This window comes from Durio zibethinus, chromosome 7 (genome assembly GCF_047325235.1).
Source record: "Durio zibethinus cultivar Kanyao isolate XHJ-2024 chromosome 7, ASM4732523v1, whole genome shotgun sequence".
In the NCBI taxonomy this organism is placed as follows: domain Eukaryota; kingdom Viridiplantae; phylum Streptophyta; class Magnoliopsida; order Malvales; family Malvaceae; genus Durio; species Durio zibethinus.
Window position 1 is genome coordinate 26,004,699 of NC_143168.1, and position 72,089 is coordinate 26,076,787.

Consider the following 72,089-nt stretch of genomic DNA (forward strand, 5'->3'; position numbering starts at 1 on the left):
AAAAATCAAATTCCAATAAATGAAAAATCAAGAAAATTATTTTTCAAACACCGAAAATAAAACTGTTTTTATCAAAATCAATGAATAACACGTAATTAATTGGTACCATTTTAAACGGGTGCTGTGGGAGTACTAATCCTTCCTCACGCATAACCGACTCCCAAACTTAGACTGTTTCGTAAATCATAAAATTATCTTTTTAATAAATTTTAATTAATTTTAAAACTTTATTAAGAGAAAAAATTTTAATAAGTGGCCAATCGCACCTAACCAAAAAAAGATTGGTGCCGACTCCATTATTTTTTATTTCATTTTCAAATTCGTCGAGCGGACACAAAACCATTACGACAGCTTAGCAACTCTGATGAGGAGGCCATTCGAGAGTCAGGCCAAAATTAACTATGTGTTATCCTTAAATTTTGATTTAAACAGTCCTACTTGTTTTTTTTTTAATTTTTATTTTTCACTTTCAATAAGAAAAAAGCCAAAAAACAACAAATCGAAAACAAAAAGAAAATTTTCACACATGTTTTTTTACTACGCTTCTTATGCTTTATTTTTTTGTATATATTACTCTTGATCAATTAGGAAACATTTACACACACAATGATATGATGTATCTCATGCATGAGCTCTATACCTAGGCTTCGTCTTTTATAGTAGGAAGTAAAGTACTTATGCACTCATGAGGTGATAACCTCCGCAATGACAAGCGAAATACTTTCACTCAAATTGAACTCTTTTCGTTTGTAGCTTATAATGGGTGAGGATCAAGGTGCTTACTAGTCTAGTCTGATTGATAATAAGAAATAATTTGAGAACCTTTAGATACATGTCAACCCCAAACCAAGCATGTAATAAACCTAGGAAGCTAACCTTAGGTAGAACTTTACCCACCCTATTGTAGAAAATACCTAAATCCAAAACGTATAAGAATAAAAGTTGTGTAATACAAATCAAAACAAATCTCAAAAATCTCAAAACTTAAAAAAAAAAAAAAGTTTTTTCTCTAAACCATATCCTTACACTAACTCAATTTTGTTTTTTTTTTTTTTTTACATTAATCATATCATATAATTCTGCATCAAGGTATTTGCTCTAAGACATCTTTCTCTCGAAATGTCTTCATGGATCCCATAAAACTATAAATTTGTTCATCCTCAGTTAGTGTCCTATGTGAGTCATATAATGAAGTATATGTTTGGTCCAAAGAAACCCAACAAAAGAGTGAAGATAATTTACTTACTAGTTATGTGTTTAAGTTACCCGAGAAGGTGTATTTAGATTTCACATAGAATGATTTAAAAGATTTAGCCATTATCTAGGGTCAGTTAAATGAGGAAAGAAAAGAAAACTTTAGCAAAAAATATGAACAGATTGTATCCCTCATTCCAGTAGTGATTGATGAACAGTTGTCAGGACAGCTATATGATTTTGGGATTTATCCTATAGATGCCTCACTTTTAATCAAAAGGATTTGGTGCCAACTATTGAAAAGTATTCGATTTTACTTGTGATAGAACTACAATGTTTGGATAAAGTGTTTACCTGAAAGTCAAAATCAGGTTATTGTAAAAAGTTGGCCAAGCTTATGGGGGTAAAAGTAAAAACCATAGATTCTGTTGTGAAGCCTAAAGGTGAACACCTCTATATCTGTTGAGATTTTCTCTAAAATTTTATTCAAGGGCATCTTAATAATGATCAAGGCCTAGCTGTGTTTGCTCTAACATTGTATGGCATGGTAATCTTTTCGAAAAGTTTGAGTTACATTGAGATAATTGTGGTAGATTTTTTTGAGCAAATTAAAATTCAAGTAATTAATCTTGAACCAACAGTCCTAGCTGAAATCATCAAGTTATAAAATTTCTATCGACGAAATAGAAAGGGACAATTCATAGGGTGTGCACCTCTATTATATGTATGAGTTAGAAGTCATTTCAAGTGTGAAAAAAGTGTATTTTTAAAATTATACCCTCAAAATAAGGCACCAATCGAAAAGTTATGCAAAAGCCAATGGTCGATGTTGAAGACTAAGGAAGAGTGGGTCTTTTTCTTGCGAAGGCTTACTAGGGATGGAATCGAATGGATAACACCTTGGATTCCCCATGTGCCCTTATTGTACCGAGGAGAAAATGAGCCATGGATGCTGCTATTAGGGCTATAGGGTGTTGTAAGTTATGCTCCATTAATGGTGCTTATACAATTTGGCCAAAGTAATTTATTCATGCTACTTATGACCTGGCCCAAGTAGAATTCATTTACAAGGAATCGAATCCACCAAAAACCTTGGAGCAGTTGATCCAAACATGGAAGAAAATACAAAGAATAAGATTGGAGCCTTTCATTAACAAAGTCACCCCTGATTATCAAATTTGAAAAGTAAAGCGGCTTAGAGATATAATACTCCATCCTGATGATAGCTCACATCAATCAGTTAATCGTTCAGAATAAGTGTAATTATAAAAAAATTGAGCTTGTGAAGAAAGAATTAGAAGCTGAAAAAAAAAGAAATAAGAAGAAAAAATTTGAGACTTCGTGAGAAAATGGGACAATTAAAATATAAAGCAGAGATATAAGAGAGCATATTGAAAAAAGTCATAAAAGAACGAGATGTGACCAATAATGATTTGAAAGATCTGCACTAGAAAAATAAGAGGTTACAAGTCCAATTAAATACTGAAAAGGTCACTAAGTCTTACCTTAGTCGATAACGCAAAGTGGATGAGCTCCAAAAAAAAAATAAACCAATGAAAGGGCAAAGGTCAAGAAAAGCAAGATGAGGCCAGAATTGGAAAATGTTGTATAATATGGCTTCAGCAAGATTGGTGAAATGTCAAAAAGAAAATGAAAGGTTAAAGGTTATAGTCGTAAATGAGAAAAGAAAACACTTAGAAGTACTGAATAAAAAAGAATCATTTCACCAGGTGATCCAAGGGTTAGAGCTACAACTGTAAGACCACGAGAATTATATTTCAACAATAATAGATGAGTGGCAGAGAAGAAAAAAAGATTGGATCTTCACATGTGATTTAGAAAGAGATGCTCGCATGATATGAAAGGTAGAAAGCGTAGAAAGGCAACAGTACATAGAGTATCTGACTAGTCAAGTTTGTAAAATAGTAAAAAAGGCATGAAAGATGGTTGAAAAGGTAGAAGCATTAAGACAAGAAGTCAATTCTGTAAGAGAATATGGACAGCACCTAGTAAACTTTTTAGATGAGGTAAAAGATCATTATAAGCAAGTCAAACGCTTTTATGGATATAATTCTAGGATGATAAATCTCAAGTAATCAAAGTTGTATGGAATCAATAAAAATCTCTAGTGTTGAAATTTATCCAAGAGTAAATATTTTTCACTTGCATTCATGCATTATCTGTACCATTTTTATTTTTTTTCAAAAAAATTTCAAAAAAAATAAATTTTTTTTACACATGGCATTCTAATTTTTAAAAATTTATGGTAATAAAGGTTCAAGAATAGCTCATCCATCAAAAATTTTGACTCAACCCATTCGCCATTCATACAACACTAGAACTCAGACAAGAATTATGGAATAAGAATATGTTAGTCGATTTGAGAGAATCGAGAAAGCTCAAGAAGAACTAAGAGGAGATCTTAGTATAATAATGGAAATGCTAAAAAAACTTGACAAGGGAAAAATAGTGAAAAGAAATCTCAGCTCTCAAGAGCAATCGTCAGACATGGTGGATCCTATTTGCCTTCTAGGGTTCGAGCCACGATTAATCCAACATTCTCAAAGAACCAGAATGCAAATTCTTACTCCCGATGGATATTCTAATTCTTATCCAAGAATGACATTCACACATATCCTAGGATAATTTCAAAATTTTGTTAATCTTGTTATGATGAAAAAACCACCCGAGCCAATCTTGGTTCCTGATTTAGATGTTCTTAAAGAAAAGAAAAAAGCTAGGGATAAAGATACTTGAGAAAGTGAAAGATACTAATGCCCAAGAAAAGATGAAGTTATTGGAAGAAAGGTTTAGGGTAGTAGAAAGAATGAATTTTTATGGCTCCACAGATGCAACCGAGCTTTTTTTAGTCCATAATGTGGTCATTTCACCTAAATTTAAGGTTTTTAAATTTACAAAAATATGATGGCACAAAATGCCCAATGACTTATGTCATCATGTATTACGTAAGATAATGGCACATGCTCGTGATAAGAAGTTGTTAATGCATATATTTCAAGATAACCTTACGGGATCTACAGTCAAATGGTATGTTCAACTAGACATGAGTCATATTCATTCATGATAAGAGCTCACAAGGATATTTCTTACACAATATCAGTATGTCATAGATCTAGCTCCAGATCGTCTATCTTTATAAAATATGAAAAAAAAGCAACTGAAAGTTTCAAGGAGTTACACAAAAATGGAGAGATGTGGCTACATAAGTCTAACTTTCTCTTATTGAGAAAGAGATAACTGTCTTATTTATGAATATTCTAAAAGCACTGTACTACGATAGATTAATAGGCAATGCCACTAAAAACTTTACAGATATGATAATATCTGATAAAATTATTAAAAATGCTATAAAAATGGTAAGCTCGATGCAGGAGAGACAAGTGGAGCAAACAAAGATGGAGTTTCCAAAAAGAAAGAGAATAAAGCTCGAGCGGTAAACTATATGGGGCAACAGTTTAGAGGTTTCATGCCCTACCCTAAACCAGTCTACCAAACCCATTACCCTCTCGTAAACAATGTTGTATCCATCCCCCATCCACATCAACCATACTAGTCACTACAACCACCAGCTTATCCACCTTATTTTCAGTCATCTTTTCAAACACCCACCTATTACGATCCTGCTGTATCCACCATACTAGAATGGAGGCCTAACCCTAATAGTGGTCCGAAAGCCCCAAGAACTACCCAAGAAAAAATTACTTTCGATCCTATACCCATGACATATACGGATTTATACCCTCAATTTGTTGAGAAATATATACTAGCCCTTGTTATTGTTGAGCCTTTGAAACCTCTGTTTCTCAAACAATATGATCCTAATGCACACTATAATTATCATTATGGAAACTCAGGCCATTCTATTAAGAATTATACTATTTTGAAGCACAAAGTGTAAGGATTAATTAATGAAGCGGTATTAAATTTTGAGACTAGCCAATAAAGACTCTAAATGTTAATAAAAACCTTCTATCGAACCATACTAGGCCATCGATAAATGATTTAATTGATGGGCAAGTAAGCTATATGAAGAGAAGAATAGAGGAAGTCAAAACTTCGATGGCTAAAGTGTTTAAAGCCTTAGTCAAAGCAGACATGGTGAAATCAATAGAGCTTCAGAATTACCCCAAACAATTAATTGAATTGAGAAATACAACTACCACAAAGGTACTTTGGGGCACTCTATCGAGAATTATAACCAATTCTGTCAAGAAGTGCAAAAGATGATGGATATAGGTCAAATAGAGTTTTATGAAAAAAAAAAGAAAATCTGGTGAAAGCTGAAGTGTCTACCATTAATTCAAAGAGCAAGTTTGTGCATAGATCAGTAACTATTTACTATGATGAGGAGTTGACCCCGAGTCCAAAAAAGCTCATATCTTGACTAGTAGTGACAATTAAGATTCCTGGCTTTTTTTCATACCAAAATGATAATGCGGTATCATAAAAATATGATTATGATGTCATAGTTAACCCAGATACTACGAACATAACGGGCATAAAAGGTATGACTCGAAGTGAGAGGTGTTATACCTCAGAGGCTCTAAAAAAAGCTAGAAAAGAGAAAGCAAAGGTAGGAGAAAAAAAGAAAAGTCTGAGTAATCTTGTTGCAGCCCTAAAAAGAGAATGTTAGAAGTCGATCTCTGAAAGTAAAGCTTGTGAATTTTTAAAACTGATAAAATATAGCAAGTATAGTATGGTAGAATAGCTGAACAAGATATCCATTAAGATTTTGCTATTGTCATTATTGCTCAGTTTAAAGTCACACCGAAATATTTTGCTGAAAGTGCTAAATCAAGTATATGTATCTCATAATGTTTTTGTTGAATATGAGAAATAGCATGTTGGCAATCTAATAATTTCAAATTATATCTCTTTTAGTGATGAAAAGATTTCTCCTAAAGGTCGTGAAAGTACCAAGGCTTTCCACATTACAATAAAATGTAAAAGTCATATAATGACTAAAGTTTTGATTGATAACGACTCATCCATCAATGTTATGCCTATGACTACTCTGGTGAAACTCTCTGTTGATGGATCTTATATGAAGCCTAGTTATATGATAGTACGAGCCTTTGATGAAACCCAAAAAGAGGTGCTGAGAGGCATAAAGATACCATTATAGATTGGCCCGTACACTTTTAACGTGAAATTTTAAGTTATGGATATTTTCCCTTCATCTAGTTATTTATTGGGTAAGCCATGGATCCATATGGTAGGTGTTGTTCCATCCTCATTACATCATAAGGTTAAATTTATTGTTGAAAGAAAGCTAACATGTGTGATAAGAGAAAAAGATTTGCTAGTAACTCAATCGATAAATACTCTTTATTTGAAATCAATAGATGAAGCATTAGAATACTTTTATAAATTTTTCAAGATTGCTAATGCAACATATGTGGCTAAAGGATCTACATTGTATTTACCACACTTGTCTACGATAACTAAAATGATTGTCAAACAGTTTACCAAGATGGAATGACGACTTAAAGCTAGACTTGTGAAAAATCTGTAATGAATCACGAAGCCATCGACCATGTATGACAAGAAAAATAGATTCGACTTGGGATATAAGCCAACAAGATGGGACAGAATAAAAATGGTGAATGAGAAAAAAGATAAAAGAATAGCTAATCTTGAGAGACATAAGCCAAAGTCAGAGCCTATGGTCATTCCATACCTCTATGATTCTTTTCATTCGAGATGATATATTTACCCAAATTTGCTTAGAGCCTTAAGTGCAGGATTCATGGAAGAATTTTCAGAGCTAACCATTTAAATGGTAGATGATAGAGAAAAGAATAGTCAAAAGGAAGAGTTGTTCGTGTACCCTTGTCCTCTATATTTTGAATTGGATAATTGAAAAGTTATAGAGCTGCATATTGTCTTTAAAACTTTAAAAAAGCAATATATTGTGAAACTTTAAATCCCTAATTACTTTTTATGAGCATTAGGAGATCTATTGTGACTTGTTTATCTTTATCATTTTAATAAAAAGCTTAAAAGATGCATATGCATTTCTTCTATTTGTTTCATTTTCACTCATTCGAATCATTTTTTTTTTTACCTTAATCATTTTCTTGCCATTTCATTTTTATGTGCCAATGTTCTCTTCATTTTACCCTTTGCAGGGTCTCAAATAATGAACATGAGGATAATCATGACAATAATCTCATATTTGATTTTGAAAACTTAATTCATGTTGACAAACTTGATAATGAAAAAGATTCAAATAATTATACACTGCCTCTTAATTTGTTAAAATTAATAGAACATAAAGATAAGCCAATAGAGCCCTACCAAAAAATTATTGAATTAGTGAATTTGGTAGACGATGAAAATAGAAAAGAAGTTAAAGTTGGTACATCTCTTTTACTAACTGAAAGGTAGAAGCTAAAAGAGCTGCTCCGAGAATATGTGGATGTATTCGCATGATCTTACCAGATATGTCAGGACTCAGCACTGATATTGTAGAATACAAGTTACCTTTGAAACTAGAATGTAAGCCAGTACAATAAAAGCTAAGGTGCATAAAGCTAGATATGCTACTGAAAATTAAAGAGAAAGTGAAGAAGCAATTTGATGCAAAAATTTTAGAGGTGGTAAAATATCCTGAATGGGTAATCAATATAGTACCAGTTCTTAAGAAGGATGAGAAGGTGAGAATGTGTGTCGATTATCGAGACCTAAATAGGGCGAGTCCCAAAGATAATTTTTTTCTGCCTTATATCGATACTTTAATGGATAATACTGCTAGGCATTCCATATTTTCCTTTATGGACGGCTTCTCAGGTTATAATTAAATTAAGATGGCTTGAGATGATATGGAGAAAACAACATTCGTGACCATATGGGGAACGTTCTGTTACAAAATCATGCCTTTCGAGTTGAAAAATGCTAGTGCCATTTATCAAAGAGTAATGGCGACTCTTTTTTATGACATGATGCATAAAGAGATAAAAGTATATATGAATGACATTATAGTAGTCAATCTCAAAAAGCTATTTGACAGGTTGAAAAGATTTTAGTTGAAGTTAAATCCTACCAAATGTACATTTGATGGTAAATCAGGAAAACTATTAGGCTTTGTAGTCAGTAAAAGAGGAATTGAAGTTGATCCAAATAAAATACAGGCTATTTAGAATTTATCCCCTAATCGTACCTCGAAAGAGGTACGAGGCTTTATGAGAATATTGAATTATATTACTCACTTTATCTCTCAACTCACATACAAGTGCGATCCCATTTTCAAGCTTTTTAGAAAACATGATCTAGGAGAATGGAATAAAGAATGCTAAGAAGCTTTTGACAAAATCAAATAATACTTATCGAATTCGCCTGTGTTAGTGCCATCAGAGAAACTTTTGATTTTATACTTAATAGTGCACGAAAATTCAATGGGATGTATGTTGAGGCAAAGAGATGAAACCAACAAGAAAGAACGAGCAATCTACTACTTGAGTAAAAAATTCACTGATTATGAGTCCAAGTATTCACCATTAGAGAAGATATATTGTGCATTAGCCTAGATAGCTCGAAGGCTTAGACAATACATGCTTTACTACACTACTTGGCTCATAGCAAAGTTGGATCCTATTAAGTATATCTTCGAGAAGCCCTTATTGACAGGAAGAATAATGCGATGGTAAGTTATGCTTTCAGAATATGATATTATTTATGTAACTCAAAAAGCTATTAAAAAGAGTGCAATAGTCGAATTCCTTACTGATCGTGCAGTCGAAAATTATAAACCAATTAAATTAGATTTTTTTGATGAAGATGTAATGGCCATTGAAGAAAATAAACCTGTTGAAAAGTCTTTGAGGATGTATTTTGACAGAGCTGCTAACACTTTAGGCCATGGTATTAGGGTAATTTTGATATCTCCTAATGGGCACTATTACCCCATCACAACCAAGTTAAATTTCAATTGCACAAATAATGTGATCGAATGTGAGGTCCGTGTTATGAGTCTACAAGCAGTAATTGAAAATAAGATCAAAGTGTTAGATGCGTTTGAAGATTCAGCTCTAATCATTTATCAGTTACGAAGTGAATAGGAGACAAGAGATTTTAAATTGATCCGATACCATAAATACATCTCTGAGTTGGTCAAGTAATTTAAAGAAATTCAGTTTGAGCATTTACCTAGAGAAAAAAACCAAATTACTAATGCACTGGTTACTCTAGCTGTAATGATCAGAATAGATACAAATATTGAGATTCAACCCATTAAGCTGAATGTGAAAGATGTACCAACACATTGCTCAGGTGTCAATAAAGAAGTTGATGTGAGGCCATGGTATCATGATATTATGCAATATATTAAAAGTCAGTAATACCTAGAACATACGACAGAAAATGATAAAAAGATTATCAAAAAGTTGGCTATGAGTTTTTTCTAGATGCATATGTCCTCTATAAAAAAGGTTGAGATCAAGTACTCTTAAGATGTGTGAATGTAGCTGAAACAAAAAAAATTATTGAAGAAGTACATGATGAAATATATGGGGTACATGCAAACAGTCATATGATGGCTAGACAAATTATGAAAGCTGTCTATTATCGGTTGACAATGAAGGGCAACTGTATTGATTATGTTAGGAGATATCATAAGTGTCAGATTTATGCTACATGATTCATGCTCCACCATCAGCATTGCACGTTTTGGCTCCTCTACGACCATTTTTCTATACAGGGCATGGATGTCATCAGTTTCATCACACCAAAAGCTTCGAATGGACATAGATTCATCTTTGTAATGATTGATTACTTCACAAACTGGATAGAAGCTGCATCATATGCTAGTGTAACCCGATCTGTGGTATGCAAATTCATAAAAAAAGAAGATAATATACAGATATGGGCTTTCAAAGATAATTATGTTTGATAATGCTAAAAACTTAAACAGTAAAATGATGAATGAAATGTGCGCTCAGTTTAAGATTCGTCATCGTAATTATGTATCATATCGCCCAAAAATAAATGAGACAGTAGACGCTGCGAATAAGAATATCAAAAGAATCCTGAAGAAAATGACTGATACTTATAAAAATTGGCATGATAAGTTACCTTTTACCTTGCATGCTTGTAGAACATTATTTCGAACATCTACTGGGGCTACCACATTCTCTTTGGTATATGAAATGGAATCTGTGCTACCGATCGAACTAAAAATTCTCTCGTTGAGAGTCTTGATGAAGGTAAAGTTAGAGAAAGCAGAATGGATTCAAAATTGCTACAAGCAATTAAACATCATTGAAGAGAAAAAACTTACAGCACTTTGTCATGGCTAATTATATAAAAAAAGGATAATGAGGGCACATGACAAGAAAATCCATCCTCATCATTTTAGAGAATGAGACTTAATGCTGAAATGATCCTTCCAAATCAACATGACAATCGAAAAAAATGGACACCAAATTTGGAGGGCTTATACGTGGTGAAAAAAACATTTTTCGATGGGACATTGATTTTGACAGAAATGGATGGAGGTGATTTACCTACTCCGATAAATACATATATTGTAAAGAAATATTTCACTTGAAAAAAAAATAAAAAAAGTAAAAAGTAAAAAAAAAAATGACATATTTAAGCCGAAAACCTAAAAATATGGCTTGGATATGAAAGGGAAGCATCATCAAGAGATTTTCTTACAAAACAGGGGCAAATGTAGTCTGACGAACTCAGAAGAATCAAAGAATTCATCTGATTTAGTTTTAGAAAAAAGAATTTAGGAATATTTTGTTTAGGATTTTCTTATGATCATTATTTGGGTACCTTTGTTTCAACTCAAACAATTTTGTTGCTATCAGTTTAATGAAATATGTTTTCTTTCATTCAGAAATAACACTTATCCATTCTTTTATCTCATTCGATATCTTTGTCCATCTTACAAATAAATAAAAAAAATGTGTGATCATATTTTGTTTGTCTTGGACTTAAAATGATGAAAAAAAATGGAAGATCTCAGTATTACTTTTTAAAAGTTGACAAAGGTAGATGAAAAAAATGAGAAAAGCATGACCAGACATTGATGTTGCAGACTTTTGAAGAAAAAAAATATTGTTAGGGAAGAATACAATGGTTAGATGTTGAAAACAGATTGGTCATATGGCAATTGTTGAGAATTTTGATAAAAAAAAAAAGTAAAAAGTGAGAGATTTTGAGAACCTTTTTACTATAATTAATAATTTTGATTGCATTACATGCATTGCATTTAGAGCATTTAGTACATGCATCCATGAACAATTATAATAAGGACAAAGACTTTTCATTCTAATGAAAAATAAGATTTTGCTCTTTGAGTAAAGAGAATAATCAAATAAAAGATTTCAAAAGAGAGAAATTTACTTGTTTAAAGATAAGAACTCGATTTTGAGAATAGATGAATTTTTAAAGTTGTTGAGCCTTTGCTTAGAGGAGCTTTTCCAAGATGATGAATTTTAAAGTTGTTGAACCTCTACTTAGATGAACTTTTTTTAGATGAATTTTAAAGTTGTTAAGCCTCTGCTTAGAGGTATTTTTTCTCAAGATGAATTTTTTTAAAGTTGTTTAACCTCTACTTAGAGCAGTTTTTCCCAAGATATTTTTTTTTTAAGTTGTTTAGCCTCTACTTAAAGAAACTTTTTTCAAGATGATTTTTTTTAAGTTGTTAAGCCTCTAATTAGAGGAACTTTTTTCAAGATGATTTTTTAAAGTTGTTGAGCCTCTACTTAGAAGAGTCATTTTATATTTTCAAAAACTATTTGTTGAGCCTCTACTTTGAAGAGCCTTTTTATATTTTCAAAAGTTGTTTAGCCTTTACTTAGAGGAGCTTTTTCAAAATAAATTTTAAAAATTATTGAGCCTCTACTTAGAAGAGCCTTTTTATATTTTCAAAAGTTGTTAAGCCTCTACTTAGAAAAGCCTTTTTAAAAGTCATTAACCCTTTATTAAGAGAAGCCCTTTTAAATTTTTTTTAAAAAAATCAAATAAAAATTGAGTCTTTGATTAGACTAGCTTTTTTTTTCTTTTCGGATAAAATGGTTATCTGTTTGTCTTTGCCTTATTCTTGATTCTAAAAAATAAGCAAAGAGGGGCAGTTGTGGACACTATTTTATTAATTAATTAATTTTTTTCTTTTTTTTTTTGTTTTTCTTTTTTTGACAGCTTTTCTGTCGACCGTCGACAGTCGTACTGTCAGCAAATCTGATAGTTGCTTGCAACTGCCAATCGCTCTAACAGCCACCGACAGCCATTCTAACAGTCGGTGGCTGCCCTAATCATAGGTGATCAAAATCTCTGAAATCCTAAGATTTTGATATTTCTCTTGCTCTATAAATAGAGCTGTAAAAACACCATCAAAAGAAAAGAAGCCTGAAACTCTATAAAAATAATCTGCTAGATTAAAAAAATTTTTGTCAAACAAAAAAATCCAATGCAAACCAAACACATATAAACATAGAAAACAACAGCCTCTAGAAATGAGGACCACAGTGTTAAACGAAAAATAACACAGATAAAAAATTTTTGGTTGAACCTTCCAGGTCAGATCTACGCCATTTAGAGCTCTTTTTTCATAAAAACAGACCGGATCTGGACTCAAAAGGCTGGAAAAATCCATTTAGTAAATCTTGAGATTTTTTAGTGATCGACAAACGACGGCTGACAACCACCGACAATGATCGACTGGACGAAGTAGTCACTGGATTTTGGGTTGCTAAAGAGAGAATGAGAGAGTCTGAGAAGAAGTAAGAGAAAAAATAAGAAGAAATAAAAAAAAAAAGATGATTTGGCCTTTAAATAGGCCTTCAAAATGACGTCGTTTTAACCCAGAAGATCTGCGCGTCGATCGACAACCCGTCCTGGGATTCGTGCACCCAATTCGATGACTTGTTCTCTCTTTTGCCTCTCAACCGACCTAGACCAGACCAGACCGAAGTCGAACCACTAAACCTGAACTAACCGAATCAAATCGGATCGAACCACTGAACCGGCCCAGACCCCCGTTGATCGAACTGTTGACTAGTCCGGTTCAGGTAAAAAAAAAATTTTTTAAATTTTTTGAATTGTTTTTATATTATTTTAAATTTTATTATTAATATTCATGCATTTTAAAATGTTTATATATGTTAGAATAAATTTTTGTTAAAATAAGTAAAAAATATGTTAAAATATATAATAAAGTTTTTTTTTGATAATTTTGTTAATTTTAGAATAAACCTTATAAATAAATAAAAAAAATGTAAGAAAAAAAAATTTTTATCTGACGATGAGATTCAAAGGTACTTCGAGTAGTGATATCTCTGAAATATCTAGGTAAGAAGATTTTTTTAAAATACTATCAGTGTATTAGAGTATTTATAAAAAAATTTTAATATAATAAAAAAATTTTTCTATTAATAAAAAATAGAATTACCTAATTTATAAAAAAAAAAACTAAAGTAAAGTAATAAAAATGAGACAAAAAATTTTTATCCGATGATGGGATTCTAAAAGCATTTCGAGTAGAGATGCTTTAAGAAATCCCTATGTAAGAAGATTTTTTTTACATATTACCAGTTTATTAGAATATTTATAGAAAAACTTTAATATAATAAAAAAAAATTTTTCTTTAAAAATTTAAATAAAAAAGAAATCAAATAAAATTAATAAAATTTCTAAATAAAAAAATGTGTGCATTAACATATTAGCATTTTTTGCATTACATGCACAACATGATTTTTACAAAAAAATAAATTCGAATCTCCGATGATAAATTCTAAGGTATTCCGAGAAGTGATGCCTAAAAAATTTGTAGGTGAGAAGGAATTCTTCTAATGTTACCAACGTACTAAAATATTTTAATAATTATTTCAATAAAAATGTTCTAATTTATTTTTCTCGAATAAAAATAAAATAATAAATAATAATATATATTAAAAAATTAATTTCCAATAAATGAAAAATTAAGAAAATTATTTTTCAAATATTAAAAATAAGATTATTTTTATCAAAATCAATGAATAACACGTAATTAATTGGTGCCATTTTAAACGGATACTATGGGGATATTAATTTTTCTCCATATATAATCAACTCATATTTAGATTGTTTTGTAGATTATAAAATTATCTTTTTAATTAATTTTAAAATTAAAAAAAAAAACTTTAATAAATGATTAATCGTATCTAATAAAAAAATTAATGATAATTCTATTATTTTTTATTTTATTTTTAAATTCATCGTATGAACACAAAATCATTACAACATCACGTTACATTCGCTTATTTCTCAGGTCCGGTTCAGACTCCAACAAATCCATACAGTTCTTTCAAGTTGGAAACAGAATGAGGTAGAAATTTCCATGGTTTGTGGTGACTTTGATTGATTGCTTAGTTTGGCGACTTTGATTGCCCTACCAATAAGATGCAAAGCATTTTTCCAAGAACGACTTTCAGAATTCTCGAAGCTTTAGAGTTGGGGTTGAGTTGGCATTATTATAAATTATTTTAGAAAAATATTCGAGAAATTGATGTATTGATGTTGGTGTATGGAGAGATGAGAAACGATGAGGGGGGAGAGATGAAAAAAAATAAAAATGATGACATGATAAAGAATATCTCATTTATATTGTACTAGTATCATAAAGGTTTGGTTCTCTTTTATTTGGAAATATCACATCCCCAAAAGTAGTTTTACATGGCTTGCAATCCTGAATAATATTCCATCAAAATGCATTATTAGAACCAGAAGTCTTTAATGATAATCAATGCTTGTGTCAGTTTACGATTCAACAAAATTTTTATTATTATATGCACATTATTTTCGACATTTCAATTCATAAAAATACTTAATAATTTTTAAATCATATTTCTTTCAAACATTTTTTTTCAATCCAAACTTTTTCAATCACTCTTTTTTGACGACAACAACAACACTAGATTAGTTTTAAATAATACGATAAACCATATTCGATTTGGTCCGACCTGTTACTTCACGAAGCTACGGTGAAATTTCCTGGAAAAGGAGAAAAGCCAAGGTTGGTCAGGAATAAAGAACTTTGCATCAACTATATAAATTTGCAATGATACTAACTCTTCCTTCGTATCTCAACCAATTATTCTTCCCGAAGTCACTCTTTTTGACTTAACCAAAACTCCATTTCTCCATCTTGTTTTCCTTCTACACCCTAAAGAAAATTTCTTATCGAAATCATTTGAACCCTTTTTTCCCTGTCGATTAACGTCTTTGATAAATCGTAAGCCTGGTGAACCAGCCATGTCTGATGCAGAAGTTATCCCGGTAGCAAAACGTCAGCAACGGAAGTGGCGTTCGGTTTTTGCAGCCATATATTCTGCCAGGACTCTTGTTTCTTTGTACAGGAAGGTTACCAACAAGAAGCAGATAATGCGTACTCTATCCCATATTGCCATTGATATCCATGACAATAATTCGAGTGATGATCACCTACCTTCTCTTCATGACAATAATTCGAGTGATGAGCACCTACCTTCTCTCTGTGTTGATCAAAAAACTCTCACTGAGGTGGTAAGTGAGAAGAACCTGGAAAAACTAAGTAAACTTGGAGGAGTGAAACAGATTGCTGCAAGCCTTGCAACTGATGAGAAGGATGGTATCAGTGCCAATCAAACTGATCTTGCACGCAGGATTGCTATCTACGATGTCAACAGTTATCAGAAACCACCTTCCAAAAGCTTCCGTAACTTTTTATTTGATGCTTTTAAGGATACAACCATGATCATACTCTTGGTTTCTGCTATACTGTCCTTGGGTTTTGGCACTAAGCAGCACGACATGGAGGACGCGCGATACAATGGTGTGAGCATTATCGTTGCTGTCTTTCTAGTTGCTTCCATATCTGCTGTGTGTAACTTTAAGCAAAACAGACAATTCCTGAAGCACTCAAGTGAAAGGAATGATATTAAAGTGGAAAGTTCTAAGAACCGGGCGCCAACAATATATATCACAGTCTTTGAAGTTGTGGTGGGTGATATTGTGTGCTTGAAGATTGGCGAAAAAATTCCAGCTGATGGCTTGTTCTTGAATGGACATTCCTTGAAAGTGGATGAATCTAGCATGACAGGGAAAAGCGACCACGTTAAGATCAAATATATACTATTAATAAAATTTTTAATTTAAAAAATAAGATTAATAAAATAATACATATTTTTAAATAAATTTAAAAAATTAAAATAAACTAATTAAAAAATAAACATATTTGTTTATATAGCTAAAAAAACTTCATTTTATGTATATCAAATAATTACTTCTATTTGTAATTATAGACCAATGGGCTGAGAATAACAATGTCTCGACTTATCTTCAAAATGAAAATTTGTTTGAGGGCAACTGGTTGGCTTGTGAAGTTGTTTCTCTTCTGAAAGAAACAATTGAATGATACATAGCTAATAGCTATATAGATTTTCCCATCAAATTCCCCCATAAGAAAGTGTTGTTGTGGGATCTTTCCAATAAAATGATGCTTGAATATCCTCATCCAAAGTTTAGTTACCTTATCAAAATCACCATTTTCCATATTCTATTCATCAATTCCCCTCATTCTCCTTTTATAAATAGGGCTGTAAATGAACCGAACATGAACAAATGAACGTATGTTTGTGTTTGTTTGTGTTTTTTTAAAGGTATTTGTGTTCAGTTCTTGTTCATTAAGAAATTTACTCTGTTTATTCATGTTTCTTCATTTAAATAATAAGTTGTTTATGTTCGGTTTTTATTCATTCAATTAAGCTAAACAAACTTGTTCATGAATATTAAACAAATAAGTTCATGAACATATATAAATGAACAATTCATAAAAAATAAACAAACCATAACCAAACAAACCTTAAATTAACATCAACGAATCTAAACAAACATAAACGAACCTTAAAATAAGATTAGGATAAAGGATAAAAATATAATTTTATCAGTATTATTATAAACGAACAGCAAATAAATAATAAACAAACAAGTTTTAAATAAGCTATAAACGAGCTTGTTCGTGAATATAAATGAACGAGCAAACAACTTATCATATTTAGTTTGTTTAATAAACGAATGCATAAATAATATTTAAGATCATTTGTTAAGTTTAGTAAATGAACACAAATGAACAAAAATCGAATATATTAACGAACGGTTCGTTAAAAGCTATATTCACTTACACTTCTATCCATAAGTTTCCTCAACATTAGATTTTCTTCTGGCCTTGTATCCATTGCCACCTATCAATTAGATTCTTCAAGTTGCATTAATACAACCCAAACAACTTTCTCATATTTATATATATGTATATATATATATATATCCACCAATTTTTCATCTACGTTACAAGAAATTTTTTATATACTAACGTTTGGTTATACTAATGATCAAATTATGTTAATAAAATAGACTTATACTGATGATTTTTTTAATACCATCATAATATATCATACTTATACCAACACTTTATACAACTGTTGATATAAATAAACTTTTTCTGACGATATATAATTATCCGTCAGTATAAGTATGCTATATACTGACATTTACCTATACTGACGATTACATTATGTAAGTAAAAAGTATCTAAATTGATCGATTTTTGTTATTGTCAATATAAACAATCCCTACACTAACACTTTATTCTTCCATTAGTATACATTGATCTTTTTTTTACAATATATAAATAACCATTAATATACATATTTATATATTGGCGGATTGTATTTTAACTATCAGTATAAGTTATAATTAGTAAATACCATCCATAGGTACTTATATCCACGGAAGTAATTAATTGTTAGTATAGTTATAGGATATATTGGCGGTTATACCTACCTGTCAATATATAGTACACAAAATTTTTCATATATTAATGCTTAATTATAATGACAGTCAAATTACATTAATAAAAGATATCTATACTAATGAATTTTTAATATCGTCATAATATACAATGTCTATATCAACACTTTATACAACTGTTGATATAAGTAAATTTTTTTGATTGTATATAAATATCTATCAGTATAAGTATATTATATGCCAACAGTTATAATAACCGTGAGTATAAGTTTCAAAAACTATTTATTTTTTTTTTTTGAAAAATATTAATTTATAAATAAAAAATTTCAAAAATTATAATTTCTTAAAAATTATAATTATTAATAAATAAAAATTGTAACTTAATTAATTTTAAATTATAATAGGTTCTAAATAAAATATTTAAGTATTATATTAATTAATAATTTATAATTAAATATTATATTAAATATTTTATAATATTATCATTAAACCAAAAATCCCGCAAAAAACCCAAAACTACTTTTTGCTCGTCCTCAAAATCTGCTTATGCTCCCTCCACTCCTAACCCCCACGATCCTTAAAACCCTAACCCTTTCCCCCCTCTAACAATCCCCACCTATAAGTGATCAAAATTCTCCAAGGGGAAGCCGAAGCCATGGCCATCGCCAATTCTAGAGACCTAGCCCTCTCACTCCTCGCCGTTGTGAACAACCATGCCGATTTGGTGGTGAAGCTTTCGTCTCTCAAACAGGCCAAAGATATTCTTTCCTCTCTCGATTCTTGTTTTGCTGTCGAGCTTTTCCTTTACCTCGCCGGGCTCCAACGTTCTCCTCGGAGCCTCGTTATGAAATTTGTTGTCGAATGAGTTTCAAACCCTAATTCTGCTCTTTCTTTCCTTTTTTCTTTGTATTAATTCTTTATGATTTTGTATTCTTTTTCAGAATCCTGTCACTGCATTTTTACAGTTTGTTGTAATATTGTGAATTTGTGAAAAATTGAAAATGTTTTGTGTTAACTCTATAAAATTACTGATTTAATTGCTTATGAAGGATGGCTTTCATTTGTCATCTTATTGTATATTGGTAGAAAAGGTTTATCATTTTCTTTTATATGCTGGCTTTCTGTAGTGATTTTTAATTGCTTATACATTTTGACAGATCAACACTTGTTGTTCTTGGTCTAACAACATATGTCAACCTTGCATCCTTTAGACACTACTTCGGTTTAGGGAGCAACCCTGACGTGATAATTCAAAGCTGTTCAAATTTTAGAAATTTACCAGCTGCACCTCAAGCAATTATGTGGATCTGATCACCAAGTAAGCAGTTATGTGATAAATCTTGGTTTTCTTTCCATGGCTTCTTTTGTACTTTTATTCTCTGAACTTCGTGGCCGCCATGAACCAAACTTTGCTTTTGTAACACCTCCTGCTTCTTGCGGTGCTTCAATGTCTTTACTTGCCAAGAAACCATTGAAAAATGATGCCAACAAGTATATGTCAGAGATTGTAGAGGAAGATTGACAAGAGCTAAGGGTTTTTGTTGACTTGTTTGGCCTTAATGTTATGATCTGATGCATGCAAACCAGAATTCTAGCCTGATACATGTTCTTTTGTCATCTCTGATTCTAGCCCCAAACTTGTAATTTGAATTGCCCCATATCTATATCATGTTCTTCAAACATACAAGAAAATGAATAAATTTTACTCCTATCTATGTGGTGAATAAGCCAAGGTGATCTACTTTAACTACTTATTCAAGACCTGACTGTAGGTAGCTGCTCAGCAGCTGGGAAATGCATTTTTATTTTTCAACTAATAGATGTAACTGAAAAAATAACCAATGAATAAGATAAATGCATTAAAGCTTACACAAATGAATAGGATAAATGAAAATCCTTATGTTTCCTTTGTCCTATGTTTCAAAAAATTACCATTTAATTGTTAGGAACCAAAAAAAGTTATATGTACCAAGTGTGAGACAGAGGAAATATCACAAGAGTTCGAAGGATTTTCATTTGGGTTTCCGAAACATAAGACTTCTGAAGAACAATAAAATTAATTCTCCCAAGAAAAAGGATTAAAGATTGGGTTTAAAAAATCTTAGGCAAGAAATGGAATAAAAGCATATACTGTTGTTGGCGTTGGGGGTGGGTATGGGGGTATGAGTCAGTCTAGGGTCGGCTTCGACTCCGTAAATGGAATGGAAGCAATTCGACTGCAGCAACTAACATCACTTTGGAGAAGTTGGAGAAAGAATTGCTCTACCAAATCGTTGATGGCAGAGATAGCCACGTCACCTTTGATCAGTTTCCCTACTATCTCAGGTAACTTTACATTTTTCTCATTCTTGTTTGATATTTGAAAAAGAAATTTTTTTTCATTGTAATAAAAAAGAATGTATTTTTCTTTTTCAGTTTTTGAAAACGTTTGCTTTTAATGATGGAAAACTGCTGAACTAATAATGCTGATCACTTTCACATGCTCTTCTGTTTTCTTGAGTTTTTAAATTGAATTTCCTAGTTATCTCACTCATTTATTTTGTATATAACTATCCTAAGATATTTTTGCTTACCCATTATAGTATTATCTGGTAGCTTGCCAAACCTAAGATGAAGATTATTCCCTTTTTTTTGAACAAACAGGTTTTAAAGGCTTAAACTCAAAACAGGTTTGGATGGATTTTATAGCCTTATGCGTGTGCTTGATACTGAATGCCTAGTTTTACTGAATCTAATAACAAGATCAAGGTTGTGTTGCGTTCTACTTGATGATCATGTATCCAAGTTACAAAAAGGCAAAGAGAATAGGCAATATAGTATTGATAACATTGTTCGAATGATCTGCTTACTGGTGAGTTGTCATCCTATAATCTAGTCCTGCTTGTTTTGACATCTTCATCCCGTTGGTTTTGTTTGGCAATGAGCAGACTCGAGCATTGCTGACTAGTGCAACCTATGTCCATTTGAAACATGCTGATGTTTTCAAGTACACCAGGAGCCTTTCCCCTGCTAGTCAAGCTATATTGCTATCAAGACCTGCAGGTTGGTTGCCTGGAGTCTTTTTTCTTACTGGCAGGCTATACTTCACATTTTTTGAATTATAGGTCTGTTTCTATAAAGGTGCTAATTGCATTTTTTTTCTTTGTTTCTTGAAGAACTTTACCACCAAATGCTTGCCAAAGCTTTAGCCCATTACTTTGAATCAAAGCTGTTGTTATTGGATGTAACTGATTTTTCCTTAAAAGTGAGCATTGCAATTTTTCTCTTTCCCCATCCTTTACCGTGCAATGTCATTAAGCTTCAAGTTTTTTACATTTGACATTTTAAATGGTTACCTATGTGCAGATTCAAAGTAAATATGGAAGTGGCAAAAAATCTGTAAGTTTTTTTTCTTTTTTACAATCAAATTTTCTCATGTGGCAGATAAAAATGGGTCCCAGCTGCGGAAAAATAAAAAATAACCAATGACTATAAAAGAGTGACTTTTTTACAGTCACTTTATTTTCTTATATTACACTAATGAATAGGATGTTTATAAAATTATTTTTGTTGGTATATATATGAATGAATAAGATGTTTATAAAATTATTTATGTTGGTATATGAATGGATGATTACCTTCTTAACTTATTTATATATATATAAAATAATTTATAAGAATTATCTAATTGTGTTTTTTTTATACTATGTAGATACTTCTTTATAGAAATCTATGATGGGATCATTTATTTTAAGAAGTTTTTTATTTACTTTAAGCATTATGTTTGTAGACATTCAATGATATTTGTTTTATCGATGTTTATTTTATCAGATTTGGTACAATGACTTTAATTCTTGAGCTATGCTAAGTTTGTAGATTATAAACAATTTACTTGTAGTTTTAATGTTATTAAATATCTTTTACTTTATTGTGTATTTTTCGTTTATATGAAAACATATCATATTATGATTATAAATAAATTAGTATTAATAATTAAAAATATAATTTTTTAAAAAATTTACCAATGTCTTAACATTTATATTGATGCATTTGATTGTTGGCATATTGTAGGTGATACTAACAATCATCAATCATCTATAAAATATAATAAAAAATTAAAATATACAAGCTTATATTGATAATATTTAATCATCGGTATAAGTAAAAAAAATTAAAAAATACAAGTTTATACTAATAGATATTATGCGTCAATATTGGTAAGAAGAATTACAAGCTTATACTGATGGGAGTTAACTGTCAGTTTAGATAAGAAAAATTAAAATATGTAAGTCTATATTGACAAATACTAACTGTGGGTATAGATAACAAAATTTAAACATATAACTTTATATTGACGTGCTTTAAATGTTGGTGAAGATAAAAAAAAATTATAAGTATATACTAATGGGTATTAACCATTAATATAAGTAAGAAAAATTAAAACATACAAATCTATATTGATAAGTGTTAATCGTCGGTAAAAGTTATAATAATGGAACATATAACAGATGTTATACCAATAAATATATATTTATTGACGATTTTAAACTTTAAATATATTTTTACGAGCTATTTTAACATTTTAAAAATCATCAGTATAAGTTTATACTAATAAAAGATATATCGATAGTTAAAAATTTGTTGGAATATATATTTTGATCGTCGATATAGGATTTATTGTGTTATATTTATTGTGTTATATTGATAGATTTTTTTATTTTATCAATGATTTTTTAAATATCAATATATGTCAGTTTTCTTACAATGCTAAAATATAAACTGAATAACTCACACAGGCACCTTCCAATACAGCATCAAAGACAAAAGATTTCAGCACAGCCAACTTAAAATATGGGATGCAAAACTATTAGATTCATCATTATTAATTTGGTTTAGGCAATTGGGTTGAACATTTCTTAGAAGTTGACTGGTTTTTCTAATGGACCAGAAAAAATGCTAATGGTTAACAATCGGCCTAACTAAGCTGGTGAAGGACCAGTGATACTGGGCAAGGTTCCAACCACATTAAGCCTCAACAAAAGGTTCGTACAAGGCTTTCTAACTTTATTTTATCCTCTTTTTTATTTTTTTTTTCTTTTTAGATATCCACAAGTGGAAAAAGGAAAATGGTTTATTGTCATGATGCTTCATATATGCCAGCAGCAAAACGACAACAAAAGAGGTGGCGTTCCGTTTTCGCAGCCATATATCTTTCCATGACTCTTGTCTCTTTATACATGAAGGTTATTAACAAGAAGCAGATCTTGCGAACTCTATCCTGTATTGCCCTTGATATCCATGACAATAATTCGGGTGATGATCACCTACCTTCTCTCTGTGTTCATCAAAATACACTCACTGAGGTGGTAAGTGAGACGAACCTTGAAAAACTAAGTAAACTTGGAGGAGTGAAACAAATTGCTGCAAGCCTTGCAACTGATGAAAAGGATGGTATCAGTGCCAATCAGGCTGATCTTGCATGTAGGATTGCCGTCTACGGTGTCAACAGTTATCAAAACCACCTACCAAAAGCTTCTGTAATTTTTTATTTGAAGCTTTTAAGGATACAACAATTATGTACTCTTGGTTTGTGCTATAAATAAAATGATATTATTTAATTTAATTTTATTCATGATATCATTTTATTTTATTATATCATAATTTTATGCATCAAATATGATATACATATATATATATATATATTAGTGGAATAAAAAAAAAAAAAGCAAGCTCCTGATTTTTTGGTGTAAGTGGGTGTGAAATGGTAAGCAGCATTGTGATCAACAGATTGGCCGAAAATATGCTCCGTCTGTCCATCCTAACTTAATGATTTCCTTTCAATGTGAGAAATGGGAATTTCAAAACAAAACAGCCTTTTGACCACCAATAGAAGGTTAGCTCTTTCATCAACTAGTATTAAGTTACATCATCTAGCTTGCACATTACAACACCCATTAACAGTTCCTTAGTTTCTCCACTTTAAACAACTTGGGCCAAAAGCTTTTGCTTTTAGTTGTGAAATTGAAAGAAAATGATAAAGAGCAGATTCCAGGAAAACATAGTAAAAAAGTTTCTTCAAAACTAATGTGATATGGAAGTAAAGCGTTATTCTTTCATTCCGAGTGTTGCAACCATATCAGAATCCTAGACTTCATCTTCGCTCTCAATGGAAAAGGAAAAAGAAAAGCAACAAAAAGGGCTAAAGATAGCATAGGAAATAACAAGGATGACTCATTCATTCCTCAAATTGGAAAGAAACAAGGATAAGACCATAGCTGTAGGGAAAGTGGTATTGGTTATTCAATTGGAAACTCAGTCTTTCTCGCTGCTCTGTAACTGTAAGGGGGAAAATGTAATGGAAGAATTGCAATAATGAAAAATGAATATATGATCAGTTTCTCCTATTTCTTCCTTAATTATCTGATCATGAAATAATACTATTACAAATGTTCCCAAAAAGAATCAAAATGAATGGAAGAAACAGGCTAATATGTAAAAGAATATCCTATTTTATACTGTTTGATTATAACCTCAGGTTAGCTGCTACTATAATCCAAAATCATTAACCCAAATGAAAGCAAAAAGGCATAATTATTTCAACAAATGTTATCAAAATGATGGATATTTTCAACAAATGACAAGTTTTATGCTACCTACAATCATCACTTAAAAGGATGATTAAACAAACAGTTAAAGAACAAGAGAGAGTACCTGGTCCTACAAAATATGGCACACCTTAACACTTTTTCATTTTTTGCAGGTTTGATTATTGGAGTGGGGAACAGGACTTCGATTGCTATAGCTATAATGACAATGACTACCCATTTCCATATTTGGTCCTTGGAAACTACTGCTAACTAGTACTTGTAATATGTACTAGGGTTCATCCAAAGTACTTCTTTTTATTTTTTTGAACGTTAAATAAATAGAATGGTATCCGTTTGCATTGGAATAGATTTTTTTTTTTAATTTGATTCGATTTTATATTTATAATATTTGAGTTTAAATTTAATTTAATAATTTTTTATTTTTAAATTTGAATTTGATATTGTATAAAGTTGAATTTGATCTTATTCAATTTGAAATTAATAAAATATTATATTTTAATATAAATATAAATTAAATAAATATATAAAATATAAATATAAAAGTAAATAAATAATTAAAAAATAATTTATATATATCACATCCGATCAAAACAAGTTTGTTTCAAACTCAATCTGAATTTTTTTATTATTATTACATGATTCAACTCGAAATTTGATTTAAAAAAAATAATTTTATGAGATTGGATCAAACCTATCAAAAACAAATTAAAGTGCTATTCCTATAAATAAAACATCTCTCAGTTGACCAAAAATAAATAAATGAATAAAACATCTCTCACAATCTTCATTTCTCGTAAAATTCAAACAAGAAACTTTTAAACACTTATAATTTCTTTAGTAATGAATTTAAAATTTCTTTAAAAAATGTTTTATATAATATTATATATTGATAAATTTATTAATTTTATAAATAAATGTGTTAATAAAAAAGTTTTTAAGTGTTTGAAAATTTATTTCTTCAAATTTTTTTTTCAACTCTTTAAGATGAACAAAAAAAGTTTTAAGGTGTAAAAGAATTTTTTTTTAAAATTTTTTTAATTTTTTTCTTTTGAGTTATCCATAGACATTTAAAGCGTTCATTGGATACTTCTTACTTAATTCTATATTAATATTCCTGTCAACATGAATTAAAAACTATAAATAAAAAGCCAATTCAAAAAAATTTGAACGAGTAATATTTTTGTCTAATGAATGAGATAGATAGAGATTGATTGTTAAGGTTGGATTTTTTTTTTTTTTTGTTAAAGACAACTATGGGTAGGAATTTATATGAAAATTAAGAGACAAAGACATGTAATTTTAGCTACATAAATATTCTTAAAAGCAAACGTCTTCTCCGTGACAATAAAAAAAATGCACGAAGTCAAACATTTTATGAGAAAGCATATGCTCGAAGGATATTTTCGAGTTCAAAGATAATATTATTCATTTTTTTTATTAAAAATTATCAATAAATAATTAAAAATTTTTAAAATTTTAGATTAATCTGATATGTATAATATTACGTCATCATTTTACTTCATAAATTTCTCATTTTACTTCATAAATTTCATATCTTCTGCTTATAAATAAAAACATTTAAAGACTATTATTTTATTTTCATTCTATTATTACATCCCTATTTTTTTCCTTTTCCAATTTCTCTAGTCTCAATGTTTAGCTTGAGCTTCTAAACGCAAACAAATGAAACATCTCCTAATCTGTCTTTAATCACTTTTTATTTTATTTTATTACGATTTCAGAGCCCAACATCAACAAAAGTCAATTTAAATCAATACAACACAAAAGTCCGTGCCTTGTTTTAATGTCTTGGTCAATTTTCAAAGTCTTGAAATTGTTTTCGTTTACCTTAGAATTGTTGTACCAACTTTGCAAATTGCTAAAAATAAAAAAGCTGATTGGAAATAGAATAGCTTGGTTAACAATTCTAATAGTGTATCACTTTTCCGGCAAATAACTCAGACATTTTCAGCTCTATGAGTGTAATGAAGTGAATTCCTTTGAATGACATCATTAGGTGTCTAAAAGCTTCAACAAAGATGAATGTTGGTTCAATTGATCATAATTTCTAAATTGAATGTCGTGAGAATAAAATTTAAATTTTAATATTTATAATTTTTTTTTCAGACATTCCTTCTCTTATTTCAATATATCAAAACATTTAATTTATCATTAACAATGTAAAAACAAAAAATTTAATTCATATGTATTAGATGTTGTTAAACTTACCATCCAAATATTATATTTTGTTAGAGACTTTAAAACAATCCTTAGCTTGGTTACTAGTTTGTAAATTAATTCTTTTTCCTATTTATTATTACTTTTGGAAAATTCTTTTTTCCTATCAATGAAAATAATTAATTCTATCCGTACTCATTACTATGAATTTATAAATGTTTTAATGGAGAAGGCTTTCAAACTTTGACTATATAATTAAATTTTTTTATCAAATTAATATTTGATTATGCTGCTATATTTTTAAGTGCTAATAGATCGGTTATTCCTTTAAACTCAAAAAGCGGTGAAATTTCAAAATTTTTTAAATTCTTATCATCAGGAGTGAAAAAAAAAAATTTAAAATTAATTTAAAATTATAGTATTTAATTTAGTTTAAATTAATTTTTTATTCTATTCAGATTAAATTTAAATATTAAATATATATTAAATTCAAATTAAAAAGTAAAAAACTAAAAAAAAAAAAGCAGAACCTAATGAAATTATATATTTTTATTAATTATATATATATTTTAAACTTTTATAAAATACAATAATAATTTTATTCTTAAATCTATTTAAATATATTAAAAATTATATTAAAATAATTTAAAATTTTAAAAATTTAAAAATTTATAAACTAAATGAAACTGAACCAATAAAATTTGATTCAAATCAAATCATATAAAAATGATACACATTGCTCCCGAAGTCAATGGTAAAGTCTATTTCCTTCCGAAGGTGATACACATTGCTTAATACAGAAATAATGGAAAACTATGTCACATCTTTCCATTGACTTGACTTAGAACTTGACTAGATTTTCCAATTTCGGATAATAATTTCATAATTCACATGTTTCTCCAATTATTGTAAATTTCTTTTTCATGGTAAGGCTGTTTTTACGAGATCGTATTGGATTTACAGATTATTTATTAAATTAAATTATTAATAACAAAAATTAACTTAAAAAACTTTTTTTAAAAAAAATTTAATCTTTCACAATTCAACTGATATCATTACCAATTTCTGTAAATTTCGTAGCTAAAAGCTTCGTGCCACTTTGGGATATCTACAATATTCGTCTTTGTTTTAGACTACCTTTTATTAATATTATTGTTATTATGGATCAACAAAAATGTAAAATTTCCTGGCATTTCTTACGTAATTATCACAATTATTATCATCATTATCAATATCAATTTATCTTCTTAATATTAAGTTTTCAAAATATTATCTCTATCCTTTTCTAAATATTGAGATTATTACGTGCAGTAAATTTGTGTCCACCCCAGTCTCAGATGAAATTACAGAGAACTTTCTTCATTGACCGGAAAGGGGCAAGGAAATTAAGAAAAAAATGGAAAATATAAATGCAAAAATTAATTCCTAATAAAGGCTAGTTTAACATGGAAAATAAAAGCATTTTTGGAATTAAATTTTTTTTATCCGACTTGAATACTAAACGACAAATATATATATATATATATATATAACTTTTTATATAAAAACTTGATTTACAAATTAAAATAAAAAATTAATGTCATAAATAATTCTTAAATTATAATAAAATATCTAGTGGGATATCTAAATTTTAAAAATTTTTATTTGAATTATAAATTTATTAATTAATGTAATATTTAAAGAATTATTTATTTATCAAGTATATTATTTGTAGTTAATCATGTTAAAAGTAACACATTAACGAACAGATTCATAATTAAAATTATTAAAAAATTAATAAAATAATAAAAAATAATTTTAACTTTAACACATAAAAATATTTTTTTAAAAGCAATTATGCTTATAAAATATAATAGAATCTAAAACTCTATAATCAGAAGTAATAATAATAGTTATACTAAAAAATTTATTTATAATAAATGAACATATACAAATTTTTATTCAAATAATTATAATTTTTTATATAATCATAACATTTATAAACAACAATATATTTATATTTAAATAATTATGACTATTTATCATATAATAATTTTTTTATTTAAATATATTTATTTAAAATATGAATAAAATTAATGTAAAATTAATTTTATTCATCAATAATTAAAATTTTTTATACAAGGAGATATATCACATTCTCAAGTATCAATAAAAATATCACATTAAAAAATTTTAAAATTCATGTATCAAATTAAATATTTTATTCTAATTCAATAACCATTAATGATATTGGATTTGGTCAGAGCAGTTACTTCAAGAAGCTACAGTGAAGGTGGACAAGAAATTTCTTGGAAAATAAAAGGAGAAAAGAAAAGGTAGGAAAAGGATAATGAGCTTTGCATGCACTCTATAAATTTGCAATTACACTAACTCTTCCTTCGTATCACAGCCAAAGTATTTCCTCACAAATTCGTACACTTTTGACTTAACCGAAACTCCTTTTTTCCATCTTGTTTTCCTTCTACACCCTAAAGAAATATTCTTACTGACATCGTTTTAACCCTTTCGTTCCTGTCGTTTAACATGTCTTTGATAAATCGTAAGCCTGCTGAACCAGCCATGTCTGATGCAGAAGATATGCCGGCCGCAAAACGTCAGCAACGGAGGTGGCGTTCGGTTTTTGCAACCATATATTCTGCTAGGACTCTTGTTTCTTTGTACATGAAGGTTATTAACAAGAAGCAGATCTTGCGTACTCTATCCTATATTGCCCTTGATATCCATGACAATGACTCCAGTGATGATCACCTACCTTCTCTCTGTGTTGATCAAAAAACACTCACTGAGGTGGTAAGAGAGAAGAACCTTGAAACCCTAAGTAAACTTGGAGGAGTAAAACAGATTGCTGCATGTCTTGAAACTGATGAGAAGGATGGTATCAGTGCCGATCAGGCTGATCTTACACACAGGATTGATGTCTTTGGCGCCAACAGGTATCAGAAACCACCTACTAAAAGCTTTCTTAGCTTTATTTTTGAAGCTTTTAAGGATACCACCATTTGCATACTCTTGGTTTGTGCTATACTCTCGCTGGGCTTTGGCATTAAGCAGCATGGCATAGCAGATGGATGGTACGATGGTGGGAGTATTATCGTTGCTGTCTTTCTCGTTGTTGCTGTATCTGCTGTCAGTAACTTCAGGCAAAACAGACAATTCCAGAAACTTTCAAATGAGAGTAGTGATATAAGAGTGGAAGTAGTGAGAGATGGTCGACGCCAATATATATCAGTCTTTGAAGTTGTTGTGGGTGATATTGTGTGCTTGAAAATTGGTGATCAAATTCCCGCAGATGGATTGTTTTTGGATGGCCACTCCTTGAAGGTGGATGAATCTAGCATGACTGGGGAAAGCGACCACGTTGAGATCAATGGCAGCAACAATCCTTTTGTCTTCTCTGGTACAAAGGTCACGGATGGGTTTGGTTCCATGCTTGTCACTTCTGTTGGCATGAATACTGCATGGGGAGAGATGATGAGTTCCATAAATCGGGACTTAGATGAGGAGACCCCACTACAGGCTCGCCTCAACAAGCTGACTTCTTTTATTGGGAAGATCGGATTGGCAGTGGCCGTACTTGTTCTTGCAGTTTTGCTTATTCGTTACTTCACTGGAAACACAAAAGATGACAAGGGAAACAAAGAATATATTCCGGGGAAGACAAAGCTTGACAGCATGATGAACTCAGTCGTGGATATTATTTCGGCAGCAATTACCATTGTGGTAGTAGCAATTCCAGAAGGTCTACCTTTGGCAGTAACTCTAACTCTGGCTTACTCTATGAAGCAAATGATGGCTGATCATGCAATGGTCAGAAAGCTTTCTGCCTGTGAGACGATGGGTTCAGCCACAACAATCTGCACAGATAAGACAGGTACCCTTACTTTAAATGAAATGAAGGTTACTGAGTTTTGGGTAGGGAAAGAATTTATGAAGGATAGAATTTCCTCGGAAATAGCACCTAATGTCCATGAGTTACTGCAACAAGCCATTGCTTTAAACACAACTGGTACTGTTTATAGGCCAAACTCTAGATCACTTCCTGAGATTTCTGGTAGTCCAACTGAGAAAGCAATACTCTCTTGGGCTGTCTTAGATTTGGGGATGAACCTAGATGACCCAAAGCAAAATTATGAACTCATCCAAGTAGTGGCCTTCAATTCAGAGAAGAAAAAGAGCGGAGTTCTGATAAGGAGGAACGGTGAGGGTGCTACACACGTACACTGGAAGGGTGCTACTGAGATGATCGTGGCAATGTGTTCACAATATTATGATAGAAGAGGAACAATTAAAGCCATGGATGATGAAGAAAGAACAGAGATTGGGACAATTATTCAGAATATGGCAGCAAAAAGCTTGAGGTGCATAGCATTTGCTCACAGAAAAATTCCAGAAGACAATCAGCAGGTTTTGGAAGAAAGCAGACTCACCTTGTTAGGGATGGTAGGTTTGAAAGACCCATGTCGTCCTGGTGCCAGAATAGCCGTGGAATCTTGCATAGATGCTGGAGTAAACATCAAGATGATAACTGGAGACAATGTCTTCACAGCAAAGGCTATAGCGATTGAATGTGGCATTCTGGAACCTCATGAGGATATGAACGAAGCGGTAATAGAAGGTGTACAGTTCAGAAATTACTCACCAGAAGAGAGAATGGCAAAGATCAATAAAATCCGTGTGATGGCCAGATCGTCACCTTTTGATAAACTTCTGATGGTACAGTGTCTAAAGCAGAATGGTCATGTTGTAGCAGTCACGGGGGATGGAACGAATGATGCACCAGCTTTAAAGGAAGCAGATATTGGACTTTCCATGGGAATCCAAGGAACTGAAGTTGCCAAGGAAAGCTCAGATATAGTCATCTTGGATGATAACTTCACCTCTGTGGTGACAGTTTTAAGGTGGGGTAGGTGTGTCTTCAACAACATTCAGAAATTTATTCAGTTTCAACTCACAGTTAATATAGCAGCCCTAGCCATCAACTTTATTGCAGCAATATCCTCTGGTGAAGTCCCACTGACAGCTGTCCAGCTTTTGTGGGTGAACCTAATAATGGATACCTTGGGAGCTTTAGCTTTGGCCACTGAGCGACCTACCAATGATCTCATGACAAAGCCACCTGTGGGTCGATCCAAGCCCCTAATTTCGAACATCATGTGGAGGAACCTCATTGCTCAAGCCTTGTATCAAGTTGCAGTTCTACTAACCCTTCAGTTCAGGGGAAAATCTATCTTTGGTGTGGACGAGAAGGTCAAGAACACACTCATTTTCAACACTTTTGTCCTCTGTCAAGTGTTCAATGAGTTTAATGCCAGAAAACTACAAAAGAAGAATATATTCAAGGGACTACACAAGAACAAACTCTTTCTTGGGATCATTGGCATAACTATAATTCTTCAAGTGGTAATGGTGGAATTCTTAAAGAGGTTTGCTAACACTCAGAGGCTGGACTGGGGGCAATGGGGTTCTTGTATTGGAATTGCAGCTTTGTCTTGGCCACTTGGCTGGCTAGTTAAGTGGATTCCAGTATGAAGCATTTCTCCTCTGCGATCAGAGGGCTTTTGCATCCTGGAAAGATCAGTCAGTTCACATGAGATAGTCTTTTTATTTTCTAAGTAGTAGGAATAAAAATACATAACCTTAGTAGTTTCTCTTTACTATTCCTGATGCAGGCTTCTGTTTTCCTTCTTTTCAATATTTATATCTGTTCTAGTTTCATTTTAATTGTTGAATGTAAGCTTCTATGAGAAGAATCAAGATTCATTTGTTGCTTATACATGCATTAACTTCAAAATAAACTGTTTTGCACCACATTATTATGCAATCACTATGCTGAAAGAAAACCCTCGTCTAATGCAAATAAATTACATATGTCATTTGGTTTTAGTGGATAACAATGTAGCCATGCAGGTTAGGCTTCATATTGTAGACATATTACTAGTAGATATGAAATTAAGCTTTTTGCTCTCTCCAGGGGATGTAACAATAATGAGATGAAACTTTCCTTGAAATCCGATAATCTATTTTAAGAACAATAATCTTTGTAAGTCTATCAAAACTTATGATAACCAGTTCACAAACACACAGACCACCCATCATGTTATAATTTCAAACGATCAAAATATTCCACTGTAGAGCACAGAGTTGGCTTTAACTGCATGAGGTAAATAAGACATTTTAATTAGCTCTTTCATCGTTCACTTTAGAATTCACTAGCTTCAAGAAAAGAGGACCCCTTTAGTTGATTTTGCAGTTTAATCATCCAGAGATTGTACCATACAAGAAGGTGCCCATTGCATTGAGCACGTAGAAAATCATTGATTTATTAGTCCCTTTTGACTGCAACAGTAGCCAAAACAAAGCTAACTGATATGCAAAACAAAAACATCTCACCATTTATGCTTTAGGCATCCAAAGTGACTAAATAAATAGATAAATAAATAAAAACCTAAACCTCCTTGCAGAGAATTATACAGATTGGGACTGCAAGGAACCAAGTATATGTTTAAAAGACATAATTATCATGAAAAACCCTGAAAGTTCAATTTTCAAGGGAAACAAAGGAGAAACTGCATAATTGGCAGTGCCTTGCGGTGCTATAAATTTCTAGCATTGAAAGAAAAAAGAAAGAACTATAAGAAATTAGCATTATCATCCTCATATAAACTCCAGCTATCTCAATAGCAATATAGTAAACTTCAATCCGAAGTCGCATGCAATGACCCATTTATAACCAGTATGAATCTTTAATTTTTACTGTTTATTCAGCGGAAGAGTGTCACCAATGAAAGCCAACTCATTGATCAATGATCAGTCAATAACTGTTTAAGGCTTCTATATCTCTCACCAATACTTCATCTTTCTCACAAGTCACAACATAGCATAACTTTCAAAGAACTTTTTCACGTAACACATGCAATACAAGTATGTTGCAATTTCCACAACAAAGCTAGAATTCTATCACTTGACAGGCTCTTTCTTAAGTGGAAACAGAATCATTGTTGTCCCAGGTTGTTGGTAATAAAAAACATTTTTGGGACCCATTACTCTCACAGAAAAAGATGAATTTGACAATTTGTCGTCACATTTTTGCTTCGTCCAATATTGAAAAATTCTAAAACCTTTGCTCAAACCTATTGATCGACCAGATTATAACTCGAGCCAATACCCAGCGGCTAGCACGGGTACGTGGTCTGAATATCACTCAAGTAACACCCTCATCAAATAACTAAAGTCGAGAAATTGCATGTAACATAGGAATGGATCAACTATGCCTAGTTCAGCTTTAGCATCAATGCCAGCTATTAAGCTGGATGAATCTCATCTCAAACAGAATAAAGAATAACACAAAGGAACAACCTAAATATCCTTGCAACCAACATGTTACTGCAGAACAACTGAAACAACACTTGGCAATCAATTTTAATTCATTCAATGGAAAATTTTCTCAAACAAAACTTCTTTTTGATGCAATCCAAAATGAAAATGGTCATCTAATCTCAGTTTTGTTTATTTCTTGCTTCTTGAGCATAACTTTTAACACCAAAAGCATTAACTTTGTAACACTCCAATTGTTATTATATATTCAGCAAAACAGAACCAAGGCTCATAGAGCAAGCGGCATAATAAATTAATTCAAATTCTTTATTTTTATATTCAATTAACTATAAATAATTTCTGCATGCAAAGACTGAAACTTGCTCCAGCTTATCACATCAACATCCATTAATTAAAGCCGGAAAAATCATATTTTAGCATTAAGATTATTGTTTTAATGGAAAAAAAGTCACCCCATTAAGCAAGGAGGCATTTTTATGAAGAAAACTTGAACTGGGTCAGTAAAATACATCAAATTTCAATAGAAAAAACACAAAAATAGAACCTTTGATGCAAAAGCTGAAATGGGTAGTTTATAAAAATGTTAAATTTGACTGGTTGTTGAAGGACAAAGCTTTAAAAAAGGAAAAAAAAAAAAAGGACAATTCAGTAAACATATGGGTCCAAAGCTAATTCAACAAAATCACAAGAAATAAAAAATAAAAGCAACGAGAGAGAGAGTTTCGCGTGGGGCTGACCTTGACGAGACGCTGTAAACAATTGTACTGCAAAAATTTATCTCCATGAAGATTGTCCTTTGTTTTGGTAAAGGCGTTCTAACTTTGTCTCCAGCAACATCAATAATTGATCTTTAGAAAAAAAAAAAAAAAAGGGAAAATAATATTTTAAGAAACAGAGGAACTAAATAGAAAACGACCCAAAAATTTTACATTTCCCCCACGTAAGTAACTTAACGTTTTTCATGATCGTTTTTTCATGATTGTTTTTTTACCAAAGACAACAGTTTTAGTGGAGTGGAAAATATAGGTAGCATAATACTTTTGTGATCAAATTGTACAATTTATCTTTAAATGGCAATTTTTTTTTAACAATCTCCCTATCTTAATCTGTCAAAACTTAATTTTTATATTTCAGTAAATTCTTCAATTAAATCAAATTATTAAGGGGATTAAATTTCTAGTGTTGGTGTGATATTGACATCTTTTATAAGATTAAAAAAAAATCTTTCAAATTGAAATTGATGGCATGAAATTTTTGCCATGTGAAAATAGATGATGTGGACTTTAGTGTTTATATAACTAGAACTTGGGACAATCCTATATGAGTAGAAAAATTATTGTGTTTTAAGGAAAAAATGTTTTAAAATAAATAATTTGTGAAAGAAAGATAGATTTTTTAAAATGAAAAATCATTTTTTAAATAAAAAGATATGAATATCTTTAATTTTATATATTTGTTAAAATAATTTTATTTGATTTCTTTAAAATTTTTTGACTGAATTATTTGATTCGTAATATCAAATTTAATAAAAAAATGTTATTAATAGTATAGATACATTCTCAATTTTGGAGTTTAAAATGCATTTTTCTCAAAATTTTAGTACATTAAAGTAATTTAGCTGTAGGAGATGGGGCTATTGGGCTGGGAAATTGGGTGTTTGTTGAAAACAGCAAAATTACTTTATTTGTTTGTGGAGCCCAATGAGTTGAGAACAACAATTCTCTTTAATTGGGCTAATGGGCCATAGCTGAAGACTTATCATCAAAATGGAATTTTGTTTGGGACTTTATAACAACAGGCCCAGTCCTTGCCGATTGATTGGTTTGTTAAATTGTAAATATGACAATTTAAAACAAGATACAAGATAAAAAAATAATACGAATAAAATATATGAAAATAATATAATTTTAAAATTTAGTAAAAATTATAAATAAATTTAACAAAATTAAAAAATATATATTTTATATTTTTATGTCGGTTTAAAAAATGCATTAAAACTTACACAAATTAATAGGATAAATGAAAATCCTTATGTTTCCCTTGTCTTGTGTTTCGAAAAATTACCATTTAATTGTTAGGAACCAAAAAAAAGTATACGTACCAAGTGTGAGACAGGAAATATCACAAGAGTTCGAAGGATTATCATTTGGGTTTTCGAAACATAAGACTTCTGAAGAACAATAAAATTAATTCTCTCATGAAAAAAGATTAAAGATTGGGTTTAAAAAATCTTAGGCAAGAAATGGAATAAAAGCATATACTGTTGTTGGCGTTGGGGGTGGGTATGGGGGTATGAGTCAGTCTAGGGTTGGCTTCGACTCAAAGCAAATGAAACGGAAGCAGTTTGACTGCAGCAACTAACACCACTTTGGATAAGTTGGAGAAAGAATTGCTCTACCAAATCGTTGATGGCAGCGATAGCCAGGTCACCTTTGATCAGTTTCCCTACTATCTCAGGTAACTTTACATTTTTCTCATTCTTGTTTGATATTTGAAAAAGAAAATTTTTTTCATTGTAATAAAAAAGAATGTATTTTTCTTTTTCAATTTTTGAAAACGTTTGCTTTTAATGATGGAAAACTACTGAACTAATAATGCTGATCACTTTCACATGCTCTTCTGTTTTCTTGAGTTTTTAAATTGAATTTCCTAGTTATATCACTCATTTATTTTGTATATAACTATTCTAAGATATTTTTGCTTACCCATTATAGTATTATCTGATAGCTTGCCAAACCTAAGATGAAGATTATTCCCTTTTTTTTGAACAAACAGGTTTTAAAGGCTTAAACTCAAAACAAGTTTGGATGGATTATATAGCTTTATGTGTGTGCTTGATACTAAATGCCTAGTTTTGCTGAATCTAATAACAAGATTAAGGTTGTGTTGTGTTGTGTTCTACTTGATGATCATGTATCCAAGTTACAAAAAGGCAAAGGGAATAGGCAATATAGTATTGATAAAATTGTTCGAATGATCTACTTACTGGTAAGTTGTCATCCTATAATCTAGTCCTGCTTGTTTTGACATCTTTATCCTGTTGGTTTTGTTTGGCAATGAGCAGACTCGAGCATTGCCGACTAGTGCAACCTATGTCCATTTGAAACATGCTGATGTGTTCAAGTACACCAGGAGCCTTTCCCCTGCTAGTCAAGCTATATTGCTATCAGGACTTACAGGTTGGTTGCCTGGAGTCTTTTTTCTTACTGGCAGGCTATACTTCACATATTTTGAATTATAGATCTGTTTCTATAAATTTGCTAATTGCATTTTTTTTCTTTTTTTCTTAAAGAAATTTACCACCAAATGCTTGCCAAAGCTTTAGCCCATTACTTTGAATCAAAGCTGTTGCTGTTGGATGTAACAGACTTTTCCTTAAAAGTAAGCATTGCAATTTTTCTCTTTCCCCATCCCTTACCATGCAGTGTCGTTAAGCTTGAAGTTTTTTACATTTGACAATTTAAAAGGTTACCTATGTACAGATTCAAAGTATATATGGAAGTGGCAAAAAATCTGTAAGTTTTTTTCTTTTTTACAGTCAAATTTTCTCATGTGGCAGGTAGAAATGGGTCCCAGCTACGAAAAAATAAAAAATAACCGCTGACTACAAAAGAGTGACTTTTTTATACTCACTTTATTTTTTTATATTACACTAATTAATAGTAGGATGTTTATAAAATTATTTCTATTGGTATATATATATATATGAATGATTACCTTCTATATATATATAAATGAATAAAATATTTATAAAATTATTTATATTGGTATATGAATGAATAATTATCTTCTTACATTATATATATAAGATAATTTATAAGAATTATCTAACTGTGTTTTTTTTATACTATGTAGATGTTTCTTTTATAGAAATTTATGATGAGATCATTTATTTTAAGAAGTTTTTTATTTACTTTAAGCATTATGTTTGTAGACATTCAATGATATTTGTTTTATCGATGTTTATTTTATCAGATTTGGTACAATGACTTTAGTTTTTGAGCTATGCTATGCTTGTAGATTATAAACAATTTACTTGTAGTGTTAATGTTATTAAATATTTTTTACTTTATTGTGTATTTTTTGTTTATATGAAAATATATCATATTATGATTATAAATAAATTAATATTAATAATTGAAAATATAATTTTTAAAAAAATTTACCTATGTCTTAACATTTATATTGATGCATTTGATTTTTCGCATATTGTAGGTGATACTAACAGTCATCAATCGTCAATAAAATATAATAAAAAATTAAAATATACAAGTTTATATTGATAATCTTTAATAGTCGATATAAGTAAAAAAAATTAAAAAATACAAATTTATACTAATAGATATTATGTGTCAATATTGGTAAGAAGAATTACAAGTTTATACTGACTAGGGTTAACCGTCAGTTTAGATAAGAAAAATTAAAATATATAAGTCTATATCGATGAACACTAACCGTCGGTATAGATAACAAAATTTAAACATACAACTTTATATTGACTTGTTTTAAAAGTCGGTGAAGATAAAAAAAATTATAAGTATATATTGATGGGTATTAGCTATCAATATAAGTAAGAAAAATTAAAACATACAAATTTATATTGATAAGTGTTAATTGTCGGAAAAAGTTATAATGATGGAACATATAACAGATATTATACCAATATATATATATATATATTTATTTATTGACGGTTTTGAACTTTAAGTATATTTTTACGAGCTATTTTAACATTTTAAAAATCATCAATATAAGTTTATACTAATGAAAGATATACCGATAGTTAAAAATTACTCGAAATATATATTTTAATCGTCGATATAGAATTTATTGTGTTATATTGACATATTTTTTTATTTGATCAATGATTTTTTGAATATCAATATATGTCAGTTTTCTTGCAATGCTAAAATATAAACTGAAAATAACTCACACAGGCACCTTCCATTACAGCATCAAAGACAAAAGATTTCAGCACAGCCAACTTAAAATATGGGATGCAAAACTATTAGATTCATCATTATTAATTTGGTTTAGGCAATTGGGTTGAACATTTCTTAGAAGTTGACTGGTTTTTCTAATGGACCGGAAAAAATGCTAATGGTTAACAATGGGCCTAACTAAGCTGGTGAAGGACCGGTGATACTGGGCAAGGTTCCAACCACATTAAGCCTCAACATAAGGATCGTACAAGGCTTTCTAACTTTATTTTATCCTCCTTTTTATTTTCTTTTTCTTTTTAAACATCCACAAGTGGAAAAAGGAAAATGGTTTATTATCATGATGCTTCATATATGCCAGCAGCAAAACGACAGCAAAAGAGGTGGCGTTCCGTTTTCGCAGCCATATATCCTTCCGTGACTCTTGTCTCTTTATACATGAAGGTTATTAACAAGAAGCAGATCTTGCGAACTCTATCCTGTGTTGCCCTTGATATCCATGACAATAATTCGGGTGATGATCACCTACCTTCTCTCTGTGTTCATCAAAAAACACTCACTGGAGGTGGTAAGTGAGAAGAACCTTGAAAAACTAAGTAAACTTGCAGGAGAGAAACAAATTGCTGCAAGCCTTGCAACTGATGAGAAGGATGGTATCAGTGCCAATCAGGCTGATCTTGCACGTAGGATTGCGTCTATGGTGTCAACAGTTATCAAAATCACCTATCAAAAGCTTCTGTAATTTTTTATTTGAAGCTTTTAAGGATACAGCCATTATCGTACTCTTTGTTTGTGCTATAAATAAAATAATTTTATTTAATTTTATTTTATTTATTATATTATTTTATTTTATTTTATCATAATTTTATGTATCAAATATGATATATATATATATATATATATATATATATATATTAGTGGAATAAAAAAAAAGAAAAAAGCAAGCTCCTGATTTTTTGGTGTAAGCGGGTGTGAAAGGGTAAGCAGCATTGTGATCAACAGATTGGCTGAAAATATGCTCTGTCTGTCGATCCTAACTTAATGATTTCCTTTCAGTGTGAGAAATGGGAATTTCAAAACAAAACAGCCTTTTGACCACCAATAGAAGGTTGGCTCTTTCATCAACTAGTATTAAGTTACATCATCTAGCTTGCAGATTACAACACCTATTAACAGTTCCTTAGTTTCTCCACTTTAAACAACTTGGGCCAAAAGCTCTTGCTTTTAGTTGTGAAATTGAAAGAAAATGATAAAGAGCAGATTCCAGGAAAACATAGTAAAAAAGTTTCTTCAAACTAATGTGATACGGAAGTAAAGCGTTATTCTTTCATTCTGAGTGTTGCAACCATATCAGAATCCTAGACTTCATCTTCGCTCTCAATGGAAGAGAAAAAAGAAAAGCAACAAAAAGGGCTAAAGATAGCATAGGAAATAACAAGGATGACTCATTCATTCCTCAATAGCTGTAGGGAAAGTGGTATTGGTTATTCAATTGGAAACTCAGTCTTTCTCGCTGCTCTGTAACTGTAAGGGGGAAAATGTAATGGAAGAATTGCAATAATGAAAAATTAATATATGATCAGTTTCTCCAATTTCTTGCTTAATTATCTGATCATGAAATAATACTATTACAAATGTTCCCAAAAGGAATCAAAATGAATGGAAGAAACAGGCTAATATGTAAAAGAATATCCTATTTTATACTGTTTGATTATAATCTCAGGTTAGCTGCTACTATAATCCAAAATCATTAACCCAAATGAAAGCAAAAAGGCATAATTATTTCAACAAATGTTATCAAAATGATGGATATTTTCAACAAATGACAAGTTTTATGCTACCTACAATCATCACTTAAAAGGATGATTAAACAAACAGTTAAAGAACAAGAGAGAGTACCTGGTCCTACAAAATATGGCACAGCTTAACCCTTTTTTCATTTTTTGCAGGTTTGATTATTGGAGTGGGGAACAGGACTTCGATTGCTATAGCGATAATGACAATGACTACCCATTTCCATATTTGGTCCTTGGAAGCTACTGCTAGCTAGTACTTGTAATATGTACTAGGGTTGTTCATCCAAAGTACTTTTTATTTTTTTGAACGTTAAATAAATAGAATGGTATCCGTTTGCATTGGAATAGATTTTTTTTTTTAATTTGATTCCATTTTATATTTATAATATTTGAGTTTAAATTTAATTTAATAAATTTTTTATTTTTAAATTTGAATTTGATATTGTATAAAATTGAATTTGATCTTATTCAATTTGAAATTAATAAAATATTATATTTTAATATAAATATAAATTAAATAAATATAAAAAGTATAAAATATAAATATAAAATTAAATAAATAATTAAAAATAATTTATATATCACATCCGATCAAAACAAGTCTGCTTAAAACTCAATCTGAATTTTTTTATTATTATTACATGATTCGATTGGAAATCTGATTTAAAAAAAATAATTTTATGAAATTGGATCAAACCTATCTAAAACAAATTAAATTGCCATTCTTATAAATAAAACATCTCTCAATTGACCAAAAATAAATAAATGAATAAAACATCTCTCACAATCTTCACTTCTCATAAAATTCGAATAAGAAACTTTTAAACACTTATAATTTCTTTAATAATGAATTTAAAATTTCTTTAAAAAATGTTTTTATAATATATATATTGATAAATTTATTAATTTTATAAAGAAAAATGTGTTAATAAAAAAAATTTTAAGTGTTTGAAACTTTTTTTCTTCAAATTTTTTTGTTTTCAACTATTTAAGATGAACAAAAAACATTTTAAGGTGTAAAAGAATTTTTTTTTTTAATTTTTAAAAAAATTTTCTTTTGAGTTATCCATAGACATTTTAAGCGTTCATTGGATATTTCTTACTTAATTCTATATTAATATTCCTGTCAACATGAATTAAAAACTATAAATAAAAAACCAATTCAAAAAAATTTGAACGAGTAATATTTTTGTCTAATGAATGAGATAGATAGAGATTGATTGTTAAGGTTGGTTTTTTTTTTTTTTTTTTTGTTAAACAAAACTATGGGTAGGAATTTATATGAAAATTAAGTGACAAAGACATGTAATTTTAGCTACATAAATATTCTTCAAAGCAAACGTCTTCTCCGTGACAATGAAAAAAAATGCTCGAAGTCAAACATTTTATGAGAAAGCATATGTTCGAAGGATATTTTTGAGTTCAAAGAGCATATTATTCATTTTTTTAATTAAAAATTATCAATAAATAATTAAAAATTTTTAAAATTTTAAATCAATTTAATATGTATAATATTATGTCATTATTTTATTTTATAAATTTCATATTTTTTGCTTATAAATAAAGATATTTAAAAACTATTATTTTATTTTCATTCTATTATTACAGCCCTTTCCTTTTCCAATTTCTCTAGTCTCAATCTTTAGCTTGAGCTTCTAAATGCAAACAAATGAAACATCTCCGACTTTGTCTTTAATCACTTTTCTTTTTTTTTATTATGATTTCAGAGCCCAACATCAACAAAAGTCAATTTAAATCAATACAACACAAAAGTCCGTGCCTTGTTTTAATGTCTTCGTCAATTTTCAAAGTCTTGAAATTGTTTTCGTTTACCTTAGAATTTGTTGTACCAACTTTGCAAATTGCTAAAAATAAAAAGCTGATTGGAAATAGAGTAGTTTGGTTAACAATTCTAAGGGTGAGTCACTTTTCCGGCACACAGCTCGACATGTTCAGCTTTATGAGTGTAACGAAGTGAATTCCTTTAAATGACATCATTTGGTGCCTAAAAGCTTCAACAAAGATGAGTGTTGGTTCAATTGACCATAACTTTTAAGCTGAATGTCGTGGGAATAAAATTTAAATTTTAATATTTATAATTTTTTTTTCAGACATTCCTTCTCTTATTTCAATATATAAAAACATTTAATTTATCATTAACAACGTAAAAACAAAAAATTTAATTCATATGTATTAGACATTGTTAGACTTACCATCAAAATATTATATCTTGTTAGAGGCTTTAAAACAATCCTTAGCTTGGTAATTAGTTTGTAAATTACTTCCTTTTCCTATTTATTATTACTTTTGGAAAATTCTTTTTTCCTATCAATGAAAATAATCAATTCTATCCGTACTCATTACTATGAATTTATAAATGTTTTAATGGAAAAGGCTTTCAAACTTTGACTATATAATTAAATTTTTTGATTAAATTAATATTTGATTATGCTGCTATATTTTTAAATGCTAATAAGTCGGTTATTCCTTTAAACTCAAAAAGCGGTGAAATTTCAAAATTTTTTAAATTTTTATCATCAGGAGTGAGAAAAAATAAAAAATTTAAAATTAATTTAAAATTATAGAATTTATTGAATTTAAATTAATTTTTTATTCGATTCAGATTAAATTTAAATATTAAATATATATTAAATTCAGATTAAAAAGTAAAAAACTAAAAAAAAAAAAAAACAGAACCTAATGAAATTGTACATTTTTATTAATTTTTATATATTTTTTAAACTTTTATAAAATACAATAATAATTTTATTCTTAAATTTATTTAAATATATTAAAAATTATATTAAAATAATATAAAAAGTTTAAATTTTGAAAATTTATAAATCAAATCAAATTATACCGATCAAATTTGATTCCAATTAAATCAAATTATATAAAAATGATACACACTGCTCCCGAAGTCAATGGTCAAGTCTATTTCCTTCCGAAGGTGATACAGATTGCTTAATATACAAAATAATTGAAAACTATGTCACATCTTTCCATTGACTTGACTTAGAACTTTACTAGATTTTCCAATTTCGGATAATAATTTCATAATTCACATGTTTCTCCAATTATTGTAAATTTCTTTTTTCATGGTACGGCTATTTTTACGAGATCGTATTGGATTTACAGATTATTTATTAAATTAAATTATTAATAACAAAAATTAATTTTAAGAATTTTAGAAAAAAAATATTTAATCTTTCTCAATTCAACCGACATCATTACCAATTACTGTAAATTTCACAGCTAAGAGCTTCATGCCACTTTGGGATATCTACAATATTCGTATTTGTTTTAGACTACATTTTATTAATATTATTGTTATTATGGATCAACAAAAATGTAAATTTACAACTGTAAATTCATGATTACTGAAAGTGAAAAAGGAAAAGCTGGTAGATTAATTTCCTTGAAAAAGGGTCAAGTCCCGTGTATCTTACTTTTCACTTTGCTTGCAAAATTTCCTGGCATTTCTTATTGTACTTATCACAATTATTATCATCATTATCAAATCAATTTATCTTCTTAATATTAAGTTTTCTAAATATTATCTCTATCCTTTTCTAAATATTGGGATTATTACGTGCAGTAAATTTGTGTCCACCCCAGTCTCAGATGAAATTACAGAGAACTTTCTTCATTGACCGGAAAGGGACAAGGAAATTAAGAAAAAGATGGAAAATATAAATGCAAAAATTAATTCCTAATAAAGGCTGGTTTAACATGGAAAAGAAAAGCATCTTTTGAATTAAAATTTTTTTATCCGACTTGAATCCTAAACGACAATATATATATATATATATATATAACTTTTTATATAAAAACTTGATTTACAAATTAAAATAAAAAATTAATGTCAAAAATAATTTTCAAATTATAATGAAATATTTAGTGAGGCATCTAAATTTTAAAAATTTTTATTTGAACAATAAATTTATTAATTAATATGATATTTAAAAAATTATTTATTTATCACGTATATTATTTGAAATTAATCAAATTAAAAGTAAGTAACACATTAACGAATAGATTCATAATTAAAATTATTAAATAAATAAATAATAAAATAATAAAAAATAATTTTAACTTTAACACAAAAAAATATTTTTTTAAAAACAATTATTCTTATAAGATATAATAAAATCTAAAACTCTATAATCAAAAATAATAATAATAATTATACTAAAAAAATTATTTATAATAAACGAACAGATATAAATTTTTATTCAAATAATTATAATTTTTTATATAATTATAACATTTATGAATAATAATATATTTATATTTAAATAATTATAACTATTTATCATATAATAATTATTTATTTAAATATATTTATTTAAAATATGAATAAAATTAATGTACAGTTAATTTTATTCATCAACAATTAAAATTTTCTATATAAAATTTTCTATATAAGGAGATATATCCCATTTTAAAGTATCAATAAAAATATCACATTAAAAAATTTTAAAATTCATGTATCAAATTAAATATTTTATTCTAATTCAATAACCATTAATGATATTGGATTTGGTCAGAGCAGTTACTTCAAGAAGCTGCAGTGAAAGTGGACAAGAAATTTCTTGGAAAATAAAAGGAGAAAAGAAAAAGTGGGAAAAGAATAATGAGCTTTGCATGAACCATATAAATTTGCAATTATACTAACTCTTCCTTCGTATCACAGCCAAAGTATTCCCCCACAAATTCATACTCTTTTGACTTAACCAAAACTCCTTTTCTCCATCTTGTTTTCCTTCTACACCCTAAACAAAATATTCTTACTGAAATCGTTTTAACCCTTTCGTCCCTGTCGTTTAACATGTCTTTGATAAATCGTAAGCCTGCTGAACCAGCCATGTCTGATGCAGAAGATATGCCGGCAGCAAAACGTCAGCAACGGAGGTGGCGTTCGGTTTTTGCAACAATATATTCTGCTAGGACTCTTGTTTCTTTGTACATGAAGGTTATTAACAAGAAGCAGATCTTGCGTACTCTATCCTATATTGCCCTTGATATCCATGACAATGACTCCAGTGATGATCGCCTACCTTCTCTCTGTGTTGATCAAAAAACACTCACTGAGGTGGTAAGAGAGAAGAACCTTGAAACCCTAAGTAAACTTGGAGGAGTAAAACAGATTGCTGCATGTCTTGAAACTGATGAGAAGGATGGTATCAGTGCCGATCAGGCTGATCTTACACACAGGATTGATGTCTTTGGCGCCAACAGGTATCAGAAACCACCTACTAAAAGCTTTCTTAGCTTTATTTTTGAAGCTTTTAAGGATACCACCATTTGCATACTCTTGGTTTGTGCTATACTCTCGCTGGGCTTTGGCATTAAGCAGCATGGCATAGCAGATGGATGGTACGATGGTGGGAGTATTATCGTTGCTGTCTTTCTCGTTGTCGCTGTATCTGCTGTCAGTAACTTCAGGCAAAACAGACAATTCCAGAAACTTTCAAATGAGAGTAGTGATATAAGAGTGGAAGTAGTGAGAGATGGTCGACGCCAATATATATCAGTCTTTGAAGTTGTTGTGGGAGATATTGTGTGCTTGAAAATTGGTGATCAAATCCCCGCAGATGGATTGTTCTTGGATGGCCACTCCTTGAAGGTGGATGAATCTAGCATGACTGGGGAAAGCGACCACGTTGAGATCAATGGCAGCAACAATCCTTTTGTCCTCTCTGGTACAAAGGTCACTGATGGGTTTGGTTCCATGCTTGTCACTTCTGTTGGCATGAATACTGCATGGGGAGAGATGATGAGTTCCATAAATCGGGACTTAGATGAGGAGACCCCACTACAGGCTCGCCTCAACAAGCTGACTTCTTTTATTGGGAAGATCGGATTGGCAGTGGCCGTACTTGTTCTTGCAGTTTTGCTTATTCGTTACTTCACTGGAAACACAAAAGATGACAAGGGAAACAAAGAATATATTCCGGGGAAGACAAAGCTTGACAGCATGATGAACTCAGTCGTGGATATTATTTCGGCAGCAATTACCATTGTGGTAGTAGCAATTCCAGAAGGTCTACCTTTGGCAGTAACTCTAACTCTGGCTTACTCTATGAAGCAAATGATGGCTGATCATGCAATGGTCAGAAAGCTTTCTGCCTGTGAGACGATGGGTTCAGCCACAACAATCTGCACAGATAAGACAGGTACCCTTACTTTAAATGAAATGAAGGTTACTGAGTTTTGGGTAGGGAAAGAATTTATGAAGGATAGAATTTCCTCGGAAATAGCACCTAATGTCCATGAGTTACTGCAACAAGCCATTGCTTTAAACACAACTGGTACTGTTTATAAGCCAAACTCTAGATCACTTCCTGAGATTTCTGGTAGTCCAACTGAGAAAGCAATACTCTCTTGGGCTGTCTTAGATTTGGGGATGAACCTAGATGACCCAAAGCAAAATTATGAACTCATCCAAGTAGTGGCCTTCAATTCAGAGAAGAAAAAGAGCGGAGTTCTGATAAGGAGGAACAGTGAGGGTGCTACACACGTACACTGGAAGGGTGCTGCTGAGATGATCGTGGCAATGTGTTCACAATATTATGATAGAAGAGGAACAATTAAAGCCATAGATGATGAAGAAAGAACAGAGATTGGGACAATTATTCAGAATATGGCAGCAAAAAGCTTGAGGTGCATAGCATTTGCTCACACGAAAATTCCAGAAGACAATGAGCAGGTTTTGGAAGAAAGCAGACTCACCTTGTTAGGGATGGTAGGTTTGAAAGACCCATGTCGTCCTGGTGCCAGAATAGCCGTGGAATCTTGCATAGATGCTGGAGTAAACATCAAGATGATAACTGGAGACAATGTCTTCACAGCAAAAGCTATAGCGGTTGAATGTGGCATTCTGGAACCTCATGAGGATATGAACGAAGCAGTAATAGAAGGTGTACAGTTCAGAAATTACTCACCAGAAGAGAGAATGGCAAAGATCAATAAAATCCGTGTGATGGCCAGATCATCACCTTTTGATAAACTTCTGATGGTACAGTGTCTAAAGCAGAATGGTCATGTTGTAGCAGTCACGGGGGATGGAACGAATGATGCACCAGCTTTAAAGGAAGCAGATATTGGACTTTCCATGGGAATCCAAGGAACTGAAGTTGCCAAGGAAAGCTCAGATATAGTCATCTTGGATGATAACTTCACCTCTGTGGTGACAGTTTTAAGGTGGGGTAGGTGTGTCTTCAACAACATTCAGAAATTCATTCAGTTTCAACTCACAGTTAATATAGCAGCCCTAGCCATCAACTTTATTGCAGCAATATCCTCTGGTGAAGTCCCACTGACAGCTGTCCAGCTTTTGTGGGTGAACCTAATAATGGATACCTTGGGAGCTTTAGCTTTGGCCACTGAGCGACCTACCAATGATCTCATGACAAAGCCACCTGTGGGTCGATCCAAGCCCCTAATTTCGAACATCATGTGGAGGAACCTCATCGCTCAAGCCTTGTATCAAGTTGCAGTTCTACTAACCCTTCAGTTCAGGGGAAAATCTATCTTTGGTGTGGATGAGAAGGTCAAGAACACACTCATTTTCAACACTTTTGTCCTCTGTCAAGTGTTCAATGAGTTTAATGCCAGAAAACTTGAAAAGAAGAATATATTCGAGGGACTACACAAGAACAAACTCTTTCTTGGGATCATTGGCATAACTATAATTCTTCAAGTGGTAATGGTGGAATTCTTAAAGAGGTTTGCTAACACTCAGAGGCTGAACTGGGGGCAATGGGGTGCTTGTATTGGAATTGCAGCTTTGTCTTGGCCACTTGGCTGGCTAGTTAAGTGGATTCCAGTATGAAGCATTTCTCCTCTGCGATCAGAGCGCTTTTGCATCCTGGAAAGATCAGTCAGTTCACATGAGATAGTCTTTTTATTTTCTAAGTAGTAGGAATAAAAATACATAACCTTAGTAGTTTCTCTTTACTATTGCTGATGCAGGCTTCTGATTTCCTTCTTTTCAATATTTATATCTGTTCTAGTTTCATTTTAATTGTTGAATGTAAGCTTCTAGGAGAAGAATCAAGATTCATTTGTTGCTTATACATGCATTAACTTCAAAATAAATTGTTTTGCACCACATTATTATGCAATCACTATGCTGAAAGAAAACCCTCTCCTAATGCAAATAAATTACATATGTCATTTGGTTTTAGTGGATAACAATGTAGCCATGCAGGTTAGGCTTCATATTGCAGACATATTACTAGTAGATATGAAATTAAGCTTTTTGCTCTCTCCAGGGGATGTAACAATAATGAGATGAAACTTTCCTTGAAATCCAATAATCTATTTTAAGAACAATAATCTTTGTATGTCTATCAAAACTTATGATAACCAGTTCACAAACACACAGACCACCCATCATGTTATAATTTCAAACAATCAAAATATTCCACTGTAGAGCACACAGCTGGCTTTAACTGTAAGAGGTAAATAAGACATTTTAATTAGCTCTTTCATCGTTCACTTTAGAATTCACTAGCTTCAAGAAAAGAGGACCCCCTTTAGTTGATTTTGCAGTTTAATCATCCAGAGATTGTACCATACAAGAAGGTGCCCATTGCATTGAGCACGTAGAAAATTTTTGATTTATTAGTCCCTTTTGACTGCAACAGTAGCCAAAACAAAGCTAACTGATATGCAAAACAAAAACATCTCACCATTTATGCTTTAGGCATCCAAAGTGACTAAATAAATAGATAAATAAATAAAAACCTAAACCTCCTTGCAGAGAATTATACAGATTGGGACTGCAAGGAACCAAGTATATGTTTAAAAGACATAATTATCATGAAAAACCCTCAAAGTTCAATTTTTAAGGGAAACAAAGGAGAAACTGCATAATTGGCAGTGCCTTGTGGTGCTATAAACTTCTAGCATTGAAACAAAAAAGAAAGAACTATAAGAAATTAACATTATCATCCTCATAAACTCTAGCTATCTCAATAGCAATATAGTAAACTTCAATCCGAAGTCGCATGCAAGGACCCAATGATAACCAGTATGAATCTTTAATTTTTACTGTTTATTCAGCGGAAGAGTGTCACCAATGAAAGCCAACTCATTGATCAATGATCAGTCAATAACTATTTAAGGCTTCTATATCTCTCACCAATACTTCATCTTTCTCACAAGTCACAACATAGCATAACTTTCAAAGAACTTTTTCACGTAACACATGCAATACAAGTATGTTGCAATTTCCACAATAAAGCTAGAATTCTATCACTTGACAGGCTCTTTCTTAAGTGGACACAGAATCATTGTTGTCCCAGGTTGTTGGTAATAAAAAACATGTTTGGGACCCATTACTCTCACAGAAAAAGATGAATTTGACAATTTGTCGTCACATTTTTGCTTCGTCCAATATTGAAAAATTCTAAAACCTTTGCTCAAACCTATTGATCGACCAGATTATAACTCCAGCCAATACCCAGGAGCTAGCACGGGTACGTGGCCTGAATATCACTCAAGTAACACCCTCATCAAATAACTAAAGTCGAGAAATTGTATGTAACATAGGAATGGATCAACTATGTCGAGTTCAGCAATAGTATCAATGCCAGCTATTAAGCTGGATGAATCTCATCTCAAACATAATAAAGAATAAAACAAAGGAACAACCTAAATATCCTTGCAACCAACATGTTACTGCAGAACAACTGAAACAACACTTGGCAATCAATTTTAATTCATTCAATGGAAAATTTTCTCAAACAAAACTTCTTTTTGATGCAATCCAAAATGAAAATGGTCATCTAATCTCAGTTTTGTTTATTTCTTGCTTCTTGAGCATAACTTTTAACACCAAAAGCATTAACTTTGTAACACTCCAATTGTTATTATATATTCAGCAAAACAGAACCAAGGCTCATAGAGCAAGTGGCATAATAAATTAATTCAAATTCTTTATTTTTATATTCAATTAACTATAAATAATTTCTGCATGCAAAGACTGAAACTTGCTCCAGCTTATCACATCAACATCCATTAATTAAAGCCGGAAAAATCATATTTTAGCATTAAGATTATTGTTTTAATCGAAAAAAAGTCACCCCATTAAGCAAGGAGGCATTTTTATGAAGAAAACTTGAACTGGGTCAGTAAAATACATCAAATTTCAATAGAAAAAACACAAAAATAGAACCTTTGATGCAAAAGCTGAAATGGGTAGTTTATAAAAATGTTAAATTGGACTGGTTGTTGAAAGACAAAGTTTTGAAAAAGGAAAAAAAAGGACAATTCAGTAAACATATGGGTCCAAAGCTAATTCAACAAAATCACAAGAAATAAAAAAAAAAAAAAAAGCAACGAGAGAGAGAGTTTCAGGTGGGGCTGACCTTGACGAGACGCTGTAAACAATTGTACTGCAAAAATTTATCTCCATGAAGATTGTCCTTTGTTTTGGTAAAGGCGTTCTAACTTTGTCTCCAGCAACATCAATAATTGATCTTTAGAAAAAAAAATAAAAAGGGAAAATAATATTTTAAGAAACACAGAAACTAAATAGAAAACGACCCAAAAATTTTACATTTCCCCCATGTAAGTAACTTAACGTTTTTCATGATTGTTTCTTTTACCAAAGACAACAGTTTTAGTGGAGTGGAAAATATAGGTAGCATAATACTTTTGTGATCAAATTGTACAATTTATCTTTAAATGACAAATTTTTTTTAACAATCTCCCTATCTTAATCTGTCAAAACTTAATTTTTATATTTCAATAAATTCTTCCATTAAATCAAATTATTAAGGGGATTAAATTTCTACAATTAATATGTTGGTGTGATATTGACATCTTTTATAAGATTTAAAAAAATATATATTTCAAATTGAAATTGATGGTATGAAATTTTTGCCATGTGAAAATAGATGATGTGGACTTTAGTGTTTATATAACTAGAATTTGAGACAATCCTATATGAGTAGAAAAATTATTGAGTTTTAAAGAAAAAAATGTTTTAAAATAAATAATTTGTGAAAGAAAGATAGATTTTTTAAAATGGAAAATTATTTTTTAAATTAAAAGATATGAATATCTTTAATTTTATATATTTGTTAAAATAATTTAATTTGATTTCTTTATAATTTTTAGACTGCATTATTTGATTCGTAATATCAAAATTTAATAAAAAAAATGTTATTAATAGTATAGATAGATTCTCAATTTTGAAGTTTAAAATGCATTTTTCTCAAAATTTAGTACATTAAAGTAATTTAGCAGTAGGAGATGGGGCTATTGGGCTGGGAAATTGGGTGTTGGTTGAAAACAGCAAAATTACTTTATTTGTATGTGGAGCCCAATGAGTTGAGAATAACAATTCTCTTTAATTGGGCTAATGGGCCATAGCTGAAGACTTATCATCAAAATGGATGTTTGCTTGAGGCTTTATAACAACAGGCCCAGTCCTTGCCGATTGATTGGTTTGTTAAATTGTAAATCTAACAATTTAAAACACGATATAGTGACAAGATAAATATATAATATGAATAAAATATATAAAAATAATATAATTTTAAATTTTAGTAAAAATTAAAAATAGATTTCACAAAATTAAAAAATACGTATTTTATATTTTTATGTCAGTTTAAAAAATGCATTAAAGCTTACACAAATGAATAGGATAAATGAAAATCCTTATGTTTCCTTTGTCTTATGTTTCGAAAAATTACCATTTAATTGTTAGGAACCAAAAAAAGGTATACGTAGCAAGTGTGAGACAGAGGAAATATCACAAGAGTTCGAAGGATTTTCATTTGGGTTTCCGAAACATAAGACTTCTAAAGAACAATAAAATTAATTCTCTCGTGAAAAAAGATTAAAGATTGGGTTTAAAAAATCTTAGGCAAGAAATGGAATAAAAGCATATACTGTTATTGGCGTTGGGGGTGGGTATGGAGGTATGAGTCAGTCTAGGGTTGGCTTCGACTTAGAGTAAATGGAACGGAAGCAGCTCGACTGCAGCAACTAACATCACTTTGGAGAAGTTGGAGAAAGAATTGCTCTGCCAAATCGTTGATGGCAGAGATAGTCAAGTCACCTTTGATCAGTTTCCCTACTATCTCAGGTAACTTTACATTTTTCTCATTCTTGTTTGATATTTGAAAAAGAAAATTTTTTTCATTGTAATAAAAAAGAATGTATTTTTTTTTTTCAGTTTTTGAAAACGTTTGCTTTTAATGATGGAAAACTACTGAACTAATAATGTTGATCACTTTCACATGCTCTTCTGTTTTCTTAAGTTTTTAAATTGAATTTCCTAATTATCTCACTCATTTATTTTGTATATAACTATCCTAAGATATTTTTGCTTACCCATTATAGTATTATCTGGTAGCTTGCCAAACCTAAGATGAAGATTATTCCTTTTTTTTTGAATAAACAGGTTTTAAAGGCTTAAACTCAGAACAAGTTTGTATGGATTTTATAGCTTTATGCGTGTGCTTGATACTAAATGCCTAATTTTACTGAATCTAATAACAAGATCAAGGTTGTGTTGTGTTCTACTTGATGATCCTGTATCCAAGTTACAAAAAGGCAAAGGGAATAGGCAATATAGTATTGATAACATTGTTCGAATGATCTGCTTACTGGTGAGTTGTCATCCTATAATCTAGTCCTGCTTGTTTTGACATCTTCATCCTATTGGTTTTGTTTGGTAATGAGCAGACTCGAGCATTGCTGACTAGTGCAACCTATGTCCATTCGAAACATGCTGATGTTTTTAAGTACACCAGGAGCCTTTCCCCTGCTAGTCAAGCTATATTGCTATCAAGACCTGCAGGTTGGTTGCCTGGAGTCTTTTTTCTTACTGGCAGGCTATACTTCACATTTTTTGAATTATAGGTCTGTTTCTGTAAAAGTGCTAATTGCATTTTTTTTCTTTTTTTTCTTGAAAAACTTTACCACCAAATGCTTGCCAAAGCTTTAGCCCATTACTTTGAATCAAAGTTGTTGCTTGTTGGATGTAACTGACTTTTCCTTAAAAGTGAGCATTGCAATTTTTCTCTTTCCCCATCCTTTACCGTGCAGTGTCATTAAGCTTCAAGTTTTTAACATTTGACAATTTAAATGGTTACCTATGTACAGATTCAAAGTATATATGGAAGTGGCCACAAATATGTAAGTTTTTTTCTTTTTTATAGTCAAATTTTCTCATGTGGCAAATAAAAATGGGTCCCAGCTACAAAAAAATAAAAAATAACCAATGACTATAAAAGAGTGACTTTTTTACTGTCACTTTATTTTTTTATATTACACTAACTTATAAAATTATTTCTGTTGGTATATATATATATATATATATATATATATATATATATGAATGATTATCTTATATATATATATATAAATAAATAAGATGTTTATAAAATTATTTATGTTGGTATATGAATGGATGATTACCTTCTTACCTTATATATATATATATATATAATAATTTATAAGAATTATCTAATTGTGTTTTTTTAATACTATGTAGGTGCTTCTTTATAGAAATGGAGATCATTTATTTTAAAAAGTTTTGTATCTACTCTGAGCATTATGTTTGTAAACATTCAATGATACTTGTTTTATCAATGTTTATTTTATCAGATTTGATACAATGACTTTAGTTCTCGAACTATGCTAAGTTTGTAGATTATAAACAATTTACTTGTAGTTTTAATGTTATTAAATATCTTTTACTTTATTGTGTATTTTTTGTTTATATGAAAACATATCATATTATGATTATAAATAAATTAATATTAATAATTGAAAATATAATTTTTAAAAAAATTTACCAATATCTTAATATTTATATTGATGCATTTGATTGTTGGCATATTGTAGGTGATACTAACAGTCATCAATCATCAATAAAATATAATAAAAAATAAAATATACAAGCTTATATCGATAATCTTTAATCGTCGGTATAAGTAACAAAAAAATAAAAAATACAAGTTTATACTAATAGATATTATGCGTCAATATTAGTAAGAAAAATCACAAGCTTATACTGACAAGGGTTAACCGTTAGTTTAGATAAGAAAAATTAAAATATATAAGTCTATATTGATGGACACTAACCGTCGGTATAGATAACAAAATTTAAACATACAACTTTATATTGACGTGCTTTAAATGTCAATGAAGATAAAAAAAATTATAAGTATATATTGATGGGTATTAACCATCAATATAAATAAGAAAAATTAAAACATACAAATCTATATTAATAAGTGTTAACCGTTGGTAAAAATTATAATGATGGAACATATAACAGATGTTATACCAATAGATATATATTTATTGACGGTTTTAAACTTTAAGTATATTTTTACGAGCTATTTTAACATTTTAAAAATCATTAGTATAAGTTTATACTAATAAAAAATATATAGATAGTTAAAAATTCATCGAAATATGTATTTTAATCGTCGATATAAGATTTATTATGTTATATTGACAAATTTTTTTATTTTATCAATAAATTTTTGAGTATCAATATATGTCAGTTTTCTTGCGATGCTAAGATATAAACTGAAAATAACTCACACAGGCATCTTCCATTACAGCATCAAAGACAAAAGATTTCAGCACAGCCAACTTAAAATATGGGATGCAAAACTATTAGATTCATCATTATTAATTTGGTTTAGGCAATTGGGTTGAATATTTCTTAGAAGTTGACTGGTTTTTCTAATGGACCAGAAAAAATGCTAATGGTTAACAATGGGCCTAACTAAGCTGGTGAAGGACCGGTGATACTGGGCAAGGTTCCAACCACATTAAGGCTTAACATAAGGATCGTACAAGGCTTTTTAACTTTATTTTATCCTCCTTTTTATTTTCTTTTTCTTTTTAAACATCCACAAGTGGAAAAAGGAAAATGGTTTATTATCATGATGCTTCATATATGCCAGCAGAAAAACGACAGCAAAAGATGTGGCGTTCCGTTTTCGCAGCCATATATCCTTCCATGACTCTTGTCTCTTTATACATGAAGGTTATTAACAAGAAGCAGATCTTGCGAACTCTATCCTGTATTGCCCTTGATATCCATGACAATAATTCGGGTGATGATCACCTACCTTCTCTCTGTGTTCATCAAAAAACACTCACTTGAGGTGGTAAGTGAGAAAAACCTTGAAAAACTAACTTGGAGGAGTGAAACAAATTGCTGCAAGCCTTGCAACTGATGAGAAGGATGGTATCAATGCCAATCAGGCTGATCTTGCACGTAGGATTGCCGTCTACGGTGTCAACAGTTATCAAAACCACCTACCTAAAGCTTCTGTAACTTTTCATTTGAAGCTTTTAAGGATACAACCATTATCGTACTCTTGGTTTGTGCTATAAATAAAATAATGTTTTTTTAATTTAAACTTATTTATGATATCATTTTATTTTATTTTATCATAATTTTATGTATCAAATATGATATATATATATATATATATTAGTGGAATAAAAAAAAAAAGCAAGCTCCTGATTTTTTTGTGTAAGCGGGTGTTAAAGGGTAAGCAGCATTGTGATCAACAGATTGGCTGAAAATATGCTTTGTCTGTCGATCCTAACTTATTGATTTCCTTTCAATGTGAGAAATGGGAATTTCAAAACAAAACAGCCTTTTGACCACCAATAGAAGGTTAGCTCTTTCATCAACTAGTATTAAGTTACATCATCTAGTTTGCACATTACAACACCCATTAACAGTTCCTTAGTTTCTCCACTTTAAACAACTTGGGCCAAAAGCTCTTGCTTTTAGTTGTGAAATTGAAAGAAAATGATAAAGAGCAGATTCCAGGAAAACATAGTAAAAAAGTTTCTTCGAACTAATGTGATATGGAAGTAAAGCGTTATTCTTTCATTCTTTGAGTGTTGCAACCATATCAGAATCCTAGACTTCATCTTCGCTCCCAATGGAAGAGGAAAAAGAAAAGCAACAAAAAGGGCTAAAGATAGCATAGGAAATAACAAGGATGACTCATTCATTCCTCAAATTGGAAAGAAACAAGGATAAGACCATAGCTGTAGGGAAAGTGGTATTGGTTATTCAATTGGAAACTCAGTCTTTCTCGCTGCTCTGTAACTGTAAGGGGGAAAATGTAATGGAAGAATTGCAACAATGAAAAATGAATATATGATCAGTTTCTCCTATTTCTTCCTTAATTATCTGATCATGAAATAATACTATTACAAATGTTCCCAAAAAGAATCAAAATGAATGGAAGAAACAGGTTAATATGTAAAAGAGTATCATATTTTATACTGTTTGATCATAATCTCGGGTTAGCTGCTACTATAATCCAAAATCATTAACCCAAATGAAAGCAAAAAGGCATAATTATTTCAACAAATGTTATCAAAATGATGAATATTTTCAACAAATGACAAGTTTTATGCTACCTACAATCATCACTTAAAAGGATGATTAAACAAACAGTTAAAGAACAAGAGAGAGTACCTGGTCCTACAAAATATGGCACACCTTAACGCTTTTTCATTTTTTGCAGGTTTGATTATTGGAGTGGGGAACAGGACTTCGATTGCTATAGCGATAATGACAATGACTACCCATTTCCATATTTGGTCCTTGGAAAGTACTGCTAGCTAGTACTTGTAATATGTACTAGGGTTGTTCATCCAAAGTACTTCTTTTTATTTTTTTAAACGTTAAATAAATAGAATGGTATCCGTGTTTGCATTGGAATAAATTTTTTTTTTTTAATTTGATTCAATTTTATATTTATAATATTTTAGTTTAAATTTAATTTAATAATTTTTTTTATTTTTAAATTTGAATTTGATATTATATAAAATTGCATTTGATCTTATTCAATTTGAAATTAATAAAATATTATTTTTAATATAAAATATTATATTTCAATATAAATATAAATTAAATTAATATAAAAATATAAATATAAATATAAAATTAAATATAAAATTAAATAAATAATTAAAAAATAATTTATATATATCATATCCAGTCAAAACAAGACAAATTAAACTGCCATTCCTATAAATAAAACATCTCTCAGTTGACCAAAAATAAATAAATGAATAAATCATCTCTCACAATCTTTACTTCTCATAAAATTCAAACAAGAAACTCTTAAACACTTATAATTTCTTTAGTAATGAATTTAAAATTTCTTTAAAAAAATGTTTTTTATAATATATATATATAAATATTGATAAATTTATTAATTTTATAAATAAAAATGTGTTAATAAAAATTTTTTAAGTGTTTGAAAATTTTTTTCTTCAAATTTTTTTGTTTTCAACTCTTTAAGATGAACAAAAAAAATTTTAAGGTGTAAAAGAATTTTTTTTTTAATTTTTTCTTTTGAGTTATCCATAGACATTTTAAGTGTTCATTGGATACTTCTTACTTGATTCTATATTAATATTCCTGTCAACATGAATTAAAAACTATAAATAAAAAACCAATTCAAAAAAATTTGAACGAATAATATTTTTATCTAATGAATGAGATAGATAGAGATTGATTGTTAAGGTTGGATTTTTTTTTTTGTTAAACAAAACTATGGGTAGGAATTTATATGAAAATTAAGAGACAAAGACATGAAATTTTAGCTACATAAATATTCTTAAAAGCAAACGTCTTCTCTGTGACAATGAAAAAAAATGCGCGAAGTCAAACATTTTATGAGAAAGCATATGCTCGAAAGATATTTTGAGTTCAAAGAGCATATTATTGATTTTTTTATTAGAAATTATTAATAAATAATTAAAATTTTTTAAAATTTTAGATCAATCTGATATGTATAATATTATGTCATTATTTTACTTTATAAATTTCATATCTTTTGCTTATAAATAAAGATATTTAAAAACTATTATTTTATTTTCATTCTATTATTACAACCCTATTTTTCTCCTTTTCCAATTTCTCTAGTCTCAATCTTTAGCTTGAGCTTCTAAATGCAAACAAATGAAACATCTCCGACTTTGTCTTTAATCGCTTTTTATTTTATTTTATTATGATTTCAGAGCCCAACATCATCAAAAGTCAATTTAAATCAATACAACACAAAAGTCCGTGCCTTGTTTTAATGTCTTCGGCAATTTTCAAAGTCTTGAAATTGTTTTCGTTTACCTTAGAATTTGTTGTACCAACTTTGCAAATTGCTAAAAATAAAAAGCTGATTGGAAATAGAGTAGCTTGGTTAACAATTCTAATGGTGAGTCACTTTTCCGGCAAACAGCTCGACATGTTCAGCTTTATGAGTGTAACGAAGTGAATTCCTTTAAATGACATCACTTGGTGCCTAAAAGCTTCAACAAAGATGAGTGTTGGTTCAATTGACCATAACTTTTAAATTGAGTGTCTTGAGAATGAAATTTAAATTTTAATATTTATAATTTTTTTTCCCAGACATTCCTTCTCTTATTTCAATATATCAAAACATTTAATTTATCATTAACAATGTAAAAACAAAAAATTTAATTAATATGCATTAGATATTGTTAAACTTACCATCAAAATATTATATTTTGTTAGAGACTTTAAAACAATCCTTAGCTTGGTAATTAGTTTGTAAATTAATTCTTTTTCCTATTTATTATTACTTTTGGAAAATTCTTTTTTCCTATCAATGAAAATAATCAATTCTATCCGTACGCATTACTATGAATTTATAAATATTTTAATGGAGAAAGCTTTCAAACTTTGACTGTATAATTAAATTTTTTGATTAAATTAATATTTAATTATGCTGCAATATTTTTAAGTGCTAATAGGTCGGTTATTCTTTTAAACTCAAAAAGCGGTAAAATTTCAAAAATTTTTTAAATTCTTATCATCAGGAGTGAGAAAAAATAAAAAATTTAAAATTAATTCAAAATTATAATATTTAATTTAATTTAAATTATTTTTTTATTTTATTCAGATTAAATTTAAATATTAAATATATATTAAATTCAAATTAAAAACTAAAAAACTAAAAAAAAAAACAGAACCGAATGAAATTGTACATTTTATTAATTTTTATATATATCTTAAACTTTTATAAAATACAATAATAATTTTATTCTTAAATTTATTTAAATATTAAAAATTATATTAAAATAATATAAAAAATTTAAAATTTGAAAATTTATAAATCAAATCAAATTATACCGATAAAATTTGATTCCAATTAAATCAAATTATATAAAAATGATACACACTGCTCCCGAAGTCAATGGTCAAGTCTATTTCCTTCCGAAGGTGATACACATTGCTTAATATAGAAATAATTGAAAACTATGTCACATCTTTCCATTGACTTGACTTAGAACTTTACTAGATTTTCCAATTTCGGATAATAATTTCATAATTCACAAGTTTCTCCGATTATTGTAAATTTCTTTTTTCATGGTACGGCCATTTTACGAGATCGTATTGGATTTACAGATTATTTATTAAATTAAATTATTAATAACAAAAATTAATTTTAAGAATTTTAGAAAAAAAATATTTAATCTTTCTCAATTCAACCGACATCATTACCAATTACTGTAAATTTCACAGCTAAGAGCTTCATGCCACTTTGGGATATCTACAATATTCGTATTTGTTTTAGACTACATTTTATTAATATTATTGTTATTATGGATCAACAAAAATGTAAATTTACAACTGTAAATTCATGATTACTGAAAGTGAAAAAGGAAAAGCTGGTAGATTAATTTCCTTGAAAAAGGGTCAAGTCCCGTGTATCTTACTTTTCACTTTGCTTGCAAAATTTCCTGGCATTTCTTATTGTACTTATCACAATTATTATCATCATTATCAAATCAATTTATCTTCTTAATATTAAGTTTTCTAAATATTATCTCTATCCTTTTCTAAATATTGGGATTATTACGTGCAGTAAATTTGTGTCCACCCCAGTCTCAGATGAAATTACAGAGAACTTTCTTCATTGACCGGAAAGGGACAAGGAAATTAAGAAAAAGATGGAAAATATAAATGCAAAAATTAATTCCTAATAAAGGCTGGTTTAACATGGAAAAGAAAAGCATCTTTTGAATTAAAATTTTTTTATCCGACTTGAATCCTAAACGACAATATATATATATATATATATATAACTTTTTATATAAAAACTTGATTTACAAATTAAAATAAAAAATTAATGTCAAAAATAATTTTCAAATTATAATGAAATATTTAGTGAGGCATCTAAATTTTAAAAATTTTTATTTGAACAATAAATTTATTAATTAATATGATATTTAAAAAATTATTTATTTATCACGTATATTATTTGAAATTAATCAAATTAAAAGTAAGTAACACATTAACGAATAGATTCATAATTAAAATTATTAAATAAATAAATAATAAAATAATAAAAAATAATTTTAACTTTAACACAAAAAAATATTTTTTTAAAAACAATTATTCTTATAAGATATAATAAAATCTAAAACTCTATAATCAAAAATAATAATAATAATTATACTAAAAAAATTATTTATAATAAACGAACAGATATAAATTTTTATTCAAATAATTATAATTTTTTATATAATTATAACATTTATGAATAATAATATATTTATATTTAAATAATTATAACTATTTATCATATAATAATTATTTATTTAAATATATTTATTTAAAATATGAATAAAATTAATGTACAGTTAATTTTATTCATCAACAATTAAAATTTTCTATATAAAATTTTCTATATAAGGAGATATATCCCATTTTAAAGTATCAATAAAAATATCACATTAAAAAATTTTAAAATTCATGTATCAAATTAAATATTTTATTCTAATTCAATAACCATTAATGATATTGGATTTGGTCAGAGCAGTTACTTCAAGAAGCTGCAGTGAAAGTGGACAAGAAATTTCTTGGAAAATAAAAGGAGAAAAGAAAAAGTGGGAAAAGAATAATGAGCTTTGCATGAACCATATAAATTTGCAATTATACTAACTCTTCCTTCGTATCACAGCCAAAGTATTCCCCCACAAATTCATACTCTTTTGACTTAACCAAAACTCCTTTTCTCCATCTTGTTTTCCTTCTACACCCTAAACAAAATATTCTTACTGAAATCGTTTTAACCCTTTCGTCCCTGTCGTTTAACATGTCTTTGATAAATCGTAAGCCTGCTGAACCAGCCATGTCTGATGCAGAAGATATGCCGGCAGCAAAACGTCAGCAACGGAGGTGGCGTTCGGTTTTTGCAACAATATATTCTGCTAGGACTCTTGTTTCTTTGTACATGAAGGTTATTAACAAGAAGCAGATCTTGCGTACTCTATCCTATATTGCCCTTGATATCCATGACAATGACTCCAGTGATGATCGCCTACCTTCTCTCTGTGTTGATCAAAAAACACTCACTGAGGTGGTAAGAGAGAAGAACCTTGAAACCCTAAGTAAACTTGGAGGAGTAAAACAGATTGCTGCATGTCTTGAAACTGATGAGAAGGATGGTATCAGTGCCGATCAGGCTGATCTTACACACAGGATTGATGTCTTTGGCGCCAACAGGTATCAGAAACCACCTACTAAAAGCTTTCTTAGCTTTATTTTTGAAGCTTTTAAGGATACCACCATTTGCATACTCTTGGTTTGTGCTATACTCTCGCTGGGCTTTGGCATTAAGCAGCATGGCATAGCAGATGGATGGTACGATGGTGGGAGTATTATCGTTGCTGTCTTTCTCGTTGTCGCTGTATCTGCTGTCAGTAACTTCAGGCAAAACAGACAATTCCAGAAACTTTCAAATGAGAGTAGTGATATAAGAGTGGAAGTAGTGAGAGATGGTCGACGCCAATATATATCAGTCTTTGAAGTTGTTGTGGGAGATATTGTGTGCTTGAAAATTGGTGATCAAATCCCCGCAGATGGATTGTTCTTGGATGGCCACTCCTTGAAGGTGGATGAATCTAGCATGACTGGGGAAAGCGACCACGTTGAGATCAATGGCAGCAACAATCCTTTTGTCCTCTCTGGTACAAAGGTCACTGATGGGTTTGGTTCCATGCTTGTCACTTCTGTTGGCATGAATACTGCATGGGGAGAGATGATGAGTTCCATAAATCGGGACTTAGATGAGGAGACCCCACTACAGGCTCGCCTCAACAAGCTGACTTCTTTTATTGGGAAGATCGGATTGGCAGTGGCCGTACTTGTTCTTGCAGTTTTGCTTATTCGTTACTTCACTGGAAACACAAAAGATGACAAGGGAAACAAAGAATATATTCCGGGGAAGACAAAGCTTGACAGCATGATGAACTCAGTCGTGGATATTATTTCGGCAGCAATTACCATTGTGGTAGTAGCAATTCCAGAAGGTCTACCTTTGGCAGTAACTCTAACTCTGGCTTACTCTATGAAGCAAATGATGGCTGATCATGCAATGGTCAGAAAGCTTTCTGCCTGTGAGACGATGGGTTCAGCCACAACAATCTGCACAGATAAGACAGGTACCCTTACTTTAAATGAAATGAAGGTTACTGAGTTTTGGGTAGGGAAAGAATTTATGAAGGATAGAATTTCCTCGGAAATAGCACCTAATGTCCATGAGTTACTGCAACAAGCCATTGCTTTAAACACAACTGGTACTGTTTATAAGCCAAACTCTAGATCACTTCCTGAGATTTCTGGTAGTCCAACTGAGAAAGCAATACTCTCTTGGGCTGTCTTAGATTTGGGGATGAACCTAGATGACCCAAAGCAAAATTATGAACTCATCCAAGTAGTGGCCTTCAATTCAGAGAAGAAAAAGAGCGGAGTTCTGATAAGGAGGAACAGTGAGGGTGCTACACACGTACACTGGAAGGGTGCTGCTGAGATGATCGTGGCAATGTGTTCACAATATTATGATAGAAGAGGAACAATTAAAGCCATAGATGATGAAGAAAGAACAGAGATTGGGACAATTATTCAGAATATGGCAGCAAAAAGCTTGAGGTGCATAGCATTTGCTCACACGAAAATTCCAGAAGACAATGAGCAGGTTTTGGAAGAAAGCAGACTCACCTTGTTAGGGATGGTAGGTTTGAAAGACCCATGTCGTCCTGGTGCCAGAATAGCCGTGGAATCTTGCATAGATGCTGGAGTAAACATCAAGATGATAACTGGAGACAATGTCTTCACAGCAAAAGCTATAGCGGTTGAATGTGGCATTCTGGAACCTCATGAGGATATGAACGAAGCAGTAATAGAAGGTGTACAGTTCAGAAATTACTCACCAGAAGAGAGAATGGCAAAGATCAATAAAATCCGTGTGATGGCCAGATCATCACCTTTTGATAAACTTCTGATGGTACAGTGTCTAAAGCAGAATGGTCATGTTGTAGCAGTCACGGGGGATGGAACGAATGATGCACCAGCTTTAAAGGAAGCAGATATTGGACTTTCCATGGGAATCCAAGGAACTGAAGTTGCCAAGGAAAGCTCAGATATAGTCATCTTGGATGATAACTTCACCTCTGTGGTGACAGTTTTAAGGTGGGGTAGGTGTGTCTTCAACAACATTCAGAAATTCATTCAGTTTCAACTCACAGTTAATATAGCAGCCCTAGCCATCAACTTTATTGCAGCAATATCCTCTGGTGAAGTCCCACTGACAGCTGTCCAGCTTTTGTGGGTGAACCTAATAATGGATACCTTGGGAGCTTTAGCTTTGGCCACTGAGCGACCTACCAATGATCTCATGACAAAGCCACCTGTGGGTCGATCCAAGCCCCTTATTTCGAATATCATGTGGAGGAACCTCATTGCTCAAGCCTTGTATCAAGTTGCAGTTCTACTAACCCTTCAGTTCAGGGGAAAATCTATCTTTGGTGTGGATGAGAAGGTCAAGAACACACTCATCTTCAACACTTTTGTCCTCTGTCAAGTGTTTAATGAATTTAATGCCAGAAAACTAGAAAAGAAGAATATATTCAAGGGACTACACAAGAACAATCTCTTTCTTGGGATCGTTGGCATAACTATAATTCTTCAAGTGGTAATGGTGGAATTCTTGAAGAGGTTTGCTAACACTCAGAGGCTGGACTGGGGGCAATGGGGTGCTTGTATTGGAATTGCAGCTTTGTCTTGGCCACTTGGCTGGCTAGTTAAGTGGATTCCAGTATGAAGCATTTCTCTTCTGCGATCAGAGGGCTTTTACATCCTGGAAAGATCACTCACTTCACATAAGATAGTCTTTTTATTATCTAAGTAGTAGGAATAAAAATACATAACCTTAGTAATATATCTTTACTATTCCTGATGCAGGCTTCTAATTTCCTTCTTTTCAATATTTATATCTGTTCTAGTTTCATTTTAATTGTTGAATGTAGGCTTCTTTGAGAAGAATCAAGATACATTTGTTGCTTATACATGCATTAATTTCAAAATAAACTGTTTTGCACCATCTTATTATGCAATCACTATGCAGAAAGAAAACCCTCTCCTAATGCAAATAATTTACATATGTCAATCAGGTTTTAGTGGATAACACTCTAGCCATGCAGGTTAGGCTTCATATTGTAGACATATTACTAGTAGATATGACATTAACCTTTTTGCTCTCTCCAGTGGATGTGACAATAACGAGAAGAGACTTTCCTTGAAATCCAATAATCTATCCAATAATCTATTTTAAGAACTATAATCTTTGTAAGTCTATCAAAACTTATGATGACCAGTTCACAAACACAGACTATCCATCATGTTATAATTTCATACAATCAAAATATTCCACTGTAGAGCACACAATAGGCTTTAACTCTATGAGGTAAATAAGAAAATTTAATTAACTCTTTCATCATTCACTTTAGAATTCACTAGCTTCAAGAAAAGAGGACCCTTTAGTTGATTTTGTAGTTTGATCATCGAGAGATTGTATGATACAAGAAGGTGCCCATTACATTGAGCATGTAGAAAATCATTGATTTAGTCACTTTTGACTTCAACAGTAGCAAAAACAAAGCTAACCGATCTCTTCAGAATTTGGTTAAGTGGCATACTTTTTAGTGGCTTCTTCGCAAAAGTCGGTTATCCATCCAGGATTCCTCTCTTTCTGTATTCAGCTTAATAATGCACATCTGTGCGAAACAAAAACACCTCACCATTTATGCTTTAGGCATCCACAGTGGCTAAATAAATAGATAAATAAGTCAAAACCTATTCCCCCTTGCAGAGAGTTATACAGATAGCAACTGCAAGGAACCAAGCATATGTTTAAAAGATATAATTATCATGAAAAACCTTCAAAACTTAAATTTTTAAGGGGCGTTTGGTTGGTGGAGTCTTAGATTCCAAAAGAAAGTGTGATCCCTGAGAAATTGTGATTCCAGGCAAAGTATGATTTTTCATCGCATTCCGTTTTTAGATTCCTATGTTTGATTGGGGAAATCTAAGATTATTTAATCGTGTATTTTTACTATAATCTCCTTCACTATATAACAAACACAACAATACACCAATTAATGCATTAATATCATCAAGAAATGCAGGAAATGCAGTATTCGAGTAGTCAATTATTAAAAAAAAAAAAAATTAATCATCAATTACTGCGTTAATTTCATCCAAAAAACATAGGAAACACGGTAATTGAATAAATACAATGAACAATTACTATGTTTAGCTTCAAATAAATGCAGTAATTACCATACTCATAATAAATGCTCGTTAAATCAAAAGCCATCAAGTCAAATGCGGAAAGAAAAAATTAAATGCCAAATACTACTGTTCAAAGAAAAGCATTAATTGCCATACTCATAATAAATGCTCGTTAAATCAAAAGCCATCAAGTCAAGTACTGCATTTTTATTCAAAGAAATGCAGCAAATAATCACAATTACTGCATTTTAAGGCCTACAAACAAACATAGTATTGAGTGAAAAAATATTTTATAGAAAAAAGAGTACTCAATTAAAAAAAAAATAAAACAAAAGCAATCCACAATTACTTAATTTTTATATGTTGATTTTTTATGGGAGTAAAATAGAAAGAAAATATTTTTTATTAAAGTCAAATGCGAAACAAAAATCACTTTCCCCCCAAAATCTTAAAAACCATAGGGAAATATAAGTTTTAGATTCCGAGACTTTGAGTACTATTAAGAATCTAAGATTACCTCCAAGAATTTGATATCTCGAACCAAACGTGAAAATTTGAATATCCAACAGCAATATTCCGAGAGAAAATCTCATATTCACCCAAACCAAATGCCCTGGAGAAACTGCATAATTCACAGTGCCTAGTGGTGCTATAAACTTCTAGCATTGAAAGAAAAAGAAACAACTATAAGAAATTAACATCATCATCCTCATACAAACTTCAGCTATCTCAACAGCAAAATAGTGAACTTCAATCCTAAGTTGCATCTGATGGCCTAATCGTAATCAGTGTGAATCTTTAATTTTTACTGTTTATTCAGTGTAAGACTGTCAAAAATGAAAGCCAACTTATTGATCAATGATCAGTCAATAACAATTCAAGGCTTCTATCTCTCACTGTACGTCATCTTTCTCTCAAGTCACCACATAGCATAACTTTCAGAAGCAATACAAGTATGTTGCAATTTCCAAAATAAAGCTAGAAATCTATAAGCACAAAGTAAGCACCTCATACACAATCTATCACTTGACAGGCTCTTTCTTATGTGGAAACAGAATCATTGGTGTACTAGGTTGTTGGTATAAAAAAAAAACATTTTTGGGGTCCACTACTCACACACAAAAAAAGTGAATTTGACAATTTGTCGTCATATATTTTCTTCGTCCAATATTGAAAATTCTAAAACCTTTGCTCAAACCTATCCATCCACCAGATTATAACTCCAGCCAATTTCCCTGAAGCTTGCACAGGTACATGGTCTCAATATCACTCAAGTATTCTAACACCCTCCTCAGATAACTGAGTGCTTCCTTCTTCCTACTTCTCAACTAAGCTCCTTTCTAATTATAAACAACTAGAGTCAAGAAACTGCAAGTAACGCAGCAATGGATGACAGTGTCTAGTTCAGCACCACAATAAAGAATGCCAGCTATTATGCTACATGAATCTGATGTCAAACAGAATAAAGAATAGCAAAAGGGAACAACCTAAATATCCTTGCAACCAACATTTTACTATGGAACAACTGAAAGAACACTTGGCAATCAATTCTAATTCCTTCAATGAAAAATTTTCTCAAATAAAACTTCTTTATGATATAATCCAAAAAGAAAATGGTTAACTAATCTCAGTTTTTTTTATTTCTCGCTTCTTGAGCATACTTTAAACGCCAAAAGAATTAACTTTGTAACACTCCACTTGTAATTATATATACAGCAAAACAGAACCAAGGCTCACAGAGCAAGTGGCATAATAAATTATTTCAAATTCAACTATAAACAATCTTAGTATCACATCAACATCCTTTAATTAAAGTGACAGAATCATATTTAGCATTAGGATTATTACTTTAATAAAAAAAAAAGTTACCCCATAAGCAAGGAGGCATCTTTTTGAAGAAAACTTGAAATGGGTCAGTAAAAGACATCGAATTTCAATAGAAAAAAACAGAAAAACAGAACCTAACATGCAAAAGCTGAAATGGGTAGTTTATGAAAATGTTAAATTTGACTGGTTGTTGAAAAAAATAGTTTTAAAAAGGGGGAAAAAAATAAAAAGGACAATTCAATAAACACATGGGTCCAAAATCACAAGGAAAAAACACCAAAAGACAGAGAAATATGGAGAAAGGGATAGGGAGTTTCAGGTGGGGCTGACCTCGACGAGACTCTGTAAACAATTGTACTGCAAAAATTTATCTCCACGAAGATTGCCCCTTTTTTCTTTTTTTTTTTTGGATAAAGGCCAAACGAGTTCCTACTTCGTCATCTTTCTGTCGAGTATCATCAATAATTTCTCTTAAAAAAAAAAGTTCACAAAAGTAGGAAAAATAATATTTCAAGAAACACTGAAACTCCGTAAAAAAGAATAACACAAAAACTTTACATTTTGTCCTTTTAACATTAAAAAAAAAAAAAGAATTAGTGGAGTGGAAAACATATGTCGCATACTGTTTTTGTGGTCAAACTGTACGATTTAAAATGTAGTTATGAGAAATGACAAATTTAGTTATTTTATTTTATAATATTAAAATTGAAACTGTATATTTTAATAAATTATTAAATCAAATCTAATTATTAACGAGGCAAAATTTTAATTATGTTGATATAAAATTGTCGTTATTAACGTGATATTTTTGAAATTGAAACTGATGATGTAAAATTAAAATTCTTTTATCATGTTAAAATTTCATTATGTGAAATTTTAAAAAAGAAAGATAGTTTTTTAATGGATAACTATTTTTAAAAATGAAAAAATATAAAATATCTAAATTTTTTATATTTGTTAAAAATAAATTTATTTGATTTTTTATAATTTTTCTCGTAATATAAATTCAATAAAATATATTATCAGTAGTACAGATAGATTCTTAAATTTGAAATTTTAAAATGCATTTTCTCAAGATTTTAATTCATTACGTATTTTGTAAAATATTTATAATAGTAAAAAAAATTGCAAGGGCCTATTGTACTGAAAAATTGGCTATTTATTGGAAGAAAAATTATCAAATATATTATTAATAAAATTTTTTCATTTTAAAATAAAGCTCAATAAAGTGATACATATCTTTAAGATAAATTTAAAAAATTAAAATAAACCAATTAAAAAAATAAGCATGTTTTATTTTATAAATCTCGTTTATAAAATTTTAAAAATTTTCACAAAAAAAATGTATCAAATAATTACTTCTTTATGTAATTACAGGCCAATGGACTGAGAACAGCAATGGCTCGACTTATCAGCAAAATGGAAATTTTGTTTGGGGCTTTATAACAAGCCTAGTCCAGGGAAATTGGTTGGCTTGTGAAGTTGTTTCCCTTTTGAAACAAACAATTGAATGATACATAGCTAACAGCTATGTAGATTTTCCCATCAAATTCTCCCATGAGAAGGTGTTCTTTTGGGATCTTTCGCAGAAAATGATGCTTGAATTTCCTCATCCGGAGTTCAGTTGCCCTGTCAAAATCACCTTTTTCCATCTTCTGTTCATCAATTCCCCTCACTCTTCTCCATAATTTTCCTCAACATTAGATTTTATTCTGGCCTTGTATCCATTGCCTACCTATCAACTAAATTCTTCAACCTGCATTAGTACAACCCAAACAACTTTCTCATATTTATATATATATATATATATATCCACCAATTTTCGATCTAAAATATAAACTGATAATAACTCACACAAACACCCTCCATTGCATTAGCCAACTTAAAATAGGAGACTCAGTAGTATTAATTTGGTTTAGGCAATTGGGTTGAACATTTCCAAGAAGTTGACTGGTTTTTCTAATGGTCCAGAAAAAAGTTAACCGTTAACAGTGGGCCTGACTAAGCTGGTGAAGGACCTGTCTTCACTCATGGCCCTGATCATGGGCAGGCTTCCAACCATATTGAGCCTCAACATGAGGATCATACAAGGTTTTCTAACTTTTTTTATCCTTCTTTTTATTTTCTTTTTCTTCATTCACTAGTGGAAAAAGGAAAATGATTTATTACTTCTTTACACTAATATCATCTTTTGGCATCATAATAAAGTCAGATATTTTGATGAACATGGTTTTTATGACTTATCCTATTTGGCTGTCATAACAATGGCTTCAAATAAGACATCTCTTTCTTTTTTCCTTGTTTTTTATTAGAATGGCCTAACAAGGATAATGTCGTTGATAGAGACAAATAATAAGCTCTCTCTCTCTCTCTCTCTCTCTCTCTATATATATATATATATATATATATATTTTGTAATACTTACGTATCATTCTTAAGTGCATCAAAAAGATGACAGTATATATTCTTCATTATGTCATTTTATCTTAATATTCTTTAAGAATTATTATCTCATTTAATGACATATTTTCTATAAAAGATATTACAGATAGATAAAAGAAAAGATTACAAGTGTTAAAAATCAAATCAGACACAATTTGAAAATGTTGCAAGTTCAAATTATGAATCAACTTAGTTGAATTCTAAATTTACTGACATATATGTATCACCAATAATTGTCTTTTTTTGTTTTTTTTTTCATCATGATGCTTCATGCATGTGCTTTGTCACCTGGTATGTATGAATATGTATATATATATATGAGAAAAAAATTTTATTTGTCACTAATATATTAAATGTTAATAAAAATGGAACAAAAAACTTCTGAAACAGATCAAGGCATATATCTGAGATAATTAACTTGAAATTTCTTGATAATATTTGATGTGTGATGCGTGATGAAAGATGTAGAGTTCAATAAATTTTCCAGGCTATATATAGCTTTTCGTATTTTTCCCATGAGGAATTAGTAAAAGGTGTCTCCAGATGACGACGATTGCTATACATAGTAATGCCGGCAGTGGCAATTTTCTCTTGATTTGTTGGTACTTTTCATGCGCCAACTCCTAAAAAAAGGGTAAAAAATTGCAAGCCACGGACATTGTTCTTTGACAGCATCGAAATTAACCATATCCATTATTGATGACATATAATAAGTACATATTGCCAAATTGAAGAAGATGGGCATACCAACAAATTCTGGCAAGAGCAAAGTTTAATTTGGACTAGTTAGAAACCATAAACAATTTGATCATCATGTTATATAGTAAAGGAGGCTAACCATAAATAACTATTTTTTTTTTACTATCTTAGCCGTTTTTACCAACAATTTTTAGGCCTCAATTTCATTTTAGCTTTTCCTACCCTCGATGGTCTTTTCTGTTCTCTAATATTATCCTCCTTTGTATTGTTCCAAATATTCAAAGAAAAAAAAAAATCAAAGACTAAGACGAAAACCCAACGTAGAAAAGTTCGTGAGAAATTGGAAAACGGTTTTGAGGCTCCTTATTAATGTTTCATATATGGAGTCTAGCCAAAACCAGCTTCAAAACAAAGAAAAATAATGTGACAATATCCAAACACGACAAGCTTAAAACAAAAACAACATTTATGTTATGCCATTTTTTTTTTAAATTCAATGCTAGCCGCTTAACCCAAAATCAAAATTGACCTCCATTAATGCTAAGCTCACAATCTCCTAAAACATTTGTGTGGGCTGAAATGGCAACTTCATTTGAGAAGAAAAGCGAGCCTCAAATGAGTAGTACTTAGTTGTTTCTTTTTTAAACTAGTTTTGGCAAAAAAATGGTAGAGGTTTTTT

The 72,089-nt window shown here is 30.3% G+C and overlaps 1 protein-coding gene and 4 pseudogenes across 7 annotated transcripts; all 5 read left to right on the plus strand.

Moving 5' to 3' along the window:
• The first annotated feature begins 15,456 nt into the window (after positions 1–15,456).
• LOC149518254 (calcium-transporting ATPase 12, plasma membrane-type pseudogene) lies at positions 15,457–16,580 on the plus strand (annotated as a pseudogene).
• Positions 16,581–18,474: 1,894 nt separating this feature from the next.
• Positions 18,475–23,590, plus strand: LOC111277184 (uncharacterized). Of its 4 annotated transcripts, none has more exons than XR_016343710.1 (7): positions 18,475–20,313; positions 20,632–20,839; positions 20,916–21,030; positions 21,144–21,232; positions 21,334–21,366; positions 22,764–23,009; positions 23,128–23,590. XR_016343710.1 is itself a non-coding variant. In XM_089764023.1 (7 exons), exons 3-7 carry the CDS (start codon positions 20,681–20,683, stop codon positions 23,568–23,570), a joined length of 897 nt encoding a protein of 298 aa, XP_089620149.1. In that variant the 5' UTR covers positions 18,475–19,306; positions 19,935–20,313; positions 20,632–20,680; the 3' UTR covers positions 23,571–23,590. The 4 variants fall into 4 exon arrangements, 1 of the variants encoding a protein (XP_089620149.1); XR_016343709.1 differs by having other exon boundaries at positions 23,131–23,590; XR_016343711.1 differs by having other exon boundaries at positions 23,211–23,590.
• Positions 23,591–29,087: 5,497 nt separating this feature from the next.
• On the plus strand, positions 29,088–32,482 carry LOC149518255 (calcium-transporting ATPase 12, plasma membrane-type pseudogene; annotated as a pseudogene). The gene has a single exon (XR_016343712.1). The product of XR_016343712.1 is annotated as a calcium-transporting ATPase 12, plasma membrane-type pseudogene (transcript).
• Positions 32,483–45,340: 12,858 nt separating this feature from the next.
• Positions 45,341–48,904, plus strand: LOC149518256 (calcium-transporting ATPase 12, plasma membrane-type pseudogene; annotated as a pseudogene). Its single transcript, XR_016343713.1, has one exon. The product of XR_016343713.1 is annotated as a calcium-transporting ATPase 12, plasma membrane-type pseudogene (transcript).
• A 12,894-nt stretch (positions 48,905–61,798) lies between these two features.
• On the plus strand, positions 61,799–65,215 carry LOC149518257 (calcium-transporting ATPase 12, plasma membrane-type pseudogene; annotated as a pseudogene). The gene has a single exon (XR_016343714.1). The product of XR_016343714.1 is annotated as a calcium-transporting ATPase 12, plasma membrane-type pseudogene (transcript).
• The last annotated feature ends 6,874 nt before the right edge of the window (positions 65,216–72,089 follow it).

Bases quoted from the DNA above. Each gene is read 5' to 3' on its own strand.
- LOC111277184 (XM_089764023.1), top strand. From the start codon at position 20,681: ATGCGTGTGCTTGATACTGAATGCCTAGTTTTACTGAATCTAATAACA. The intron at 20,840-20,915 runs GTGAGTTGTCAT...GGCAATGAGCAG, and splicing joins TTCGAATGATCTGCTTACTG to ACTCGAGCATTGCTGACTAG. The intron at 21,367-23,069 runs GTAAGTTTTTTT...TTTTCTTTTTAG, and splicing joins ATGGAAGTGGCAAAAAATCT to ATATCCACAAGTGGAAAAAG.